The sequence below is a fragment of the Hakea prostrata genome, chromosome 9 (genome assembly GCF_041222555.1).
Source record: "Hakea prostrata isolate BN-2017 chromosome 9, UWA_Hpros_2, whole genome shotgun sequence".
NCBI classification, from domain to species: domain Eukaryota; kingdom Viridiplantae; phylum Streptophyta; class Magnoliopsida; order Proteales; family Proteaceae; genus Hakea; species Hakea prostrata.
This window is the reverse complement of record NC_142608.1, coordinates 25062775-25134863: the sequence shown is the minus strand read 5'-3', so window position 1 is coordinate 25134863 and position 72089 is coordinate 25062775. Positions and strand designations below refer to the sequence as shown.

Below are 72089 nucleotides of genomic sequence, written 5' to 3'. Positions count from 1 at the left end.
TGAGCGAACATCAAATAGAATTCAAACCCCGACCAAGCATCAAAGCTCAATCCCTGGCAGACTTCATTGTTGAAAAACAAGAAACAAGTCACGAGGAGGACGAGCAAGGGGTAGAATCGATCAAAAGATGGACTCTGTTCGTGGACGGATCGAGCAACTCGCAAGGAAGTGGAGCAGGCCTATTAATGAAGAGTCCTAGGGGATTTGAAATAAAAAATGCCCTTCGCTTCAAGTTTAAAGCATCCAACAATGAGGCTGAATATGAAGCCATGTTAGCAGGACTCAGGATGGCCAAAGCTTTAAGCATTCAACATCTAGAAATCAAAAGTGATTCACAGCTGATTGTAAATCAGGTGAAGGGAGTTTATGGAGCCAAAGAAAGAAGGATGGAGAAATACCTGAACCTGGTCAACAATTACAAACAGTACTTTAAAGAGCTAGAAATAACTCAAGTACCAAGGGTTGAAAACGACCAGGCTGATTCATTATCTCGCTTGGCTACGGAAGGAATGGATGTCCAAGCACCAGTGATCTACCTTGAAGAGCTTGATAGCCCTAGCATAAACAAGGTCGACCACATGCAAATTTCAACCGAGCTGGGGTGGATGGAGCCGATCATACATTATCTTGACAACGATCAGCTCCCAGAAGACCAAAAAGTTGCTCTGGCAATAAGACAAAGAGCAGCCAGGTTCACGATCAGGGACGGACTATTATACAAAAGATCCTTCACCCGACCACTTCTAAGATGCTTGGGACCATTAGAAGCTACAAATGTTTTAAGAGAAGTTCACGAAGGAACCTGCGGATCTCACGTAGGATCCCGAACACTCTCTAATACAATTATACGCCAAGGATTCTATTGGCCGACCTTAGAAGAAGAGGCCAAAGACTTCGTTAAGAAGTGTGACAAGTGCCAGGCACACGCAAAGATCTCCCATACCCCCGCAGTTTCTTTAACATCAACTCTATCCCCAATACCTTTTGCAAGGTGGGGAATAGACCTGGTAGGGAAGTTACCTAAAGCATCGGGAGGAAGAGAATACTTGGTAGTGGCAGTAGACTACTTTACAAAGTGGGTAGAAGCTGAACCCCTTGCAACTATCAGTACCGAGCAGATGAAGCGTTTTGTCAAGCATAACATATTGTACAGATATGGAGTTCCAAAAATATTAGTAACCGACCATGGAAAGCAATTCAAGAATGCAGCATTCTCAACATTCTGCAAAGAACAAGGGATCGAGCATAGATTTTCTTCAGTAGCTTATCCCCAAAGTAACGGCCAGGTCGAGGTTACTAATAGAACCATGCTCGACGGGCTCAAGAAGAGGCTCGACCAGCTAAAAGGGAGATGGGTAGATGAACTACCTAGCGTACTGTGGTCGTACCGAACAACTCCAAGGACGACCACAGGAGAATCTCCATTCCGACTAGCATATGGAGCAGAGGCTAGAGTCCCAGTAGAAATCCAAATTGGATCACTTTGAGAAATAGAGTTCGAAGAAGAGGCAAACATCGAAGGAATGCGAACCAATTTGGATCTGATTGACGAAGTAAGGGACAAAGCCCAGTTCCGTCTTGAAGAATATCAAAGAAGAATAGCGACATATTATAATGCCAAGGTTCGAAATGAACAATACTTGCCAAGCGAACTGGTACTTCGCCGAACAGCTGCTTCAGATCCAACCAATCAAGGAAAGTTGTCCCCAAATTGGGAAGGACCATACATAGCATACGACAAGTCGCTCCCGGAGCATATCATTTACAAGATCCGAAAACGAGCGACAGGATCCCTCGATCATGGAATTCAAACAATCTCAGGAAATACTATCAATAAGAATAGTATCTGAGAAAGTCGTAAACACGACAAATTTTGAGCGTTTTATTTCAGTCTTGCTATTTATTTCAGTATGTAGACAACATGGGAGATTCATAATCTCAAGAAGTCAGATCAGTTTTTATATATAAATAAAGACATTCATACAAATTACTACTCAACTTTGACAAGACACTCAAGAAAGACCTAAAATTCCGGGAAAGAAAAAAAGGGAAATCGGGCAAAAAAGACACGGGAAACTCTCAGGCAAAAAAGACCTGAAACTCTCAGACAAGAATATGATACCAATAATCGTACTTGAGAATAACAATAACTCATCATCAGTATCGAGCAAGAAGACTTGTCCAAAATAAAGAGTATCATTACAAAAAATTTTGCTAGCATACGTAAAGTGGTCTACATATCAAAAAACTGACCAAAAGAAAAGGCACTACTCGGTTGCTACAGAAGACGAACACAGCTGATCAACATTCGCATGGTTGGTAGCCACAACTTCTGTGTTGGTTGAGAGACCGGCATCATCTTCCTCCTCAAGGGCCGGTTCCCAATCGGAGTTAAGAAAATCCCGGACATCCACCTTCTTCGGCAAAGAAAAGGCCTTTTTGCCTACCGCCCATGAAGGATGGGGAAGCTTCAACTCATCAAATATTCCAGGATCAACAAACCTGTGCAAAGGCTCAAGGTCGATTTCCGGGAACTTGTCAATTATTTTTGAATAAGCATCCCGCCGATCATACTTGAAACCAGGAGCTGCTACCTTGGCGACAAAGTCCATACATCCTTTTGTACGAACCCACCGACGAATCACATCATGCCTCAACTCTTCGGTAAGGTTCTCGAAGGAAGCAGGACAAGTTTGAGAAATCTGGTTGGTCAGATCTCTTATGTATTGATCTTTTTCCAACTTCTCTTGCTCGAGCTTCGCAAAAGAGACATCTTTAGCCTCCAAGGATTGGTTAAGCTTTACATTCTCGAGCTCAAGGTCGGCTATTCTCTCCTCGGCAGACTTCACCCGAGTATCGAAAACTGCTTTCTCTTCTTTCAAACTTACATTCTCAGCAGCTAGAAGATCGAACCGACCAGTCATATCCTTGATTTTTCCATCAAGATGATGAATGGTTGATTGGTCTCTCCGGGCAGTCTCCAAATTGCCTCCCCAAGCTTGGGTCAAGGCACATACCAATCTGCCAAGAGACAAAAATGATTATAAATCATTAAAGTAAGGAAATATTCGGGAAAGACAATCTGTTAGAGCTTATACCTAGTCATTATATCTTGAGTCCGATCTGGACCAACCGTCCGAAGAAATTGCTGATCGGTAGGCAACAAGGCCCCGGGAAACCATGCTTTGGCAACTTCGGTACCATCCACCTTATTGTTTAACACATAAGAGCTCAGAGGGGGATCAGGAAGCTGAGTGCTCGGTGGTTCTATGGAAGGAGAAGGAGAGGCGTCCACGCCCGAACCAGCAATAAAAGACATTGAAGCCTGTTTCTTGCTCGGCTGTGGGGGGTAAGTCAGACACTCCAACTGACCTCTTCGGAGCAGAAGGGGAAAGTGTCTGTTTCTTTTTATCGGACCGTGCATGATCAGGCTTAATAGGAATTCTGGCCTCCACTTCTTCCATATCTTCCTCAGCTGATCGGGAACAGGCTGCTCGACTAAGCAACACTAAAGCAAAAACGAACATGTTAATCCCGATCAAAAGAAGATGGATAAAAACACATACAAAAGTGTGTAAATACACAAGAACACAAGTAGGACTCACCGGGCAAGAAACCCCAATGTCTTAGCACATTGGGATATTCCGGGCAAAAGCCATGAATAGCAAACATGTTCCTGTCCCGGGATGGAAGCCGAACAATCCTCTCCCTAGCACGCTCCTCGGCTTCGGTTAAAACAGGATAATCATTTGACCCTTCGATTGGTCCCCACCCGAACCAGCCACAAATGAGGATGGAGCTTTCTTCTTGTTAGGCCAAACAAGCTCGTTGGACACATCAGCAGATCTTTTTGGGCCAGATACAACTTGTTTCTTTCTTTCAGAACGGACCCGATCAAACTTGGTAGGGATCCGTGCTTCCGCCTCCTCCATATCTTCATCAGCTGCCCGAGAATAGTTTGCCCTATTAAGCATCACTGGGGAAGACATAAAAAAGTTATTCCCGATCAAAATAAGATAGATATAAATTGAGTATCTACACCAACCAACAAGGGTACATACCAGGAAGGAATCCCCAATGACATAGTACATTGGGGTATTCCGGACAATGGCCATGAACGGCAAACATGTTCTTATCCTCGGTAGGAAGCCGAAGAATCTTCTCCCTGGCACTTTGCTCGTCTCCGAAAAGGGTAGGGATGTCATTGGAACCTGTAGTCGGTCCACGAACCCAGAAAATGGGAAAGGAAGGTTTTGATGGCGGCCGAACAAAAAAGAATTTGGGACGCCAACCTTTCGTGTTGGAAGGCAGAGTCCCCGTCCCAACGAAGTTACCTTCCCAACCACACTGGGAGAAGGTACGCTTGGAAAGGTAAAACCAACCATCCTGCTCCTGCTTCTTCGCCACGAAGAAATGAAGAAATAAAGCTAGGGATGGTCGAACACCTACCTTTTGGCAAAAACCCCAAAAGCAAATAAAATTGCGCCAACTGTTCGGCACAAACATACCCGGACACATTTTAAAATGTACCATTACACCTATAAACAAGGGGTGTACGGGAAGACGTAAACCACTCTTCAAAGAGTCCTCGTAAAGGGCAAACTCGCCCGGGGAAGGAGAGTTGGCACGTTCATCTTTGGTAGGGACACGAATCCTATGATCTGAAGGAATTTCATATTTTACTCGAAGAAACTCTAGTCGCTCTTCTGTCATTTGGGAGGGTATGAAGTCTGGACCAGACGAATAAGGGTCATAATCTATATGGTCGGGAGTCAACTCCTTGATTTGTTCTAACTTATACTCTTCGAGGGTTAGACTGTCTTTCCACCGTTGCTGCTCAGCCTTAAAACGAGTTCGAGCACTTTTACCAACTACAGAAGGACGGGACTCTATTGCCTCTTCACCATCCCGGCTAAGTTTTTCTCGACCAAGAGATTCCTCAGGCACCTCTTTGGACCTATCACCAAGACTATGTTCGAGATCTACCGATTGTTCGGGGATTTCAAAAGAAGAAGGACCCTCATCTAAGTCTCTCCTGTGTATTAAAGTCGCAGAACCCCTCTTCACTATTACCATTACTCTTTAAAATGGGAATATAAAGAAAAAAGGGGAAGAAAAAAGTACACAAAGACAGAAAAACAAAAGGAAATATATAAGCTTTTCTTTTTTGAAGGAATACTGCCATTACAACTACTATCAACAGAAAAGAAAAAAGAAAAAAGAGATGCAGAAGACTTACTCGTTTGAAGCTTTCCTGAAGAAAAGAAGAAGAAACAAAAGTTGTAAACTCTTCCACAGGGGGACAAACAGACTTCGTTTTTTCAAACAATCGCAAGAGGAAGACTTCATTTTTCAAAAAACTTGCAAGAGGTAAAATTTGCAAAAACACAAAGGAAGAAATGAGGAAGGAGACGACGATCACCTTTATATTGGAAAAAGATTCCAATCCAAAGGCCTTATGAATCCCTTAAAAGAACGACGAGGATTAAACCATCCAAATATCCCCATCCAACGAGCGACAAGAGCATCACGTGGACGGTAGGAGATCAACAGTCTCTTCATCATCCTGCGAGCATTTAATACGACGCGACAGCAATGACACGTGTCAAAACACGCACACTTTTTGAAGAACGTGCTTCGGCTTCCGCGCAAAAATGACGGCTACTCATGAGTGGGAAGTTACAGTTTTCGATAAAGAGTATGTTAATCGGTTTGACCATGCATCCTTTAAATTGAAAAAATACTCCCTTGAACCGAGCACAAAGTTCTCGAGCACAAGGGACTGGGGGGCTTATGTTAATGACTAAAATGGTCATTCTATATCTCCCGGTCTGAACCAGCAGTTGCACGATCCGACCAGGTTCGATACTTAGTAGAGTTTGACCAGGCGGTTCATGGTAGGATAGACCAGAGTGATAATCAGCACCCACCTAACAGGATAAGAAACCTCACAAGGGTAGAGTCCTACCAACCAACAACCACAGAGGGGTTCCAGTTAGGTAAAAGAACTCCCCCAAAGAGTTACTCTCCTATGGCAACTCTCATTAGAGTCATATTCCGAATATAACTCTACTAACTTACATTATATAAAGACCTCAGGTTCGTGACAGGGAAGGACGAGCGAGATTCCGTATCAACAATGTTATTGTATATGTGGGAGGTTGGTTCCTCAATACTTGATCTTCCGGGCAATGGATCGCACACTCGGGTATGCCAAGTCGGGTACCGGCTAGGTGGATGTGACAGATATACAAAGAGTAGAACATACCGATGACATGAGAGGAAGATCGCGGGTGCCCCTCCTGAAACAAACTGGGGTGTTTAGAACCTGCAAATCCAACGACACTATACCTAAAAGATGAATGTTACAAGCAACATAAGTTTTCCTTTATATGGACAAAATGTGTAACTAAAAGGAGTGAAGGAAGAATATTGGAACCTGGACTCTTTACTATAAATTTGAAAACCACTTTGCTATAAAGGAGGAGGATGCAGCACATGTGAGATGAGAGGAGGAATGGGTTAAGTTTTTTTTTCGTAAAAAACCGTTTGACAGAGAGTAAATAGAGGATATAATTATCTTGTGTTAGATAATTTAAAGGTTAGATCTCTAGGAGAATAGTTTTAGAAATAAGGGTTAGATTTCTATAATTTTGGAATATTATTTTGCTTTTCAAAAAACAGTTAATAGGCATTCATATTTTTTCCATAGAAAACAGAAATTAGGGGTAGAATAAGGGAATTTGAAGATTTAGTGGGCATTCTTGGTTTCCATAAACAACAATGTGAGTGAGAAAATTCAAGAAAATGAGATAATTCTCTTGTTTTGGCAACAAAAAAAAGACATTAATCTTTGGTAATTAATGTTTTTCATCTTTGCCCTTTGAAAAAATCATAATACTTACTTCTTAATATTAGTAATGTGAGTCTTTTTTTTGCAGAGTAACTGGAGTACTATTTTGTGAGTCCGGATCAGCTCCCCCGACGGTTTCTGACCACACAAAGCAGTGGGGCCCACGGTGAAAAATACTTTTTGGAAAAACACAAAAAAAAAAATTTAAATTTTACCCGTGGGCCCCACGTTTTGTGTGGTCAAGAACACGACGGGGTGAGGATCCAGATTCCTATTTTGTCCAATGAAAGATTTCCCACGAATCCATGATAATTAATGTTTTTCACTTTTTCCTTTCGGGGCAATCATAATACTTACTTTCTAATATTAGTATGATGGATTTTTTAGAAGAAAATTTGGATTATTTTGTTCAATGAAATATTTGCCACGAATCAAAATACGTAATTTTAGATAATAGTATGATATATTTAACAACTAGATCAAAAAATCAAAACAAAATGAAAGAGTTGGTGAGAATTATAGACAAATTTTCAAGAGTACATTATTTAAAAAAATAATAATAATAATTTTGAATGCTAGTAACTTACTAAACTCTCAAACCTGAGAGATTGTATACGTATTTTTTAATAATTGAATTATAAAAAAAAATTATTTAAAAAGGTATAAAATATAACTATATATATATATATATATATATATAAAAGGCTTGAAGGTAATTTGGGTAATTCATAAGAGAAAATTAGTTGGGCAGGAAATAATATCACAAAATTTTGGATTTGATAATTATTTTTTAAAATAGAATCTACTTCAAGTAAACTTTTTAAAAAATTTCTTATTGAGTAAATATTTTTTTAAATCGACTATCTTGAGAAATTTTTCCTTTTTTAATCCATCAAAAAAATAAGGGTAAATTTCACTTACCTCCCCTCTTAGCTGGATAAATAGCACTTACACCCCTTCTTAGTTGAATAATATCACTTACCTCCCCTCTTACCTGGCAAATATATCAAACACCTCCCATCTGTTAACTTTCTCAGTTAAATTTAATTTTTATCGTTAAATATTTTTTTAAAAGTCAAAACTACCCTTGGCTAAAAATATTTTTTATTTTAAACCCTAAATTACCGTAATAGATGGTTAAAATAATTAAAATAAATTACCCTCAATTAAAATAATTGTTGAAAATAAAAATACCATAATTAAAACCCAAATTATCTTTAATTATTAAAAACCCAACATACCATTTTTTTAACAAAAATATTTTTCAAACAATTAAAACAAATGACTAATGAGTTATTTAATCAGTTTAATTTAGTATGTAATGTTCACGTTAATTTTTACCTAGCGGAGAATATTCTTTTTAAAAAATATTTATCAAACAATTAAAAAAACCAAAAATAGTAGGTGTTTAATTTTATCAAAAAAATAGCTTCTTCTTTTTTAATTGCATTTTTAATTTTACTTTATAGTAGTACGTGTTTTTTTAATTGTTTGATAAATTAAAAAAAAATAGGTATGTTGGACTTTTAATAATTAAAGATAATTTGGATTTTAACTATGGTGTTTTGGTTTTTAATAATTATTTTAATTGAGGGTAATTTAGTATTTTAACTATTAAGGTGATTACGGTAATTTAAGGTAAATAAAAAAATATTTTTAGCCAAGGGTAGTTTGGGATTTTAGAAAAATATTTAACGGTAAAAGTTAAATTTAACCAAGAAAATGTTAACAAAGGGGAGGTGTTTGATATATTTGCTAGGTAAGAGGGGAGGTAAGTGATATTATCCAACTAAGAGGGGGTGTAAGTGCTATTTGTCCAGCTAAGAGGAGGTGTAAGTGATATTTACCCAAAAAATAAAAATAAAAATAAAAATAAAAAATGTTTGAAAGATCAAGATGGCGGGTCCACCAAATAATTTATAAAAATGTAGTAAGATAACAAATATGTATAAAATACATAGATCCACCATAGCCTTAACAAATTTTAATTACAAGTCAACTTCTATAATTAATCATATTTTTGCCCTAGGTTTTCTTCTACCTCTCTAAACTGAATGTTCAATCCACTCCTTGGTTGCAGGATGCTTGTCCCTCTACTTCCTTGGCTTTATCGTAGTTGATAAAGTTTGGGTTACCAAAAAAGAAATGAATGTTCAATCCTTTTTCTATAGAGGGGGATGGGATTGTTTGGATCTACTACCCCGAGGGAGGGAGGGAGGCATAGATCAACACCCTACATGGGGTGTGAGGGTCCACCCCTTACATGTAGGACTCATGAAGTCAAAGGTGGAACCCTCATCCTATATGTGGTGGGAATTTTTTCCCTTCCTCTTCTAAGATACGAGTTTGAATCAGCTCCTCGTCCAGGGAGAACAATGTGCTCCCATAACACTTCCAGAGCACACAATAAGGGGTGGGACCCAAATGAAGTCCAGTGGATTTTTACCTTTGATTTTTTTTTTTTTTTCAATATTTACAGGGGGCCTCACCACTATTGTGTGGTGAGGAAGCATCGATGGGGAGGTAATCCAAATTCCTAATATAGCATATCCAAACTCAAGGGATCGATCCAATCCAAGCATGCAATGGGAATTGGGATCATTCCCGATGCTTGGCTGCCATTTTTTTTTTTTTTTGGGGGGGGGGGGAGGGGCTAAAAGCAAATTAAAATAGCCTACCAACGATTAATCCCTACTCTCGTCATCTTAACACTTATGGAAGGTGTGGTGAATCCTCTCTCCTAAAGTTAATAGTTTTATTGCAAATCAAGACAACTTTAATTAAATTTTAGGGATAATTACTATTGCCAAACTTAGTTCTAACAGTGTTAAAGGACCATTAAGGTTGAATGTTTAATATTTATTTTGCCGTTTTATAATTAAGAAGGCAAAAAATAGTATTATCATCATTTAGAAAAAAATTATAAGAAGTAATTTGACACATGTAAATTGTTAACGTCAAATTAGACAATAAATAAATAACAATCTATTGGAAGTAGAAACTTCTAAAAATTGATATTAAAATGGAAAATAAATAACAAAATTAAAAATAATGCCAAAAATTAGAAAATACTATTTTTTTTATTTACCAAATTGAAAAGTACATATATAAATTTGAAAATGAATTTCTTTTTCTTTTCTTTCTATCTTTTAACTAGAAAAAAAGATTGTTTTATTAGGTTTAAGTTTTCCCTAATTATTGAGGATAGTAATGTAATTTAATATAAAGTGTAAATATGTAATATAAAACTATAAGGTTAATTTAAAATTTTTAAATAAATAAAATATGTCATATCATCATTTAACTAACGGAGTTTAACAGTATGGGGCAGTAGTAATTATAGGTAAAGTTGAAGGTTGAATTAGTAATTTCAAAAAGTATAGGGGATAAAGTAGTAATTAAGCTATAGTACAAGGGGGCAATAGTAATAATCCTTAAATTTTAAGGTCACGAGAGGTGTATTTGTAGATGTACATGTTCATGAAGACACTTATGGTTGAGGTGGGAATTGAGATCGATCCCCACACTTGCCTGCCAATGCTTCTTTTTCTTTTTCTTTTTCATTTTTTAGGGGGGGATCAAAAGCAAAAATAGCCTACTAATGGTTAATCCCTACTCTCGTCATCTTAATATTTGTGAATGGTGTGGTGAATCCTCTCTCCTAAATTTAATAGTTTTATTGCAAATCAAGACAACTTTAATTAAATTTTAAGGTTATGAGAGGTGTATTTGTAGAGGTGCATGTTCATGAAGAGGCTTACGGTTGACGGTTTTATTGCATGTAATATCCTTTACATCACTTTTACATACTAGTTAGAAAATGCAAGTGCAAATGCATGTTGTTTATTGTGTTTTTTTTTTTTTTTTTTTTTTGTAGAAAAATATACTTTAATTATGTCTCTTTGCACCTTCTTACTTGTCACTCCTTGGTCACATCAATAAATAAATTGACATGGTATATCATTCTACAAAACATTCCATATTGTAAGAGTGTTATGTAGGCAATGTTGCAATGCATTCCTACTCTAGGGCCTAGAAAATTATTAGAATTTTCTCTATTCAGTGTTTGTATAAATGATCCTTTTGGAAACTTAGATTATCAACTAAACACCTATCCCGTTTTTAAGTAATGCAATAATACAAAATTCCTCAATGAGAAAATGATGACTACAATGAATGATTAAATATACTACTATATGTAAGTTTTGGGTTGACTGGACGTAGTTTATTAACAACTTGTATAGTCTCCATAAAAGAAATTGAACCAATATAATCTGCAAAACCTTTGATTAGAATCAACAGAACAAGAAATGGAAAGAGAGTTGCCCAAAAAAGAAAAATAATAATAATAATAATGCAACATCAATTAAGGTTTCACAAAAAGAAGTTACAAAAAAAGAGTATCATATGATATAGAATTGCAAAGACCTACACCAAAGTCTCTAGAATAATGAATGGAAATCCAAATAAGCCAGATTTAGAAAATTTACACTCCAAAAAATGTTTCACAAATACTTACATTTACATTTATGTTTAAGAACACATAAAATAATAAAAAATCCAATAAAAATAAGACATAAATAGAGTTAGAAAGGCCAGGGAGTGGACAAGCCTGGGCACAATGGATAAGTTGTGCTATTGCAAATTGTTTATTTGGGGGTTTAAGACTTTGAAACAACATCCCTTGTAAATAGGGAATAAGACAATATAATAGAAAATAAGACAATATACCTTTGTCCACCCCTACACCTTGTAGTAATGGGAGCCCCATGCACTTGGTCACCCTTCTAGAGGAGAGCGGACATTTTGGAAAGCTATAATTTAATATATATATATATATATATATATATATATATATATATATATAATATATATATATATATATATCATATATATATATATATATATATATATATATATATATATATATATATATATATCATAAGTATTAGGTTTATGACTATTAATAAAATAGTTAAAATATATTTATAAATATTGTTTTTACTGTAGAATGTATATGAAACATGTTAGGGTAACTGGTGATTCACATCATACCAAAGTGTTAAAAATCATCGTGATGTATAGCATGTGCCTATACTAAGATAGTTGATCATTAATGTACAACAGCTTAGTAGCATTTTAGTAGGTCAAATTGCAAATAAATAATAAAATGATATGAAAAGTATTTTCATGCACAAATTGATTGAACATCCCCCAAGATCCGATAAACATATTGAGATAACTAGAAAGCATAAGAGATGAGCTGCCTCATTTTCACAAAATCACTAACAGGGGTGGACCCAGGATTCAAAAGTGGGGGGGGGGGGGGCGAAGAATAAAAGTTCAGATAACCTTCCCGTTGGGAAGCACTAATGCTTATTTTGTAGGGCCCATTATTGATAATAATTTTTTTTGACAAATATAGATAAATAAATAAAAAAAAAAAAAACCCCTAGAAAGTCATACGCAAACCAAAATTTTCTTTGTTAGTAGATGCAAACCAATGGTAGTTTTACCTTACTATAACAAAAATTGTAGAAGAAATAAAGAAACAAATAGTATAAAATCAAATAAAAAAATATAAAAAATAGAAACGATAAATAAATTGAGAAAGAGAAAGAATACCTAATTGTGGAGAAGATTTTTTTCCAATTTTTCCTTAACCCATACTTATAGAGAAGGAAGAGAATAAATAGAAAGAGAATATGAGAGATGAGAGAATAAATACGGATTGAGGAGTTAATTTTTAATTAGGAATGAAATTTTGAATACCTAATAAGATTTTTTTTCAAAAATTTTCCTTAACCTACGTTTATAAAAAGATAAGAGAATAAATAGGAAGAAAACATGAGAGAGAAGAAAGGGGAGAATAAATAGGGATTGAGGAACTAATTTTTAATTTGAAATGACATTTATATCCATTATATTACCTTTAAAAATGGTTCTCAATATTGGGGGGCAAATAGTGACATTTCACATGTAGAAAGAGAAAAAGCTGAAGAAAAATAAAGGAATTAGCATAAAAACCAGAAAATTAAGGAATTTATAACAAATTTTAAAAAATCCGGGGGGCCATGGCCCCCCGGCCCCAATGCAGGTCCGCCCCTGATCACTAATCAACTACTCTATATTCTCATGCTATCAATTAATAAACTTCATTCCAAATGGATCGTTCATGAAAGGAAAATAATAAACGAAGTAGAAAACATGTGTACCCTATTTTTATTTTTATTTTTGTACTAAGTGGAACAATACGAGGGCCTAAATTCATTTAAATGAAAAAAGTATTATCCTTGCTCAATCAAAGCAACCAATATGCCCAGTAACATGCCTTCTACTTGGCAAACTATGAAAACAATAAAATTAACCTATCAACAAATGAATCTATAAAAATGGATCATTAGCTTTAAGAGCTTCAATTAAATCCCACACAGTTTCAATATATAAGGCTCTTAAGCAAAATTGGTGGAATAAAGTGGTAATTGCCTTTGTGATTAAAGAATTGTAATGAGTTGACTGGATCCACATCATAGCCCAACAGAGAGAAAATACAGCTGATTTGTTATCAACATATCCCAAACTCCCATGGGGAGGTCTTGGGTTCGCACCCATCTGGCGGCACATATATTAGTAATATCCCCCCCCCCATAATATAAACTCGCCAGCTCCAAAACATATCCCTAACAAAAACAACCCAATCTTTATCCATACCAATGACACATTCGTGGAATGGTAGAGATAATAGATTCAGAATTAATTATCCAAGGAATAAGCCGATTACATCAATCATTTAAAAAAACAAAACGATGATGCCCCTCACTTGAGAGCATTGTCAGTGTTAGTTTTGAATCTGCGCACCGAAGATGAGTGAATTAGTTGAAATACCTAATGAACTCCTGTGCTCAATCCGAATATATTTCCCGAAACTAGACTTCTTGATGGACTTGTAGGAGAAAACCCCACTCAGTTTGACCCCATATAGCCCTCCAAATCCTTGTCCGAAGTTGCTGAACTATGTTTGGGAAATCCTGCTTGCGCATTGAAGAAGGTGAGCTTAGCTGGTGAACCTAATGAACTCCCATGCTTGATCCAAAGGTATTTCTGGAAACTAGACTTCTTGATGGACTTCTAGTAGAAAACCTCACTCAATTTGACCCCTTATAAACCTCCGAATCCCTGTTCAAAGTTGCTGAACTATTTCTAGATTTTCTGCTGAAACCTGTAACCTATTTTGGTCGATGCTCTTTGGTCGATGGCATCAACCAAGGACCATCGACCAAAGTTACCCAGATTCGAGAAAAAGATGCTTTTTGGATATTCCTTCCTCTATTTAAGTGAAACCTCAAACCTAGAACCATATTTTACTCATTTCAACACCTGAGAACGTGGGAAAGCTCCTCTTAGGCTCCTCCTTGGCTTGGGTGATGATCTTCTACAAGAATCATTATCTCTCTTCTCCAACTATCGTCTTCTAAGGTATGATTCTCTCTCTTGCTCTCTATCCTACCCACTTCTCTTCTTCTTTTTACTGATGAGACCATGGCCAAGGTGCTGCAACCTTGCAAACACCTTGCCATGAATGCCTCTTCCTATTTATACTTGTTTTTCCTTCATCCTTGCTATGCCTCACTTGCATCTTGATCCTTACATATGCATTACCATGATTCCTTGCTTAGTAACTTGATTTCTTATACTAGACTAAGATGTGGAGTATGATTAATCTAATCTCTGGCTTGCAAATGATTGTAATCATGTTCCTAACCTATTCCCCAACTAATTCTCTAGCTTCCCTTTCAATTACATCAATTTCTCATGAATGCTAGGATTCTTGTCTTGAGAACATAGGACCTCAATTTGGGGGTTTTCAATTTGACCATTGGATCATGTTAATTCTTGCTACATAGTCTCCTGGCTACTGTTCTGGCATTCCCTCCAAGTTTCGGATCGATTCGAACCTTGGAAGACTCATTTTGGACCAAAATCCCCAAAACCCATTATGCAGCCCCGAAGACAATTTTGGTCGATCCTCTTTGGTCGATGCCATCGACCAAGGACCATCGACCAAACTTGCTACTGACAGCAACCTTGCTCCGTTTTGAACCGTTCGACCTCCGATTTTCCTGATTTCTTTTCTAACCTTTCATTTATGTTTGTCTAGGGTCTTATTACCATCTTTGGATCATTCTTTTGAGATTGTTGGATTATCATCATCGCGACTTAAGGTAAGGACGGTTGTTACCATAACTACATAGATTATGTGATTCTTGCTTCTATGTTAAAGACTTAGTAGATTTACCTTCTTTATCGTATTTCCTACAGTATATGACTGTTATAAGTACTTCAAGTATAGTAGTGCCATGTTTACATATTCTTTTGTTATCATGATTATGTATTCTTAATAAATTCATATGTAACTGATCATATTATGGTATGTATCTTTCTATATGATGAAATGTCATTTATGTATGATATGATGGAATAGAGAATGTGATTGAATATGTATGCTTTGGGATTGGGGAATGTCCTATTGACATTTCTGTCCTTGGACATCGGAGGGAATAGTATGGGATGTTCTTCGAAGATGCCCATCGACGCTTTTCCGAATTATTGGATGACATATATAGGACTTGTCTAGATGTATGGCTAGGATGTCCCTATTGTATAAAACTCGAATCAGAATGGCATTGAGACCGAACGACCCGTGGTAGTGTATTGTTTGATGGGCACTCTAGGCCGGTAACCAATCCGTATGGGACATAAAACATGCTACGGATACCCAAAAGGGACCATTTATTGGTAGGGTTGCAAATAGCTAGACTTGGGCTCACGAGCGCTCAAGACCGGTAACCAATCCGTGAGAGGACGTGAGAGTTTCCAGTTTACTATTTGTGGATGACCAATAGGGTTGATGAGTCATTAATCTGGGATTACGCTGACTCTAATGTAAAAGATACCGGAAAGGATCGCCAGGGGCGAGGAATGAACGTATCTGGATCTGACTTGATATGATTGAGTAGATGACTTGCATTGGGCTAGGCTTTACTGTGACATGCGCCAGTACTTATACCAAACGGTGATGTGAGAGAGCAGTGACCGATTCCCCTACCATGGTTTGAGATGACTTTACCCAATTACCATAGCATTCCCAAGATACAGAATGGGTTGAGGGAGAGTGACTGACAACCCAAAGAAGTATGGTGCTATGACTTAAAGCATGTCTACCATAGAGACTAGCATACATAGAGTTAGAATCATAATTGCATCATGTGTTTCATATCATATTACATCATGCTATGTTTTGTATCATGTATCTATGTTATTGTGGAATAACCTGCCTTGCTGAGTTCTTTTGAACTCACTCTTTTTTGCAACATTTTTGTTAGACTCTACTGCAGGTACTACTACTGTTGACTATGTTGTAATTTTAGTAATTTTATTTGAAAATTCAAAATATTTCATTTTAATTAGTTGTCTTTTTCCAATGGACACTTAAGTGGACAATAGGTGTTTTCCTTAGTGGCTAGTTTGGTAGCTAACAAACAAGCCTTAAGGGAAGAGTTGTGTTTCTTGGAGACAACCCTTAGTGGTGTCTTTTACTCTCCTATATAAAGGTGAGAGGGGTTGTTTATTAAGAGGGAGAAATTATGTTTTTTTATAAGTTTTGAAAACTACGTCAACAACGGATTGGTGAATGTAGCTTTTGGATCCCTTAGTTCATCGCAACGGAGTGCATCGTCTGCGATGGAGGGGTTGTTTGATCTTGGGGGTGAAAACGCACTTAGAACCCGTGTGCACTATTCGGGGCGTTTAAATACCTTAAAGAAAGTGCCGGCCACCACCGACACGTCTCAACTCCGCTAACTTTGTTTGTGCATCATTAGATGGATGTATACTACGATGCTTTCAACAAGGAGATCATTCATGTTATTCAAAATAAGATAAGTTTTCCATTCTTATGATTGTATGTCTTCATTTGTCTTATACTATTGCCCATGATATTATATTATGTTTAACAAATTTAAGGTATTTAAACTCGTATAAGAAATGGATGTGTAACTGAACACATATGAAACATGTATGGTTTTCATATCGTTGATTTTGATTACCTTTATTGGCGTGGTCTCTATGGGTTTTTGACGCTTCCAGGAGCGGAGAAAGAAGGACAAAGACTCTGTTGACACTCTAAGCCGATTCAGTGAATCCCTCTCTGCCATTCTTTATTACCTTTTATCTATTTTATATTTCTTCCACTTTGTCATTTCAAAGTTCAGAACTCATTTAGTCTTTTGTTGTGATACAACCATGGGAATGAAAGCCCGATCTATATATTATATCATATTTTAACATAGAGACGATGCACAATGGGTAGATTTATCTACCTTCTTCGTGCTATACGGATGGGTTGTTTTCTATAGAGTTCTGGATTTCTCTTTGCGTGACTTGGACGATGAGATTTTCTTCTGACTTGGTAATGAGTCATCAAGAAAGGCACATCAGGGATTGAGGGTTTTCACTACTTTTCAAAAACCTAGTAATTTAACCATAGCTTGTGATTCCATCTTTTCCGGTTCCCTAAGTCGAATTCTGGTTGGAGGGCAAGGAAATGAAGAGATAAAAATATTATCTAAAGGCACCTTGGGATTGACTAAACCATTACGTTGGTTCTTATCGTATTGATAAAATGGTGCCTTGAATCTATTTATTTAATTAGGTTCATCTAGTGGATAGTTTCTTAGACAGGAGCATCTTATCTGGTTGATCACACTCTCTACTAGAGAATGAAGGTTCAAAGAATTTGGTGGGGCTGCAACTATTCTATTAAAGTATTTCTTCTTCGTGTGTTTTTGTCTTACGCCTCCATTGGTTTTCGAGTTCAGTTCCTACTTCAGAAGTCGTGCTTTTGTAACCATGCTTCCATATAGTTGGAATAGTGTTTTTCATTTTTTGATATGGTATTGCAGGAATGGAAGTAACATTCCTCTGTTCTTTTATGTCCGACCGACAACGACCAATTTGCTGATATATGAGTCGAGAAAGTTGTGCAGAACTAGTCAATATGAGGGTAATGTGTTCCGGTTTCCTGGTGGAGGAACGCAGTTTCCTCAAGGGGTTGATATATTGATCAACGTACTTCTGTGATCCTGATTGAAAATGGTCAGCCCAAACCGGGTCAAATTAATTAATCTACATTATCTTGGCTTTCTTACTGAATTGTAATGAATAGTACACTGTCGTTGTCATATTTGGCAGTGGTTGTTCCTTAGTTCACTCCACCACCGCCTTGGTCCTGGGTGATCTTCTCTTTTTATTTGATGCCTAGGACATTTTCATCATAGGCCTCTATTAAGCTTTGGTGCATAATTCTCCATGACATACTTCTGTTTCAATCTTTTTGGAATACAAGGTATCTGACTTGACTCGCCCTTAACAGAACTTGATGGCTTCGATAAGTTAGTACATGAAAGTTAAAGAATGACAATTTTATGATTAAATTCATGAGGCAAAGGGAAATGACTATTTGACATTGGATGTACCTATGAGGTTTTTGGGTCTAAACTGAATGAAGAAGATGCAACAAAATAGTTTCATCGCCTTCAAGAGCAGTGAATATCAGAGCCACTTTTGTTGGTTCTAGATGTCTTGGATGAATCAGTTATTGAGAAGTTCTCTTTAGAACAAAAGGAGATAAAATGCTGGTTACATCTAGAATAGAATTCAAAACATGTAACAAAAGGATATAAGATGTTGGTTACATCGAGCACCTAATTCAAAAGGTATAATTATATACATCATTGTTCCTTTGTACCTTTTCTGTTGTTTCTAACCTTGTGTCATTCCTTACAATGGATTTTTAGTAAATGAAAAATGGAAAGGGAAGACAGGAGACGGTATACATTCATTGAGCCTGAATTGTGTTGGGGTTGGAACTTGGTAGCAAGTCTGTTGGAGATGGAAGTGAGTTTTAGGACCTTAGAGAGTAGTGATGATGTTGAAGTCTACTTTCTCTCAATGGTTTCTCCATCTTGCTTATTTGATTCTTTTTGCTTTTAATCTGAAAGCTAACAGTAGGATTTGTTTTCCTTGGTATGATTTCCTAATCAATGTACGGTTTAAACTCAGACTAACATGTGGTTGTTGCTGAGTTCAACTGAGTTTACTGTTTAAGATATCTTTCGGTCTTAGACAGACTGGTGTACTTAATGAAACAAATGGGCAGTGCAAAACTGGGAATGCAAGTAAAAGCCTTTGACCTACATGTGGAGATGTTAGGAAATGTTAGGCTGGTAACTTTTCCAAGCAGGTTATTCTGTAAAGGAATTTGTTTTGAAGGTGTGCGCAGTTCTTGTAAGAATCGAATTCTAGAAAGTGACAAGCTTCTCGTGAACATAATTGCAATAGAAGATCAATTGGCATGGTGTTTATTGGATTATGATCAGAGTTCATTTTCTTCTATGCAACTGGCAGCCTCTTGGATTTTGCCCATCCAGGGGTTTTTGCTTGATTGCCTCATCGATTGTGCTAGGCATGGTTACAAGTGGGACTTCATCTATTAAAGGTGTTGAGATGTCTCTATTCCCAAGTTTCTGGTCAAGTTCCCATAACATCTGGGTGATCTTCGGCTTGGATTTTGATATCGATGACTATGGGAATCCTTGAGCAAATGAAGGGTGTAACGGAAATTATTAAAGTCAAAGTTGGCTATGCCTAAGTGGCTGTTAATGACATAGTATGGTTATGTGATCTAATTCAATTAGTATTACTATGTGTGGGTTCATGACCTATGGAGGACACATGGGACATGGCAGTGTACGGCCATTGAATTTTATACATGGTAAACCCAAAATTGTGGGGGTCATGTAAATTTATGTGTGGAGTCTCTTCTCAAGAGACATTTCTAGTAGAATGGCTAGTTTTATTTGAAAATAAAATGGCATATACTTCAGATGCATTTGGCTGCCATCTTGATTTAAAGGTGATATGGAAACTTATGGTGGGGAATGATTTTTAATTAAAATTACAAGTTCCACCAAATATCGCCAGCTAGATTATGCCTCTGTAAGAAGGTTGAAAACTCGAAGAGATAGCATGTACAAACATGTGTTGGTAGATGATTGTTATATACAAGTACCTACATGTGTGGTTTTGTAAATTTGTCGAATCCTAAGCCACAAGGCTAAGGTGACAATGAAAGATACATGAGAGTAACCATTGAAATAAGCATTTACATTAATGGTAAATGACGTGATCAATAGAGAAAGTAAGACATTGAGTCTTAGAAGCATGTATCTATAAATGGAGGGACATTGTATTTTATATATATGTCTAGTGAGGCGGATAAAATAGCGCTATGTGTAGTCAATAAAATAGTTTGACTAAAAGTTGTATAAAGCCTCAAAATCACTAATGTGATGTGTTGGAGGAATGAATCATGAAAGCCTATCCAAGGTCATGTGATGGACACCCAACCTATGTGAAGAGGTTTTAATCCTGAATTAGGTTCAAAGGGTAAACAACGAAGTCACGGGATGACTTGAGGAGTACTACTAAATTCATTCCAATATTATGGTAAAGTAGTACCATCACAAAGAAAGAGGTTGAACAAGATGTTCTTAATTAGCTATAGCCTACGAAATATGGGGGTGTGTTAATTGTGGTGCACACTGGCTAACCTAAGTGGATGTAGGAAATAAGGTCGCTTTTCGATGAGAATTATATAGGCAAATTCTCTAAACATCCATGAGACTGAGATATGGGACATGGCCTATTCTCATTTAGAGGAAAAATGTCCAAAAGAATAAATTTTATGAAAGGGCTTATCACGTAAAGTCGACCGATAGGATATGGCTGATGAGCTTGCCAGCTATGCACTGAGGAAAGGTTCAAGAAGTTTGACTTCACCCATACTCTGTAGCGAGGTTCATTAGACCTAGTGTAGGTTCAAGTCCGAAAGACACCTATAACGATGTGTCCTATTGTGTCTAATATGTTCACCAATTCAAAGTTTTGTTTTCCTGAAATTTTGAATTTTGTGGGGGATTGTTGTAATTTTAGTAATTTTATTTGAAAATTCAAAATATTTCATTTTAATTAGTTGTCTTTTTCCAATGGACACTTAAGTGGACAATAGGTGTTTTCCTTAGTGGCTAGTTTGGTAGCTAACAAACAAGCCTTAAGGGAAGAGTTGTGTTTCTTGGAGACAACCCTTAGTGGTGTCTTTTACTCTCCTATATAAAGGTGAGAGGGGTTGTTTATTAAGAGGGAGAAATTATGTTTTTTTATAAGTTTTGAAAACTACGTCAACAACGGATTGGTGAATGTAGCTTTTGGATCCCTTAGTTCATCGCAACGGAGTGCATCGTCTGCGATGGAGGGGTTGTTTGATCTTGGGGGTGAAAACGCACTTAGAACCTGTGTGCACTATTCGGGGCGTTTAAATACCTTAAAGAAAGTGCCGGCCACCACCGACACGTCTCAACTCCGCTAACTTTGTTTGTGCATCATTAGATGGATGTATACTACGATGCTTTCAACAAGGAGATCATTCATGTTATTCAAAATAAGATAAGTTTTCCATTCTTATGATTGTATGTCTTCATTTGTCTTATACTATTGCCCATGATATTATATTATGTTTAACAGACTATGATAGTTAATACTATGAAGACTAAGTTGATGACTCTTAAACTACTGATTATGGTGACTACATTGGTGAAGGCTAGTAGTCCGTGATTATTACTTATCTGGAGTAGTTCGGCCTTTGCACTTGTGTGCTAGTGTTGGGATATCGTCCCATTTTCTTTTTAACCTTTTTATTTGATTTGTTGAGACCGTAGTTTAGTTCGTTCCCTTGTCATTTTGGGAACCGGTTGTAACCCTTAATTTTAGTCGATCTACCTTCCGCTATTATTATAGGACGGGTTTTCGCCTCCTTTTCACACTTTGACTATTTGTCTTATTTGTATCATTTCCGCACTTTGATATTATTTGTGAAACATTTTGAGATCTTTTTTAGACTTTCATTATTAAATTATTTGAATACAAGGAATTATTCTTGCTTTTGATTATATTATTATGCTAAGTGACTATGATCGTTCCTAAACTTGATCGACGGGACATTAATTCACTCCCCGGGTAATCCAGATAGGGTACCCCCTTGATGGATTTAGGGCGGGATGTGACAGTATTTCTTTATAGACTTTGATGTTTCTATACCAGAGAAGATGTTACTTCTATTATAAATATGTAATGCACTCAATTCAATAAATAGTTTTGATTGATCTCGTTCTAGTTTTATTCTTTGTCTTTAATATATTTTCTTTATTTTATAAAATTAATTAATATTTTTTATTTGTTTCTATTAGAAAAATCATAATAGTTACTAGTATTATGAGAGAAATTGAATTATTTTGTCCAGGCAAACATTTGCCACGGAAGACAAAAAGAATGGTTGGATTTTTACAAGAATAATTTTACAAATAAATGTTTATTATAAAATAAAGAAAATATATCAGAGACCAAGAAGAAAACTAGAATAAGATCAATCAGAAGTGATTCATTCAGTTGAGTGCATTACATATTTATAGTAGAAGGAGCATCTACTTTGATATGGAAATACAATATATGATTCTTGCACACAATAAGATATTCTTGATATGGAAAGATAGATTGCCGCCCAAGATAGAAGGTGTATGGAATGAAAATATTGACTGCCAACATTGTGTGTTGAGATCACTCTAATCTTAAATTAAGATGGGAATGTGAATCACCAAGATTGTATCTTGAGGTGATTGAGATCTTCAATTGGAAGTATTGTCTATTGAGGAGTGATGGATATCCATAATCAATATTATTTATAACAATGTTAGATTTTTAGAATCTTGGAATAGAAGAATTTGTAAATATTTATTATTCTCCTTTATAAAAACTGTTAATTTCTAAAAAAAAAAAAAAAAAAAGAGAGAAAAAGAAAAGGGTTAGCAGATATTCAAGATTTTTTCATAAAAAAGGGAAAAAAGGGGTGAGGGAGAGAATAAATGAATTTGAAAATAATTTTGAAATAAAAAAATTTGTAAAATTTTATTGTTTTCCTTACCAGAAACGGTTAGTAAGTATTCAATATATTTTTTATAATAGAAAGTGGGAATGAGAGAGAGAGAGAGAGAGAATAAAGGAATTTAAAAATAATCTTGAAATAAAAGAATTTGTAAACTTTTATTATTCTCCTTTACAAGAAACGGTTAGTAAACATTCAATGTTTGCTCATAGAAAACGGAAATGGGAAAGAGAATAAAGGAATTTGAAAATTTAGCAGGTTCATGATTTCCATAAATAACGGTATAAGTGAGAGAATCAAGGAAATGAGATAATTCTGTTTGATTGTCTAAAAAAATACTATTTGGTAATTAAATTCACAACTTTACTTGACAAAACAATTAGAAAATATAATTCTCAATACCTTTATAAGAAATCCTTTTGCTTAAAAAAGAAGAAGGAACAATTGTGTCTAATAAAAGATTTGTCATTTTTTAAAATACGTACTTTTAAATAATGTATGATATGATGATATGATGTATGATATGACATGAAATGTCATAGGTGCTATTGGAGGTTGACCCATGGTTGAGGTGTCATTTGATTGATGAAAAATGGAATGTTATGGGTGCCATCGGAGGTTGATGCATTGTTGAGGTGTCATTTGAATGACAAAAAATGGATGTGGATTGGAAATCCTTCACTTCATCGTATGTGCACCCAAGATTCTAAATCTAGCTAACAAATCTAGATTTGCTATCATTTGGGGATTGAAGGTGCACAAGGTTTTTACAAAGGCGCTTTTTATATATAAAGATAGGAATTCCGCCGGTAGGAGTTGAACACATGACCTCTACACTGAGAAGCAGGTTCCTAACCGAGAACTTGAAATTTACTACCTTTAGGAAAGAAAGAGATAGATCTAGAGCATACATAGGGTGTGGACCCCACTTTTAATATGTGAGATGTACGAATTCGAAGCCGGCGCCCTCGCCCCATATATGGTAGAGATTATCCCATTCCTCCCTCAGAGTAGCAGATCCGAACTTTGGGCATTGATCCCAACTACCCATGAGATTGATATGGGTCCGACACTTTAGAGGTGAGACACGAAATTGATCCTCACACTAGTTTAATTTTTGGGTGAAAGCGCACGAACTTGTCTAATTGATCCTTGCACTTGCTACCTTACCTCAAGGCAATGTAGTGAACCCTCTTTTCTCAAATTGTTTAGTTTTATTACAACTCAAGTCAAACTTTAATTAAATTTTAAGCTTAGGGCACAGGAGGTGTATCTGGATAGGAGCCTTATATTTTTTAATTGGTTGGGTGGTTTCATCGGTTGAATATAGAATTATCCATCTACTCGTCATAAATCATTTCAAATCATTACCCCTTATTCTATTCTTTTCTTTATTCTCATAAAAATTAATCTGGACAGTTCATATAAAATTTAAAAGGATTATGCACTGCAGTCTGCAGTTTGAAGTTTCTATAAGCTGGCGCAGATGAACCTGAGATATGTGTACAACTATTTTTAGCATTCGATTGGCACCTTGACCACGTGTCAGCCTCTGAGGTAACCCTTATAGATTCTATTTTATTTTTTTCGTAGAAGCCCTAAGTATGGTCAGCTCCTTATTTTTGTTTAATGAGTAAGGAATCTGTACAAATGACTCCAAATGAAAACCTGGGGGAATATACAATAGGAGAGACGTCAATGTCAAATTTGTCATTAGTTGGTTTTCCCGTCGCTATAGTCTTTCTTTATTGTTTAGGAGTAATAAAGATCTGCCAACAGCTTCAAATGAGTTGTGGCGTCGGTTGAGACTTCAAATCTTTCTATTGATTGATATACATAAACCCAAGAAAAATTATTACGCATTTTTATGATTTTTTTACAATTTCTTTTGTTCTTCTTCTACGACTTTTTAATTAAAGCTTGGAAATGGGCCACTCTAATCCATATCCATCATTTTTGCAGTTTCTCTTCTCTCAAATCTCAAGCTTTTCTTCTTCTTTACTACTACTTCCACTAACTTTCTTCTCCAAAATCAATACTAACCCACCTTCCCAAAACACCTCTCTGATCCTCCTTCAACCATGTGCAGCTTCTTATCTGGTATAGCATCCTTACCCGCTTGTACTTTTTGTTTCTGCTCTTTCTAGTTTTGTCTCTGTGTAGAAACTCTCCGAGGTTCATTTGTTAAGGGGATCTAGGCTCAAGCAGCGGTTAGTTATGTGCGGAGATATATCAGTGATCTATCTTTTCAATTTCACGAATTGGGTATTTCTTAGTTGTAATGGGTTTAGTGTTACCTGAACTTTTTAAGAAATCTTCTCTGGTAATACGCATTTGCGTAGTTTTTTATTGAGCTTTCCTATCTCATCCTGCAGTGCAGGAATTTCAAATTGAATATAGTTTCAGAGAGATGTTGAGCAATTATTCCATGGATTCAGAGTTTTGAGCTATGAACTATGAGATTGAATCGATACTGTTTCTTTTCAAGCTATGGCTGGATGCTGAATCCGAATCATTGTCTGGATTCAGAGTTCTGGGCCTTTTCCTTTTTTTTTTTGCTGAGTTAATTGATCCCAGTTTTTCATCCATTGATAATACTGATCATCCTTAACAACGAATGTGTAGGGTTATTGCCTAGTTTACTCATTGGAATAAGTAATTCTGTTGTTGGACAAAAAATAGAGTAGCTAACATCTGTGGAAACAATCTGGCGAGAAGATCAAAATTTAACATTTACCCTTTCTTTGGTTTCTGTGAGACTGGATTCAGATGCAACTGCATCCTGCAAATATTGGGAAGCAAAGAAATTGAATCCATACTCCATTAAAGTCATCAAATGTTGTAAATATAAAAGCACCATCAGCTTCAGTTAATGTAGTCCTTTGTATTTTCCAGCGGTTTTTTACTCTTAAGCTTTGAAGTTAAGTTGATTAGCTGAAAGATTCTGGTTCTCTCTCATGAAGTTCGTTGCTGTGATGCATGTACATTATAGTCATGTGAATCTGTTTACTATGTCCATCTCAAAACCAACTTAATTGCCAGCCAGACTACTTACTGTTCCTCTGTCCCCTTTCTCTTTGTAGAATACAGTGGAGTTACAATCTGGTCATCCTTGTTGCTAATGGTGCCATATAACACGTTCAAGGATCCATGAATGGTTTATAACCCATTGTTTATCTTGCATTCCTGATGATTTTTTCCCCTTTGTCTTGCATTCCTGATATTTTTTTTTTCCTTCCTTTCTTTCTAAATCTATGAAGTTACTAGGGGGAGCATTTTCTAAGTGCCATGGATAAGCTGCTATTCTCTATCATCCATGCAACTTTAACCTGACCGCTACACTAGTTATGTTGTAGACAGTCTCACTTCCCCGCTGTTGATACAATCTCGTTTCATGCATTACTTGTGAAGCTTTAAGATTTTATTGCCTGCACATGAATTCCAGGGTGTTGCTTTTCTGTTGCACCAACAGAATATTGCCTGTATTTTCTCAGCAATATATTTATTTTAAGAGATAATTTTGTGTTTTATTCTCATCTCAACAACATGAAAAATCATTCACCTATCAATCAATTGAAGTTCACATTTGATATATATGGGTGGGAAAACATCTCGTTCTGCTGTGTTATTGTCTCTCCACTGCACCCTCCCCAATGCTAATGCCGGGGGTGGGGGTCCGAGGTGGGGAGTGAGAGAGAAAGAAAATCAATTTGCTGTTACTCACAGTGCTTGTTGTAGTTTTGTGTTGCAGCCATCAATTTTTGAATTCTATTTTTTCTAAATATTTAATATTTTAATTTCTTTCTCACTGGGACGTTTGATTCTTCTTCAAGAAATTTAATTCCTAATTTCTTTTCTTTCAGGTATTTGTTAGTAGATTACATATAGTCCCAAACATCTTGGTGAATAATGGGTTCTGGAGACTGGTTTAAGACCATAATTAGTGGAAAAAAAGGGAAGGAGGAGAAACCCAAACAACTAAAGGTAGAAATGCTTATTTCATTTTCTTTCTTCGCAGGTTTATGTTCTTTTTTCTTTTTTGTGTTTGTGCATTCGGGGGGCAGGGGTTGGAGGAATGGGGATTGGAAATTTTAATGTGCATTCAACACCCATAATATTTTCACCCCCCCCCCCCGCCAAAAAAAAAAAATAAAAAATTAACCTGCCCTATTTGAGTTTGACAATTAGGAATGTGCATGTTTTCTCATGCCATTCTGTTTCTTGTTGAATCCATCTTATACATAGGTATCTCTGTATTCTCTTTCTTCTTTTTGTTGCATATGTTATTAAGTACCAAAAGTAAATTTAGTCATCTGAAAATTAAGACACCTTATATTACATGAATTGATATATGTCCCTCTTTTAAATCCTATAGGCTTAAATGGGCGTTTCTTATAGATATAACGATATTCTTTATTAAAAGTGGGAGCTGATGTTCATACTTGTTAGATAGATGACTTAGTTTATAGTGGTTGGGCTTGGGCTACTTCAGAAGATCTGGGCTATGCGGTTATTGAAGTATTCCAGTTCTTTTCATAATGAGACAAGCTAAATAGGTATTGTAGAGAGACTTCTATTTATATGAGAAACTCAAGATATTTTGCATCTTTTTGTTCCCTTGTTTCAACTTTTCCCTAAAAGGATGTAGCAATGTGATGTTTTTTAAAATTACTCTGATGAAGCTTATTCTCTTTGGCTGTTTTGATGCGACAATGAATATGAGAAGTGAATAAATTTTATGTTTGTCCATATAACAAAAATCAAAACACCTCCAGTTTCCTGTTTTGGGCGCCGATGAACTGATCTAGGCTGCAGAATTGGTGGACCCCTGACTTTAAGTAGTCATGCCCATCCCTCGCAAAGAAATAAGGAATTGATCAGCAAATATCACTTGTGTAAGAAACTTGTTTGGGGGAAAAGCTGGCATACTATTAGGAAATAGGGAGCATTGGATGTATTCAGAATGTTACTCATGCAAGAGGTGGCTCACCTCTAGAGTGGGGAAAGTTTGGAGTAAGGATGTCTTTTTGTTGTAAAAGACGAATCTGACAGATTATTGTCTTTTTTGATGACAAAAGATTATTGTTTTTTATTATGGCAAAAGGTCCTGCCTAGTTCCCCTCTAATCTCATGTGCTTGAGTTCTTTTGATCGCTTTCTAATATGTGCATGCACTCTGTGGAGATAGGGAACCACACCTAAAAGAAAATCAAATGGATTCAAGTGGGGACGTCGTTCTCATAAAGAATCTTCTAGTAAATTCTCGAATGGCGATGGTGGAGATCCTGCTGTACTTGGTATGCCAGTTGAGGATGTTGCGGCTACACGAATTCAAACTGCGTTTCGGGCATACATGGTAGATATGAACTTAATGCAATGCATTCAGTACTATGATTCTCTTTTGGGTTTCTCTTATACCCCTTTCCTAATGTTCCTGAGATTCTTATTTGCATACTGCATCTCTGTTGGTAGCCTACTTCTAGAAGCTTTTCCATTTAAATATTTGTCAATGAGGGTTTAAAAATTAATTCAAAATAATGAACATGGTTGAGCTTAATTAATTCATGTCAATTAGTTACATCCCAAACAAACGTTTTAAATGGGAAAACAAAGATATATAATTTATATAGTTCCAAGGGTTATACTGAAAATGTTAAAAATGCGATTTGAAATAACTAGGGTAATTGTAAGCTGAGTTCTTTGTTGGGATTCAACTATGTGAAAAACCAAGGGAAAAGTCAATCCTAGTTGGTCTGACTAGAATGTGAGGCTCTGACCTGTTATACATAGAGCAAAAGGTAATTTTATCCCATGTCAAACCATCAAAATGTATTAAAAGACATCAAGAGTTCCTTCTCGGAAGCTTTTTATGTGGTAGTCATATCAAGCCTACTTCTCATGAATTGAACTTGTTTTCAAATACTATGGAAGATTTAAAATGGGCACTGCAAACACAATATGATTTTGTGTATTCCCTTTATGAATGCATGATACCTGGTAAGAAGATTCTACATATACTGCCCCATGTGGCAGGGATGGAGAAATATAAAATTTGTTGGACAGTATGGGGATGATTCTGCTTTCCAGTCAAAAGGATTATACATTTCGAACTAATAGAAAGTCGTGGTCGGAGGAAACAAGACTATTTGTCTGACGACTCTGAACCTGTTTATGCTGTCACAATTGGGAGATCTGTGCAGGTGGGTCTTCTGTCACCCCTGCAGCTCCATGCTCTTTTGTGAACACCAAAGAGCTTATATCACAAGACAAGGATCTTCAAGGCAGATGGTTGCTGGGATTTTCATTAATTCATTTCAGAAACTCAACAGTAGAGGACTTAACATCATACTAATAATAATAATAATTTCTTTTTTTTGGTTGCCAACCCCGGTTCCAAGGCTTTGCCTTGACTAATCCGGTGTTCGACCTGGGTTGCACACCTGGCTGTGGTGGGTGAGTCTCCCAATGGGGATTTTCTACTACCACATTATTTATATATATATATATATAAGCTCACTAAGAATCTCACATCACTTAATTAGTCCTCAATTAGGACCCCCACAACTTCCCACAAATTAGTAAGGTGGCTCTGTTATACTTTGATTTTCCTCTTGATTTTCCTCTTTTAATTAGGACTTGTAGTTGGCTGAATAAAGCCCTATTATTACCGTCACCTGGGAAGAGTAAAGTAGAACTTGAAAAATCAAATATTTGCTTACATTGATGATACTGCTGCTGCTGCTGCCTTCTTCTCTAGTGTGAGATCTCTTTATCTAGTGCTTAAAGTCTAGCATCATTAGCTCCCTAGCGTTTGAAGTCCAAGCCGTTGTTGGCACTGAATCAGTCAACTCCTTGTTGCTGGGAAGCCTGGGAGGTTTGTTTTTGGGATTGTTTAGACCAGTTGACTCTGATGGTGTGAAACCCAGGAGGGTAATCAAAGCATCCTCTTCAACGAGGTTGAAGAACACCATCAAGATTCAAGGTTCACATTCAAGTCTTCATCAGTTTCAACTGTTAACGAGCTGCTGCCCCCCCCCCCCCCCCCCAATTCTGTTCGTAACCTTTTCTGAAACCCATAGCTTCCCCCTTTGTTGTTTTCTTTGTGGAATCCCTAGTTCAATAAAGCCAATCCTCAGCCTAAATTCACCATTATAATCCATCTGAATTCAACCCACAGCCTCCAGATTTCGTCCCCCACATTTGATGCATGTTTCTGCTCAAGTCCATTAGAACCCTAGCACCCACATCTCTAATTTGATTTAAGTTTCAAAAACAAGCTGTTGTTTCAAAAACCTGCAACTACCTTGTAGAGGATCAGAAGCAAGGTATTCTTTTGTGAGGATTTTGCCTAGCCAAATTTAATCATTGAAACATGTTGATATTTTGATCAAAGCTTTCTTGGACCCTATGACAGTCTGGATTCAAATTGGTAGCAGATTTGTTAAAACTAACCTTTTATCCTTCAACCCTATTTCTACTAGGAATCCCCCATGACTCCAATGCAATTAACTCACCTGATTTGGTTATAACCGAGGTGCGGAATTTTTGGGGTTTTGGTCAAATTTCGCCCCCCAATTTTGGGGGGAATCTTAGGTAATTTTGGGTCAAAATTTGGTGTCTAGCCTAAGTTGCTTAACTACTATTATTATGATTGTACATTCCTAACTAGTAGGAGTAGATTAGGAAACATTCAAGAATGCAAGAAATATTCTACATTTCTACCATGATTCTCCATATCACCACCCTCATTACATCTTCAAACCTCATCCTTCCATATCTACCGAGATTCACCAATCACCATCCTCATCACATTATCCTTCCACAATCCTCCAATCACCACCCTCATCGCATAATTACCCTCCCAATTCACCTTTCCTATCTTGTACCATTTTGTAATATTGTGTAAATCATTGTGATTGTACATTCCTAATTAGTAGGAGTAGATTAGGAAACATTCAAGAATGCAAGAAAATAGGAGAGAGAAACTCCGGAAAAGCTTGAATAATTGCGTCAAAATTCATTATAAAGGGCGATATTTCACCGAATTTATGGCAGTAAAATAATAATCGGTGATATATCGCTGATTTCTCGCTGATTTTTCGGCAACATTTTGCAATTCTCATTTCGGTCTCCATTTTGTTTTGCTACCTCTATGAACCGGTGAAATATCGCAATGTTTCGGCAATATTTCGCCGATATTTCTTTCGATGGTTTTAACTTTCAGGCTTTTTGCATATATTCTCATCCTCATTAGCGGGACATATCCCCATCATTAACCCTTACCTAACCCTTGAGTGGATCCCACACCTAACTTGGGCTACTTGAATTTGTTGGTTATTACAAATCCTGTTAATTGACCCCTAGTAGTTCTCTTTTAATCTTAGGGCTACACCAACTTAGGTTTGGTTGGAAGATAACTCCTTCAACACAAATCAGATCTAAATAATCTTGGGTTTGTTCGAAAGTTAATGTTGTTCTCTACCCAAAAAAAGATTCACAATTGAATAAAATCATTAACCTATCAAACTTAGGGAACAAGATCAATTCTCTAATCTAAGAATGGAATAAACCATGTGTGAGATTAGATGTACCATGACGATGACCAATTTTAACTACATTATCAACCAACTATATATTTGATTATCTTTGTAACTTCCAATTGCTTTCTTGTTGAATTCTGTTGTCTTGTAGTTCTATGTGATTTTTCATGAGTTGCAATTGACTGGTATTGATTTTTTTGGCTTGATGGAACTTAGCATTGATTTCTAGAGATTTGATGTGGCTTAATGATGTTAGCCTGAACTAGAAGAGATCAACTAGTGGCCAGTAAACTAGAACCTTGTATGAGCCAGTCAAGTTCGAAAGGTTAGAATAAGGTGTGGGCCCCACTTGAAAGTTATGGGTAGGTCAAAGTTAGGGTTTTTGGGTATGATTATGACCATTAGATAATGGGGACATGCGGATATTTAACAGTTTTGTTGGGTGGATGCCAAGTAATTGAAAAATTATGAAAAATAAAAAGCTAGGATTTTGATGGTGGAATGGGCAGCAGTGTGGATCAACTGTTGCTGGTAATTTGAGAATGCTGCGAATTGGTTACAGAAGGATTCTAATGGTAAAATTGGCTTGTGAAAGTGTTAAGAGTAGGTTTGGGTTTGGAGAAAATGAAAATTGAAAAGGGGGATGCTATGGGATGGGCTATTAGAGAACTAGGAGAGGAACTTGGGGTTGGGCATCAATACTTGGAGGTAGTTAGAAATGCTTAATGATTCAACTAGAGGAACAGTAGGGATTGGTAGATAAGAGATAAGAGATAAGAGAAGAAGAAGAAGAAGAAGAAGAAGAAGAAGAAGAAGAAGAAGAAGAAGAAGAAGAAGGAGAAGAAGAAGAAGAGAAAAGAGATTGAGTGGGAAATCGTGTGATGAACTAAATGTGCTCATACACCTATTTGATTCTTTCAGTATAACATTTTGAGGAGTTATAGAAGACCTCTCCCTAAGGTAGTAAAAGTTAAATGAAAGTAAAACAGAAAAATACAATTTAACATGACATAAGGACATGTGATAGATATACCGCTAATGCATTGTTGGGTTGACCCACCTTAGGTCCAGCCACATGATGAGGAGTCCATTTGGAATGTGAGCCCACTTTCTAGAAAAGTGGTTGTGAAAAAATGTTTCTTTTTGGAAACATGTGAGTGGAAGCTTTTAGAATTCTCTTTCTAGTTTTGAGAGAGCTTTCACTTTATTTTGGAGAGACTTTTGGGAGAAGCCATTAACAAGGGTTTTGAAGCTCTTCTGGAGAAAAAGTGCAGTAAATTTCAGCAAGTACTCTTCACCTCCTTATTGGTAATTTTTAGGCCATTTTTTTGCAATTTTTCACGCTTTTCTTGTTGCCAACGGCTTGGAGGTCAAATCTAAGCTATTGGAAGTTGTATTTGGGAATTCTAGAGGTGAGAAAGAACCATTGTTTTGGTTGTAGAGAGATGTTCTTGCTTATTTTTCCAAGAGCTTGTTCTCTCCTTTGATGATGGTGATATCCTCAAGCTTGGTTGAAAGCTTGGGAAGTTGTGATACTTCATAATCCCATTATTCGCTACAATGGAAGTTTTTTTGTGGTTGGTAGGCCTTGTGGTTTTTCCCTTCACATTGAAGGTTTTCCACATTAAAAATTGCCCAGTGTTCTTGTGGTTGTGCTCTGCTTGCTTTTATTTCTTTGCTTCCATATTGTCATTTCTTGGCAGATTGTCTTTGATTTGCACATAGAGATGGGAACTGTTTACTGTTTAGTTCCCAATACGTGGTATCAAATCATGGGCTGGAGCAACAAGAGAGATCCAAGTGAAAAATGGGGCTAGTTTGTCTCCATTGTAAGAAACCTGGGCACTTGAAGAAAAAGTGCAGGAAGCTCAAACAAAAAGAAGAAAAAGGTGTTGGTGAAAGCATGGTGCAAATTTCGGTCAAAACTTAGGTTTCAACCAGGCAAAAACCGAAATCTCTAGTTGACCGAAATTTAAAATTTTGACCCTAAGTTTCGGGTCTTATATGACTTCCATTTCATATGATTTCTTGCCTCTTACCAATTTAAAGCATAATAAACACAATGAAACTAGTATTTTGCCCCAAAAAAATCATTGGAAAATTATCATTCAAGTATGCTAACAAATGACTGGTTCCGACGAGTACAAACTGTATTGCATACAGACATAGAATCATCAACACACATTAATTGTTTGATAGAGGATTACATATACAACAAGTCTACAAAATACATGACCAACTAGATCAAGTGATTGTGTCTCACATATATTACGTTTAAGCCCATATATCATGTATACATATGTATTTCTTCAAAATACATAATTTAGAAAATAGTTTTTAAAATCAGAAAAAAAAAAAAAATAGTAGCAATAATAAAAAAAAATAAGTTTAACAACAGACAATCATAGATCATAGTCTTAGACTTGACATATATTAATTTCAAAGCAATACAAGATCAATTAAGACAAAAATAAAAAAATGGAAAGTTTGGAACTGTTGGGTATAGTTGTTGTGGCTTAAGAGGTGTTTGAAGGCAAATGAATTGTGGAAATTAGGTGAAAATGGAATAAAAATCGACAAGAACCAAGGGAAAACAGCTTGGAGTGTCGAAACCTGTGAAATTTCGGTCGAAACCTATGACTTTGACAAAATCTTGAAGGTTTCGTTTCGATTTCCAAAATGCAGTGATTTCCAAAATTTATTCTATGGGTCAAAGTAAAGAATAGCAAGAAACCTCTGGAGGATTCAAAGGACTTAAAGGACTTTTCCTCACTTCTTCATTTAGCAAACTGCTTATACTTGGCCCATAGTAACAACTCCATCAAGTCTTTTGAATAAAGAAGATCTTCTGCTAGACCATTATTAATGACACATGGGGGCTATTGATTGGGGAATGGTTGGGCAGGAGTGCAATTCTGATTAAGGGAAGAGGAGAGGAGGTAACAGGGGCTATCAGAGAATTCAATGAAGTGTTTGGCTGTCAGGCTTCTATCGGAGTGGGAGGACTTGCACCCATTGTTGATCTTTCAATTTTCAGCATTATCAATTGGTTTCCAAATTCCAATCAAATCCTAGTTAATTTGATCAATCCTGAAGCTCAGCGACAGCATTTCCATAGCTTGGATATTTGGGTTCCTAACAAGTGGCAATAGAACCTGTTTAATCCTTGGGGTATGGTCAAATCTAGAATGGAGAGTAGAGTGGAAAATTTGGAGAGAATCGAAAAGGGCGTGACTGAACAATTGTCCAATTGGGACTCAAAGATGGATTGCTTGATTCAAAACGTAGGGAAATATGAATAGAGGCTTGAAGCCTTGGGACAAATTCATGGGCGAAATGACGGCATTCATGAGCACGCAATTTTGTGGGAAGGCCTTCTAAACCAAGGAACCCCAGTTGTTGACACCATTTCATGATTGTCCACAGGCATTACAAATCAATGGGGATGGATCTTTGTCTGGAACACTACCAGGTGTTATGCAAATGCAAGGTACTAATGAGACGAATGTGCAACAGGAACAGTTGTATCACCGTCTCGACAGACCAATTTTTTATGGAGATCATCCGGTGGGCTAGGTTGCCAGAACTTAGCGCTACTTCGTGATCAACGCGATCGCAACCTTGGTGTGTTTCGAACGCGCTGCTCTAGGCTGGATGCAATACTGAGAGATGAGGAAATTGCTTGAGACATGGGGACTGTTATAGGGTGAATGACTCAATGTTTTGGCCATGCCCAATTGAAGAGCCCTCAAGAGGAACTTGTTTCTGCAGTTAGGGTTAGTTACAGATTACAGGGAGAAATTTAAGGCTTTAACAGCAGCCATGGGTCAGGTTGACGTAGCATGGTTGAAGGGGGTCTTCCTTGCACGATTATCTGTTGAAATCCAAGCTGAAATTCAGTTATTTACACCCCACAATTTGGACCATATGATGAACTTAGCCCAGTTTATTGAGTCAAAGAACTGGGTTAACCAAATCTTATATCCAACAACCCAAATATTTGGGTAATGGGACTAGCGCAGGAAATAATATACCAGGCCCATGGAACCCACTCATGGCATTGGAACCAGAGCCCACAAGAAACCTTTAATGGCCAATCCTCCGCCATCCCTAACACGATTATCTGTTGAAATCCAAGCTGAAATTCAGTTATTTACACCCCACAATTTGGACCATATGATGAACTTAGCCCAGTTTATTGAGTCAAAGAACTGGGTTAACCAAATCTTGTATCCAACAACCCAAATATTTGGGTAATGGGACTAGCGCAGGAAATAATATACCAGGCCCATGGAACCCACTCATGGCATTGGAACCAGAGCCCACAAGAAACCTTTAATGGCCAATCATCCGCCATCCCTAACCCTTCCTGCAATAATAGAGGCGTGACACCATCCCTTGCAGCCAAGCTTTGCAGCGAATGAGGGACAGCAGTGCTGGAGTTCACCCATTAAGGGCCTAATCTATGCAGAATGGCTAGCTAAACCCATCATGGGCCTTTGCTTTTATTGTGACGAAAAGTACCATCGCAACCACCCAAATATAGGCACAAGCAGTTGCAGGTTGTGCTATTGCAGGAAGACAACCATGAGGAGGACAACAGTGAGAGCCTTGGACCTGATTTACAGGAGGCACTTGGAGGGGACATTTTATTGAACTCTCACACCATTCGGCTGTAGGGATTGGCTCACTTGAAACCTTCAAAATCAGAGGCGAGATGCAAGGTGTCGAAGTCGTGGTTCTCCGTGACAATGGAGCAACGCATAACCTTTTGCTCAGGAGCTAGTTCAGAGGCTGAAGCTCACCATGCAGAAAAAGGGATTTAGGTATTATTTGTGAACGGACAATAGGTGTGGGATGAGGGAGTGTGCCAAGACCATGTTTGAAGCTTTGGAAGGAATCACTGTAGTTGAAGATTTCTTCCCGTTTTGATTAGGTAATGTTGATGTCATCCTGGGTGTGGCGTGGCTCGCTACTGAAAGCTACAGACCATGAGCTTCAACATGCAAGGTGAAACTGTGAAATTAAAAAGGGATCCAATGCTGCTACGACTTGAACCATAGTTAGAGGTGTTCTAAAAGCTATCAAAGCTAGGGGAGATGAGTATTGGTTACAAGCATTAAAAACCAACATGACAAAAGAAACAACAGTGGCAGCAAATCAATTAGAACCACTTTTGGAGGAGTACCAACATGGTTCAAGATCTCTCTCTCTCTCTCAATCTTGGTCGAGATATGGTCTTTTTTGGGGCCAACTTGATGGCCCATCTCGGTGGGTTTTAGGTCCAGGTTGGGCTCAAACTTGGTAATTAGCCTAATTTAGGCCTTTTTAACACATTGATGGCCTTGATTTGTGAGAAAACAACCTTAAGTATGAGTTTTAAGTCTACCCTAAGTGTGAAATCAAAATGTTGTAGAATTGGGAAATGCAAGGTTATACAACATGTAATATAGAATTTTCAAGGCATATAAATGAAAAACAAGTTTATCAAATACATCAAATAACTTGAATGTCGTCAAAATTCCATCCATATGAGTATCACAATCTTGACTCTTGAACATAGAAAAATAAAATTATACAGCCATTAGAAGTTCCATATAAGTCATAACCATGGTGGGAGATCTTGCCACTTAAAAAAACTGAGATCTTAATCGAGATGGCAAGATCTCGGTTGAGAATACAAGTTTTCTAGCATAAATTCGGTGGCCCATCTTGGTGCGTTTTAGGGCCCCGATTGGGTTGAAACTTGGTGTTTAGCCTATTTAAGGCCTTTGAACACACTGGTGGCAAAATAACCCTAATTATGTCTTTCCTATGTGTAAAACCAAAATGCTGTGAAATGCAAGGTTAGACAACATGTAATGTAGAGATATCAAGTAATTCAAGTTATCAACTATCAAGTATCAAATACATTACACATCAAACTATCAAAGAATTTAAATGTCTTCAAAATTTTACAACCATAAGAACTTTTAGACTTTTAGGAAGTCATAAATCATAATCCATTAGTTCACAATCACAAGTGTACAAGAGTAACAAGAGTAACAAGAGTACAAGACTACAAGACAACAAGAGTATCACTTTGCATTCTGCATCAATTGATTCTGAACGGTGGCCACATATGACTCCCAAGTCAACTCATCACTGTAGTATGTCACATATTGGCTTATGTGGAATCGATATGTCTCCATGTTAGATTACTGGAGGAATAGCACTTTGGGGTAACCGTCAATCGTGGGTGGGTGAAAGAGCCATTGCTACTCTTGCTGTTCGTGTTGCTGTTGAATATATGGTAGGGGTTTCTAAACTAGTCAGTCAACAGCTCACCTTCACTCCCATATGTGTACTCTCCGGTGCAGGGGTCTTAAGGAATAGCATGATCTCCATAAGAAGAATACCTAATGTAATCTGTACCTTGATGACTCCAACTGGCCAAACTTTGCTATTGTGAACCACTATGACCATGATCTAGGCTTATGCTTCCCATGTTCAATTAAAGATCCTGCATGCTCACATCATCATTCGTTTGCCCTTGGTTTGATCTGCTCTACCTACTCCTAGTATAAGTTCGGGAGATAGGGGAACTGTGGTTTGCATGTGTTGGATGACTCGGACCTGGTGGAGGTGACTCCCTTTGTTGACCCTTACTTCCACCAACCTAACTGTCTCCATGACTTGATGGCTGACTTGGGCCACTTGGCCCTTCGGTATCATTGGCATCATCTGAACTCCCATTACTAGACATCACCGTAGTTGTTTCAAGTCGACTAGGTGGCTCCACAAATGATACACTTGGTCCTACTGATGCTACTACAACAGCCTGACCCTTAGCAGCAATGGTAGGATCCGGCTGCCCTCTTGGCCCATCTAGCATTGGGCCACCTCGATCCTTAACCACTGATATATAACATCATCTTCCTCATTCTCTGTGGAGGGCTCGTGGAATATATCAGTCAACTCAATCGGTTCCCGATCTTCATCATCTTTATCATCTTGTATGTGCCTTACTCTCAATCTCATGTTGTAATGCACATACACTAAGTCCTCGAGCCTCTTACTCCCCATTTTGTTCCATACCATACTATGGATGAGCGAGAAGGTGCTCCAGTTCCTCTCGCAACCAGAGGATGAGCAAGTCTGTGAGAGTACTTTAATTGCTATGTCCCTGAGATTTGGCGAAGTAGTTCCATATAACACCCACCAGTCAGCTGCATAACCAAATCTAAGAATGCATTAGGCAAGTAAATCGTAATACTTATATAACTTATCAGTTTTCACTTCTAGAGTTATAGACTTATAGTAATGGACTATTTACCAGGATCATTTTTTTGCCTAGTTGCAACCGTAGAAGGCTTTCCAAAACTCCCAAAGGCATCCTTGAACTCCTTGATTTGTACACCAATTGTTCAATTATTATACTTTTATTATTGTATTTGCACTAATGCAAAAAATTGAAGAAACAATTGAATAAGTTCTCACCTCTCCATTAATTGTCCCCTGCATGATGGGATTTGCCACAAGCTTCTCCAGCACGTCTTGCACCGCATTCATCAACCTTACATTAAGCCCCCCCATATCATTCTTGTAATGGTACTTTGAGTTGAGGTAGTAAGCTTGTATTGTGAAAATAAAAAATTTGGTCAGTGATTTGATTGTTTATTTGTTTATAAATTATAAATTATAAGTTATAACTTATAACAAATTAACAATGTAAATTAAAGTATACAACAAAAACTTAAAAGACTTAAAAGTGACTCACCAACCAAGTGCAAAGGATGCATCAAATGCATCTCCCATCTATCATCAATGATCCTCTCGTAGGATTTGAAGGAGCCAAGGGCAGCAGCTCTAACCAACTCTTTCATTTGCTGGAGGGTAGCATATATGTGGGGGCATTGTGGGCTTCTTCTCTGAATCCACCATCCTTAAAACAAACACAATAGGCTCTAAAATGCCCACTGTCCTATTCAGCTGCCTCCAAAAGGAATCATCAACAATGGTTTGTTGGACTACTACTGCATCAGGATGGCTAGATCCATGATAATTAAACAACTCCTCATATGCAAACATGTGCCGTAGACCCACCACTTTCTTTTGGAAGCTTTTTAGAGCTACATAGTTGGTGGCAAATCTAGTCAATCCAGGCCTGACTAGATCACCCTTACAGTTGTTCCTCATCATCTTCAGCACATAACCATGGTTAGAAATAAAATTACTGACCCTTTTAGTCCTGTTAACCACAACACTGATTGACTTTCTCTTCCCCAAGTCTTTTAACATAAGATCAATCGAGTGTGCTGCACATGGTGTCCAAAAGAGGTGAATCTTGCTGCTCTTCTTCTTCATCAACATTTCACTAGTTTTTTTGAAGTTAGCACCATTATCTATGACAATTTGGACAACGTTGCTTGGCCTTACCTCGAAGACCACCTGCCTAAGAAGCTTGTAAAGGTAGTCAGCATCTTTGATTTTATCTGAGGCATCCATTGACTTAAGGAAGGATGTCTTTCCATTACAGCTCAACATGAAATTAATGATGGACTTTCTAATAGGACCAGTCCATCCATCAGCCATCACAATAACACTATGTCTATATGTTGTCCATCTTTCCTTCAATGAACCAATGTATTCCTCCACTGCTTGCTTCACCTTTGGTAAATATTTATTCATTACTTCCCAAGCTGTTGGGCCTGTAACCCCTACACCTGCCCTAGCAACTGCATTGATTATCCCCTGATAGTATGGTGTTTTGGCTACATTGGCTGCCATGTTGTTGTAGAGCATGAATTTGCTGATCGCTAACCTAGCTTCCTCCTCCCTACTGCCTTCTTTACCTCTAGCAAACATATATGGAATGCTTCTTTGATAGGTGTATTGATGCTTGAAAAGGGAGGGGTCTTGGTCAAATGTGTCATCATAATGTGCAATCTTCCTCCTCCTTTCAGTCCTTTCACTTCCATGAAAACTATGTCTTGGTGGCATGGATGCCCCTGACCCCGACCACCTGCTCCTTTTGTTTGTTCATATTGCCTCACATTCCTAAAATGTAAGGATTGTCTGTTAGCTTCCATCGCAGCCTTCATCTGTCTCCACTCGGCTTGTGACTCAATACCCATAACCCCTCCTCTTGTCATCGTTGTCTGATTCCTCATCAACATCAACAAAAGGTTTAGCCAGCACTGTATCCTCAAATTCCCTTTGCTTTTGTGCCATCTCCTGCTTTTTTTTGTCTCCCTTCCTTTAAAGTTGTTGCAATTGCTTTTTGCATTTCATAAGAAACCTTGTGACACTTGGCAACATCTTTGTAGCCACCAACCAAATGTTGCTTTAATCTGGTTGAACCACCAGAATTCAAGGTCTTAAGGCAATACTTGCATCGGGATTTGTTCTTGTCGGCAATCAATGGATCCCCATGTTGCCAAGCAATGTCATGAGTCCCACTGCCAGCGCCGCCACTCCCACTAGTTGCCATATAAGATACAAGTCTACAACACTGAAATACATACATGAATATTCCCAAATAATCATTAGAATAATTTTTAGATAAATAAAAACATGTAAAAACAATTTATAAAACAACAAAACACACACTTTGTTCTAAGATAACATATGTAGCATACTAAAACATACATGTTTGTATTTTTATAACAAACTATAATATGAGCATCATTTAAAAAATAAAAACAGATAATTTTAATAAAGTATTATTTTTTATAATTATTTTATGTAAAAAAAATTTATAAAACAACAAATCACACACTTTGTTCTAAGATAACATATATACAATGCTCTAAATAATATGAACATCATTAAAAAAAAAAAGAAGAAATTTTTTTAATAAAATATTAATTTTTAAAATTTTTTATTTAATTATTTAAATGTAAAAATAAAAAAAAGTACAGCAAGCATAATAATCAAAATATGAATACATGGGGTTGTAGACTTGTAGCCCTTTCAATGTAGTTTAACATAAGTGATAATCACATTCATATCATAAGTATTTTTTTATATTTTTTTAATTTTAAGTTTTTAGATAATATATACGAAAATTCAAAAAATAAATTAATAATAGAAAAATAAATTTGTTTCCATGAAATGTAGATCAAAGCTAGTAGATCAACATATATTTATACTAGACTCAACACACTCATTTTAGATATTCTATTTGAAAAAATTCAAATTTGAAGGAAAATCTTACCTTTGTTAAAGATCTAGTTGAAATAGGCTTGAATGATGATAATCTGATGTTGTAGATGTGTTAAGGATGTTTAGAAGTTTAATCCCCAAAAAAGTCTGGCAACAAATCAAGTTTCCGGCAAGTTTTGAGAGTTGCAGCAAGAGAGAGGCGAGATATGCCTCTCTCGAGCAAGATAGGGGGTGGTTTTAAAACCCCCTAAACCAGTTGGCAAGATCTCCCATCTCGTCTCTCCTCTCGTTTCGCTATCTCTAAATAGCGAGATATCTCATGAGATCTCCCACCATAGTCATAACTCATAAGTTTGTAAGTCAAGTATAGAATGATTGATCTTCCTTTGGTGTTGTAGATGTGCTAAGAGTAGTGCAAGTGAAAATCCAGCTGAAATCCCCAAAAAATTCAACAAAAATTGAGAGTTCCAGCGAGATATGGTGATATTTGGTGAGATGTGGGAATCCGCCCTTGATTTCTCGTCTTGCCTTCTTAAAAAAGTGAGATATCTCGTGAGATCTCATACCATGAGTACCAGTACCTATTTAGAGAACCAATAGGGCTACCTTTGTGGCGGGTTCATGATCATGCCATCCGCCTAATTGCTGGCCGTCAGCCCCCGAGCATATGGCCTTATCACTACCTCTCAAAAAAATGAGGTGGAATGATTGTTAGGGGAGATGACAGCCGCTGGGGTTAGCCGATCAAGTACTAGCCCTTAAGCCCAGTTTGACTCGTGAGGAAGAAAGATGGCAGTTGGCACTTTTTTGTTGATTATAGGGCCCTCAATAGCCTTGCCATCCCTAACAAGTTTCCAATACCCGCCATTGGTGAACACTTGGATGAATTGGGAAAGGCCACGGTGTTCAGCAAGATAGATATGAAATCAGGATATCAAGAAATTAGAGTTGTTGAGGAGGACATTGAAAAGACTGTTTCAAACCCTTAACGGTCAATGCGAATTTCTGGTCATGCCATTTGTCTTTCCAATGCTCCAGCCACTTTTCTTGCTCTGATGAATTAGACAGCAGTTGTGGCTTTATATCTTGGTGTTTTTCAACGATATCTTAGTTTACAACCCAAGTATGTAAGAGCATAAGAAGCATTTGTGCACCATGTTTGAACTCCTCACTTCACATGAGCTGGTGGTCAACAAGAAGTGGTGTTTATTTGGTGTATATTAGCTAGAATACCTTGGCCATATTATTTTGAGAAATGGGATGGCAGCGGACAAGTAGAAAATACAATGCATGCTTGATAGGCTACTATAGAAGGTTTGTAGAAGGATATGGAAAACTGGCAGCACCACTCACGCAATTGCTGAAGGACTCCTTCCGATGGTCTCAGATACTCAAGGAGCCTTTGACGCACTCAAGACCACGATGACCACAACCCCAGTCTTGGTGATGCCTGATTTTACCAGAGAATTCCTGGTGGAGATGAACGTATCTGAAACAGGTTTGGGGGCAGCATTGATGCAAGAGGGACAGCTGATTGCCTATTGGAGCCAAGCACTCTGTGCGAGAGCAAGGTCCAAATCAGTATATGAAACTATGAGAGAGAACTCATGGCCATTATCTTAGCTTTTTGTAAAAATGGCGACATTATTTGATGGGATGGCACTTCAAGGTTCTGACAGACCAAAAAAGCCTAAAATTTCTGTTCGAACAGAAAATCTTGGAAGACCAGCGTAACTCATGGGTTTTGACTTTGAAATTGTCTACAAACTTGGGGAAGAAAACAAAGTGACTGACGCCCTCTCTAAACAAGCGGACAACGAGCTCCACCTATGCCCATTCACCACCGTTTTAGATGTGCTAAGGAAAGAAGATCAATGTAAAACTCCAGAATCATGTGAAGTACAAAAAGATAATTCAAGATATGTTGAAAGGGTCCACAACACACCCACACTTTCAGCTGCAAGAAGGAACCCTTCTCTATAAGGGGCAAATGGTGTTGGCTGAAGATTCCTCCCTCATCTCCACTATCCTCGTAGAATCTCATTCCACACCCTTTGGGGCCCATTCAAGGTTCTCAACGAACCTCTAGACTGATTGCTTTGATACTTAATTTGATTGGAAGGAAGACAGCGGTTCAACACTTTGTGGCAGCTTGTGTTATTTGTCAGCCAATAAGCACCAAACCATATCACCAAGGGGATTATTGGATCCCTTACCCACTCCAGAGCGTATTTGGGAAGACATTAGTATGGACTTAATAGGGGGATTGCCCAAAATGGAGGGACTCGATGTTGGTCATAGTTGACCACTTGACCAAATATGCCCATTTTATGGCCTTAACTCATCCTTACTTGGCCAAAGATGTTGCATTGATCTTCAGCAAAGAGGTGGTGCCATTACATGGCGTACCACAAACTATTGTTTCGAGTAGGGAGCGTGTTTTCCTCAGCCATTTCTGGATAGAATTATTCCACATCCCCAGAATTGAATTGAAGTTCAGCAGTGCTTTCCATCCCCAAACAGATGGCCAAACCGAGGTAGTAAATTGCACTCTTAAAACAAACTTATGCTGCTTCTGCACAGGGAAACCGTAGGACTGGGGCAAGTGACTACCTTGGGCTGAGTATTGGTATAATACCACATACTATGGCACAGCAAAAAATGACACCTTTGAAAGCTATCTATGGGAGGGAAACACCTGTGCTGTAGATGGGAAACTGAAGATCAAAGGTGGATGAGGTCTATGATTATTTACAGCAGTGGATCACGTTGTTGACGAGTTGAAGGCTAACCTACTTAGAGCTTAAGACTGTATGAAGTACTACGCTGATGAACAGCAAAGGAAGGAGCAGTTTGACATTCGAGATCAGGTTTTCTTACACATTCAGTCATACTGGTTCTGAAATCTGGCAAAGTGACCCAATGAAAACTGAGCCCCAAGTTTTGTGGTCCCTATCAAATTGTTGAATGAGTTGGAAAGGTCGCTTACAAGCTGCTGCTGCCGTCTGAATCTAAAGTTCACCCAGTGTTCCATGTTTCCCAACTCAAGAAATTGATTGGTCCTCATACTCTAGTGTAGCCATTACCACCTTGCCTAGTGGGGGATTGGGGGTTACAGCTCTACCCTGAAGTATTGATTGCCACTCGATATTCAGCAACGGGAGATCTTGAAGTCCTCATACAGTGGAGATCTTTACCTTCATTTGAGAATACCCGGGAGAATTTCTTGGAGTTGGAGAAGATATACTCGAAATTTCACCTTGAGGACAAGGTGTGACTCTTGGGGGGAGTATTGATAGACCATTAATAAAATGTACTCACAAAGGGGTAGATGGGCCTTTTGGAGAGTAAGAGTTAGAGTTGAAGACATGTGGGGCCAACTGATTGGCTGAGTAGGGAAACGATTGGGCAGGGGAGTGCATGATGAGGACATCAGCAGACAGTTCTTAGTTTACCAGCGATGCTGGCGTAGAGATCATCCCACGACAACATCTATGTGGATGGATGAAGAGTTCATAGGCTATCGGATTGCTAGGGTCCTATGGTTCGATGAGGAGCACTGCTCATAAGCAGTTTGTCATGTTATTTTCTTTTGTCTTAGTGGGTTGGGTATTAGTTTACCATTGATTTTTTTATTTTTATGTTTGAGTCTTTGTGGGCTGGGCCTAGAGTATATTTTGGCCCAATTTTGAATTAGTTTGGGTTTGGATTATATTTGTTATTTTAGTTGGGGTTATTTTGGGAATTCAGCATGTAGCATTGGGAGGGATTAGTTCCATCATTTAAATCTTGTATGGGAATCGTTTGGCAGCATGAATGAATTAAAACAAAAAAAAAGCTCTCTCTCTCTTTCTCTCTCTCTCTTGGGCAAATCTCCTTGGCGTGAATTCCTCACTCTCTCAGGTAAGTTCTCTTCTCTTCTCCTACTTTCTCTCTTATGTGAATTAGGCTTCTCTCCTTTTCTTTTATTCTCTAGTTGCTGTCTTCTCTCTTTTGTCTTTCTATCGTCTCTTTCTATTCTTCTCTCAGATTTCTTTCTTCTTTCTTTCCTCCTCTTTTCTCTTCTATTCTATCTGTCAGAATTCTTCTTTTATTTGCCGTACTTTTTCTTTCTTTCTTATTTTCTTTTTCTCCTTCTCTATTATCACTTCTTGTACAACAACCTTGTTGTATTTCTCCTTTCTAACCCTACCGTCCATTCTGGTGTTTCATCATTGCCCAAAAATTCTTGCTTTCTATTATTTCCATCCCTTGGTATTTTCTAACCCCTTTTTGCAGCCAGAACTAGTAGGTAGTTTTATTAAGTCTTTCCTTAAATATTTCTTGTTTTATATTTCTTCCTTTTTGCAGTAGTTTCTTTAAAACAAAACTTCCAAGGTTTCCTTTGCATTGTTAATTGCTGATTTCTTTGTTAGAAATCTGATATTGACTAGGACATCTTTAATTTTGTTTTAGTTTCTTAATACTCTTGTATTCAATTTAGTATGGTGTCGATATCCCCCTCCCCTTGTTTCTCTATTGATTCTTGTTTAGTTGTGCTCATTAGTTAGGACTTATTGTGCTTCTTTCTCTGCTTTAACTGTCTTATATGCATGCTTAATCAGAATCTAGGTGCTGCAATTCCTTTTTCTTTTATTACCAGTCAAGAATAGGTGTCTAATTCTAAGAGTCTAGCAGCCCACTTTGTAGGTACCCTAGTTTCTAGGGTTTCCCCTGCATTAGTGCAGTTCTGATTAAGGGAACGGGAGAGAAGGTGAAGGGGGCTATCAGAGAATTCAGTGAAGTTTTTGGTCATCAGGATTCTGTCGGAGTGGGAGGATTTGCACTTGTTAATGTGAGTTCTAGATCTCTTTCAATTTTCAGCATTATCCATTCATTGCCAGTCAAATCGTAGTCGATTTAATCAATCCTAAAGTTCAGCAATAACATTTCCATGGCTTGAATTTCTGGATCCTAATGTCTTCCATCTTGGCTTCCAAATCAGCCATTTGCTTCCATTCAAACTAATCATCCTAGAAGATGTACTTGCATCGACTTTAATCCAACATGAATGCAAACAACCTTAGCTCTTTATCACATGTTGTGAACCAAACACTTCTCGTCTATGTGTGAATCAAAGACAATATTGCCAAGAAATGACAATATGGGAGCAAAGAAACAAAAGCAAGTAAACAAAGCACAACTACAAGAACATTGACAATTTTAACGTGAAAACACTTTGATATGAAGGGAAAAACCACAGGGCCTAGCCTAGCCAAAAACTTCCACTATGATAGATAATGGGATTACAAAGCATCGCAACTTCTCCAGCTTTAAACCAAGTTTGAGGATATCACCAACATCAAGGAAGAGAAGCTTTTGGAGAAATGAACAAAAATATCTTTCTGTAAGCAAAACAACGGTTCTTTCTCACCTCTAAAATTCCCAAATACAACTTCTAATAGATTAGATATAACCTCCAAGATGTTGGCAACATGAAAGCGTGAGAGATTGTGGGGAAAAAAAGAGCCTCAAAATGATTGACAAAGAGGTGAAAAATACTTGCTGAAATTTTCTGCGCTTCTTCTACTCCAAGAGGGCTTCAATACCCTTGTTAATGGTTTCTCCCAAAAATCTATCCCAAAATAAAGTGAGTCTCTCCAAAAAACCATTAACTCTCTCTCCTACAAAGTAGAGAGAGAATTCTATAAGCTTCTACGTACACATTAATTTTCCAAATGAACATTTATTTCACATCCAATTTTCTTGAAAATGGGCTCACCTCCCAAATGGACTCCTCACCTTGTGGTTGGACCCAAGGTGGATCAACCCTACATGCATAACTTCTGACACTCCCCCTTAGGCTTGTGGATGTCATATATTCCCAACTTGCACGGAAGGATATTGAACTTGTCTAGGAGAAGAAGTTTGGTGAAGATACTTGCCACCTACTCACCAGTGACCAACCTTCACAAAGGGTGTACAAATCACAAATGTCACCAAAGTTCAACTTCTCTTTGATAAGTATCAATCCCTAATTCATGCACAAGTCGTCAACCACAAAAGTTCACATACCCCCTTTTGCCATAGACCACCAAAATTCAATCTTTGCATTTGATGTGGCTACCATGGTGCCTCTTGCTGCTCCAAGTAACTAAGTTACCTCCTACAAATGTATATTAACCTAAATGTAAATTTTCTATTATAAACTAAATCAGCACAATCTACTATTAAGCGCACAGATAGTTTACAACCTAAATTAGAGAAGGAAGTAGAAATTAAATGGAAAAGAAAGAGATATCATAGGGGAGAGATAAGAATTGGGAGATAAAATTTGGGGGGGGGGATTAGCTTCCCTTCCACTCAAAAAAGTGATTTTAATTTCTGGCTAACATTCCTTAGAAAAGTTACTTAACCACAATTCAGTATCAATATTAATAATAGTAATAATAACAAAATAATATCTATTAATTCTTAATTACTAAAACTTAAATAATTAACTATTATTCTGCCATGAAATCTACATTTTTGTACTCATAAGTTCTCAGATAGTTTTGTTTAGCAACTACAAATACCTAATGATCTAGTACACAGAATCTAGGTAGGGGTGCAAGTTTGGCATTGATGGCCCTAGGCTGCCTTGGCCCAAATAAGGTTAGGGCACAAAACTCTGGCCTTGATGGTGGGTCAAGGCTGGGTAATGTTATTGGCAGGTCAGGTTTGAGTGTTTTATCTGGCCCAGCCTGGCCTAGACCTGCGTTACCATCCTACAGGATGGTTTTGGTAAATGTAGGGCAACAATGTGGAATTATTGATTGTTTTTTATTGTTCCGTCGTTAGGCGAGGTTTGGGTCAAGGTCAGTGTCAAGATAGGGTATTCAGAGTCAAGGTCAAGGTTTTAAGACGCCCAACCCAACCTGTCCCTGGTGAAGCCTACATCTAGGTGACCGCTCATTAGTGCATGCATAAATGGGTTAATCAGTCCAACTGCATGGTAACATCTGGCTCAATCAAAGAGATGTAGATTGACTTTCTGACCAATCCCTAATATTTCTGTGCATCTATGAGAGAAGTGTCGCAATCTTCAATAAGCTTGTGATTTTGATCAATTTGTGAGTTTGCTGGCTTACAACCCAACCTCCTATTTCTTCCAACAAACCCAACTCAAATTTGCTTTGATAGATGTTGATTCCTTTCTTGATCTTGACGCTTCAATCCCTAGAAATTACGTCCACAGTCCAAGATCTTTAATATCAAATTGGTGGGCCAAGTATGACTTCAGCTTCTTTATCTTTGCTTGTTCATTCCTAGTTAACAGTGTCATGGACATGGTCAATGAGGGATATCATAGTTGCATTACTTCTTCGGAGGAACAAGATCTGAAATTCAGACTGACTTTGCAAGCAACAATTCTTCAGAATAGCTTGTTTGAACCTCTCAAACCAAGCTTTTGGAGACTTTTTCAAACCATGTAAGTCCTTGAGGAAAAAGATCTTCTTGTTTGCTGAGAGGGACTTGAAGACAAGAGGAGGCTGCATGTGTACTTCCTCTTGCTAGATCACCATGGAGGAAAGCATTCTTCACATCCAACTAATATGAGGGCCAGTCCTTGTGACTGTCATTGATAAGAGCACTTCATTAGAATTATGTTTGTTCATGAGTGCAAAAGTCACCTGATTTTCAATGCCATACACTTGTCTATATCCCTTGGCTTCCAATCGAGCCTTTATCTTTCCACAATATCATTTAATTGGTACTAAATTATACAGGTTCACTTGAATCCTCAGAGAGATTCCTGGAAATACAAGTAGAAGAAAGAGCAACAGCAAAATAGCACTATTTGAGACAAACTTGGAAACTGGGTTTTTGCAAGCTTTTTCGTATCAAATTCCAGTGGGAAGATCTAAGTCAAGAAGCAGGAACTCAGGTTGTGATCCAAAGAGGGGCACTTAGCAGATCTTCTTTTCTTCATTCTTCCTCCTATACACAATCTGGCAATCCTCTTCCATTATGAAAGCCACTTAAATTATCAACATATGCCCCTTCTTTATGTTTCCCAAATTAAATTGGAAAGTATGCCAAGGTGGAAGGAAAGGGATGTCAACAGCCTCTTCATGTCCATTATTTTTTCCCTGAAGACGATGCTAAGCAGAGTTAGAAAAGGGGGTAGATTCGAAGAAGATGACATCTTTGAAAAGGAGGCCATACAGGCAAGAGAGAGCTCCTGGGCGATTCTAACAGCCCTTTCACCAGTTCAAACCAACCCCAGATGAGGAAGAATTGGAGCAGTCAAGCCAAGTCATGGAGGAAATGCTGTCTAGGGCAGAAATGATTTGAAACTCTCCTTCGAGCTTCAAAGTTCCTCCAGTGAACTTTGTATGAGAGGCTAAACTTCCATAAATGGTTCCTTGTGAGGAATTTTACATTATACAACTTCTAGTGGAACCCGTTGCCCTTCTAGGGTTCTAGGAGAGGTGGGGAGAGACAGTTGAGGTAAATCGACTCTCAGGCTGCTTGCTCTGATATCCGGTTAGAAAAGGTTAATGATTCAACTAAATGAACAGGATTAGTAGATGAGAAGAAGAAGAAGAAGAAGAAGAAGAAGAAGAAGAAGAAGAGAGGAGAGGATTGAGAGGGGAATTGTGTGATGAGCTAAATTGCTGATACACCTATTTGATTCATTCAGCATAATATTATGAAGAATTATATAAAGACCTCCCTAGGGAGGTAAAGGTAAATTAGAACCATAAAAAAGCTAAATATGACTTATGATAGACATATGAAGATACAGCCAAATACATAACTGCCAATACAGTATAAAGCTAGACAGCAGCAAATTAATGGATTAGATCATTTGCAATCAACTTTGAAACTTTAATAGTAAAGAATATCTTCAACCTAGTTGAAGCGAAGCTTGATTTAGAACCTTCCCAGGCACTTGCCCACTGCAAGGAGTCGGTTGCAAATGAATCCCACCGAAGTCAACACTAAACTGTCTCACAAGGAGGAAGAAGGCCAGAAGCTTGATAAGTTGGGTTTTCATTGCCCCTAGTCGCATTGATTTATTTCATGGGTGTAAGGCCTAAATCCTATTTTGCATGGGCTTTCATTTCCCCTGACAAAGGGTGTTTGCCCATCTCAAACGAAATATATGGTTGATCTTCTAGCTGCGACTGGTATCTTAAGGGCTAAACCTGTTGAGGCTCCTATGGCTCAGAATCACAAACTTGGAGATTGTAGTGATAAGCACCTTCCTAAAAGGCACTAGTATCAGCAGCTAGGGAGCTCATTAAGCCGTGTGTAGAGTAGATATATCTTGTTTGTTTGAGAGAGAAGCAATTTCATGGAATGTCTTAAGTATATTTTGAAATATCTTAAGGCTCACCAGGTAAAGATCTTATTTATCTTCATCATGTCATGTTTGGTTTGTTGGTTAATCTAATGCTCACTGGGATGGGACATGAATGGTGATAGTAGATTAATTACTAGTTATTTTACTTTTGGTGGTGGCAATCTTATACCTGCTCAGTGAGGGGGGGGGGGGGGAGGAGGAAAAGAAAAATGTGGCAAGTCTAGTGCTGATTCTGATTACAGAGCCATGGTGCATACTGCGGCTGAGTTTCCGGCCAAGGTTTCTTCTTCAGGGACTTGGCTGTCAACCACCGATGAACCTATTTAGGATGTTTTGTGCAACCAAGCTGCTATACATATTGCTCAAATCATGTCTTCCATGAAAGGACCAAGCACGTTGAAGTTAATTATGATTTTGTGTTTTCTTTTTTTTTGCCCCAAGTATGATTTTGTTTGTAATGCTGCGATTTGGGGGTTGATCAGTTGGGGGATCTGTTTATGAAAGCTCTGTTTTGTGGTGTATTCACTCAAAGTTGTTCCAAGCTTGAGAGTTAGTATCAGAGATTTTGTATTATTTTCAATGTGGTGATTTTTGTATAGATATTTGTTGTTGAATTAAGTGATTTTCTTATGTAAAACAGTTGGAACTTTATTATGTCACAACTCGCAAGAAGGGAGTGGTCTGGTACAATTGACAGCTTTTTCCTGTTCTTCTCCTTTCTTTTATATTCTTTATCTCCCTCTCCTTCTCTTTGTCTTCCTTTCTTCTCTTCTCCTGGTCAGTGACCGGACTGAGTGTGGAATCTGCTCACAGGGAGGGCCTTTTTTTTCTTCTGAAAAATAAAAGTGCCTTCAGAAAGTACTTATTTTGGAGCATTTATATCCTTGGGTGTTTATCGTCGGCGGCATATCAATCTGTTTAGCTTTCAGCTTTCCAAGTGTACCTCAACTTGTTTAATGAACGGCCTTGTGTGTGTTCATACTTCATAGAGACAAACATTTTAAATTCATTTGTAAATGCTTCCCTTCCCTTAACCTTTTCTGGGTGCTGAAAATTTTCTGCTGAATGTTGTTAGCACCTTGCATCATGTTATTTGAGTAATGGTATCTCATTTGCTACATTTTATATTATTCCTTAGGTAGATTTTTCTTTTGTGAAGTGACTTCATATAGAAATTCTATTTTCTCTATGGTAGGCAAGGAAGACTTTACGTCGTTTGAAAGGAACTGTAAGGTTGCAAGGGTTGACCCAACATTACCCTATAAAGAAACAAGCTTCGACTACTTTGAGCTATCTGCATTCTTGGAATAGGATACAGGCTCAGATTAAAGCTCGTAGAATCTCCATGGTAACTGAAAGCCGAATTAACCAGAAGAAACTAGAAAATCAGTTAAAACTTGAGGCGAAGCTTCATGAGATAGAGGTAATACCAAACTCTTGTGTCTTACACAGCACTTCACATGGTCTAAGTTACCGATATATCTATGCTGACAATCCTGAGCGTGTGGTAATGGAATCTTGTAATTTTTTTGCTAAAGATATCCTGTCAATGCAAGGTGGTAATTTCATGTGTTATTTATGAGTTATTTACATATGCTCCACATTTTTAAGATGGGATAATTATTGTTGCCCCCTTGTACTATAACTTTATTACTAAAAGAACCCTGCTCTTTATGAAATTATTGTTGCCCCCCCCCCTCCGCCACTCAATTCTAACTGTGTTAGGTGACCGTTAAGGTTGAATGTTTAATGTTTATTTTGCCCTTTTATAATTGAGAAGGCCAAAGATAATATTATCTTCATTTAGAAAAAAATCATATGAAATCATTTTACACGTGTATTTTTATCATTTTGGATTCATAAAAAAGAAAGAAAAAAGCACCCTATTGGTAGAAGGAACTTCTTAAATTTGTTAACGTCAAATTAGACAATAAATAAATAACAATCTATTAGAAGTAGAAACTTCTTAAAATTGATAACATTAAACTTGAAAGTAAATAATAAAATTAAACATAACACCAAAATTAGGAATTACTATTTTTTATTTATTACCAAATTGAAAAGTACATATATAAATTTGAAAATGAGTTTCCTTTTCTTTTCTCTCTTTATTTTGACTAGAAAAGAAGATTTTTTAATTAGGTTTACGTTTTCCCTAATTATTGAGGATAGTAATGTAATTTAATATAAAGTGTAAATAAGTAATATAAAACTATAGGGTTAATTTGGGATTTTTAAATAAATAAAATATGCCATGTCATCATTTAACTAACGGAGTTTAACGGTAGAGGAACTATAGTAATTACAGGCAAAATTGAAGGTTGAATTAGTAATTTCAAAAAGTATAGGGGATAAAGTAGTAATTAAGCTATAATACAAGGGGGCAATAATAAGTATCCCTTTTAAGATACATCAGAATTGCGTAATTGAGTTGAGTCTTTTCTTGCATATACTCCACATTTTTAAGATATATCAGAATTGCGTAATTGAGTTGAGTCTTTTCTTACTACTTCCTGTAAGTATATAATTCCTCTGACCTTTGGTACTCTTTCTAACACTAAATACTGATAAGAAAGATAAATATGAACATGTGGACCTACACTGCATAAACAACCACAACAATAAGTCTTGTCCCAACTAAATGGGATCAGCTACCTGCACTGCATCCTATATGATAAATAAGACAACCTACAAACCTTAAAAGTGCTGAATGGACTAGACCAAAATAGGACCTGCCGGAACTGCTGAAATTACTTGTGAAACCAAAGCTATTTCTAAGGTTCTTAGCTCAAAATCAAATTTCCTTCCTCGTGTACTCCTGGTAACTAAAAGCACAAAATGTAAACCACCTACAAGATAAGATTGAACTTTCAGCTGCTAAACTCTTCTGGCTCCGGATGTTTCCCCATATGTTAACTTTTTTTAGCTTTTTTTTTTGTTGGGGGGGGGGTTGGAAGGGGCGTGGGTTCTGGCTTCTGGAGAAATTATTTTTGCTCATGTGCACTTGAAGTTTGTGTTAGTAGCAAACTGGACCACTGCCCAGTGAATATTTTTTCACTGAAGTATCAATTAAATATTGATACATTTTTTTGGGGTTTAAATGTGATCACTGAGGCAAAAGCACTGTACGACTTCACTTTTTACGAGGACTGGAAAAAGATTGTAATAGTGTTAGGATAGAAGATTTCACACCAACGCAGTTATTGACTAAATCTTAAAAGTAGTTCTTTCAAACAAAATCCCAAAAGTTAACCCCCCCCCTTTTCATCCCTTTTTCCCCCAATTCCCCACGAAAGAGAACGATAAGAAAATCCATAGTTTCTTATTTGCAAAAGGTCAGTGTGTCAGGCGTCTTAACTGACAATGTGAGTTGGTAACAGGTGGAGTGGTGTGGTGGCTCCGAAACCATGGAGGAAATTCTTGGTAGGATATACCAAAGAGAAGAAGCTGCAGTCAGGCGTGAGCGGGCCATGGCATATGCTTTTTCTCATCAGGTAATGCCCTTTACATGTGGTAGCTCAGTCATCTCCTGAAATGACAGGCAACTTGTATTGAATTTCACTAAGGGAATCCTATGATTTGCAGTGGAGGGCCAATTCTGGCCAGAACCAGGGGCAGTTTGCTTATGAACTGGGCAAAGCTAACTGGGGTTGGAGCTGGAAGGAGCGCTGGGTTGCAGCTCGCCCATGGGAGAGCAGAGTCTCTATCAGTCCAACCCCAAAGAAGGTCCAAAGTAAAGAGAAAGGCATCAAGGTTGCTAAATTAAGCCTCCCAGCAACAAAAATATCTGAATCAGTAAAACCTTCTGTGCCTAATGGACAGGGAGCCATGAAACCAAGGAGATTGTCTTACCCAAATGCTGAAAAACCTACCAAAGAGAAGGCAAATGCTAAGGCATCAAACTTATCTGGTTCTGAAACTGAAGAAACAAACACCAAGCAAGAACAGACAGTATCTAACTGAAGAACAGAGATGGCAGTAGTAGTGTTTTGGTTCTTTGGTCATATGCTTCTTTTCTAATTGGATGAGTTTTTAAAACCAAAAAAAGGCAATTGTTTCTCATTTATTTATTCTTGTTTGATGTGTAGTTATATGGTTTGCTGTGCAGTGTGCAGAATAAACAAAATTATAAGCCATTTGTGGGGCAAAGCTTGACCATATTGCATTTGTATATAGAAACTGCAGATTATTATTAATGGTTTTGTAATTGGTATTTGTTAAGCTTCTTCTGTTCATGCTATGATACAATGTGAAGATATGGAATAGAAAATAAATTAAATAAGGATTCACATGGGTGATCATGACCATGGGCACAGGATCTAAGAAGCACCAAACACGTGTGCCACTGACAAATGGGACCACAGCCCAGCACAGGTGAGCCCAATAAGACTCTTCAACTAACATCATGGCCCATGCCTGAGAAGCCCAAGTGGGTTTACATTATGTTCCACATGGTAATCTTGTAAAGGTATCATTTTAAACTTTACTGTAATCAATCTCTTTGTACATGGGTTTATTTTCAATTCATTCTTTTGAGAAGAAGCTATAGAAAAATCAAAAGTTAGTGGGTGTTTCTTATGCCTCATGTTCAGAAATACTTTTTCAATTTTAATGTGAAGAGATGGTTTCTGGTGGCATAGCTCACTAGTCATTTAGAGACCAATGGGAATGTTGAAAGGCATCAATATGGATAGGATTCATAATTTCACAGAAGTTGGAATGATAATTTCATGTGCTCGTGTGTTTGTTTGGATTCTTTGTTGCATTTAGTGTATTACTTTTCTATCTTGGCACAAGGTCAAGCAAAGGACCATCATGTTCTCTATGAAATAAAGAAGTTAAAATCGTTGAACCCAATTCAGAATTCATTTTCAATGAGTGGCGTATACTTTACACAATCATTTTTCCCTCTTCCCTCTCTTCAAGTAGTTATCTCGCTGGAAAAAGTAAAGAAGAGAATGAATGGTAAACTTTTAGTACTAAAATTTCTTCCTGGAATTCTCAGTTAAGTTATTATCCAAATTCTTCCAAAAGCTCTCTATTAATGAGTTTCTTTTAAATGTAAATAAATCCCCCCAGGCTCTCGTACTAAATCTTTTTTATATGCTAGTAGAGTTCATTAGATTAAATCACATAAAGGACTTGATAGCGTGAGAAATGGAAAACTGGTGGCCTTTGTATTTAATGGAGTTAGGTAATTATAATTGGTTTGTATTTACATTTACCAAAAATGTTTTGATTCAAGAGACTTTCAATGATCTTTTTGGGAGGAAAGTTTCTTCCTTTTGTCGAACTTCTAATAACGAAAATTGACTCTGTCCAGGAATGTGGCATACATGGGTATTCTTATCAGTCTCTGGTCTCCCTGTATGAAACGATATTTGTGTTCCCTTGTTTTGAAGAGGGTGTTAGATAAATAGCAACTGTTGACATAAGCCGAACTATCAAAATAAAGACTACTCTGAATAATAATAGAGAAAATTTCACATAGCTACAAGGTTTATCCAATTCTAGATCCTTCACCTTCAAGGTTAGAAGATTGTACTTCTTCTACACTCATTCACCATGTGTTAGAAAGGAGGCTCACCTTTTAGTCCTGATAAGGTGAACTAGAGATGGGCCCCCTCAATTCCTAAATAATTGATTGACAAGTGTAAAGGCGACACAATCCTCTATTCTCGTGAATAAGGATCTCAACTCCATTTGTTCCTTTGCGGGAGAATTTAAAGAAAGGAGATGAAAAAAAAGTTTGTAACAAAAAAGGTCTTGTATTCATTTGCTCAACATGGGTATATAAAGTACAATAAAATAAAAGGGAAAAAAAAAAAAAAAAACACAAAAAATTGTGGTGGAATCCAATCCAATTCAAGGGTTTTGGAATCCTAAGCTTGGCAGGGGGACCTCACAATAAAATACACACCAAAGACGGAGTTGCCCAGAGACGAGTATAGCTGTCATGCATCGGACGACCAGTATCAACTCAACACGATGCCCAACACCTATGCTCTCTTGCAAAGCTAGTCTGTTTGGTTACAAGAACATCCCTCTCTGTCTTGCTCTTTGCTGTCAGCACCTTCATTTATTACTTTTTTCCAACTATCCATCCATAGAAGTCAAAACAAACCCTAGTAGATTTCTAAATTAAAGTCAAAATCATCTGAGGCCACAGAGTGGGCATTGCAAAGCTAATTAATGGAGCTCTCACAGCTTCAGGTAGTTCTTCCCATGACATGAAAGAATCTAAAAAGACTTAAAATCTTAACCTGCAACTATTATTTTTCTTCTTCTTCTTCTTCTTTATTGTAAGGATACATGCAGAAGCACATGCACTGGGACGGTTTAGTTCATGATATGAAAGTGTTTTAGATATGGTTTGGTCGGCCATTATCCATTGACATTGGACCTTGTCAACCCACCCAGAAACCTGAGTGATTCCGCAGCTGAGTTCTGACGAATCCTTTTACTCAATTTAAGGTTAAGAGTTGTGGAAATGAAGTCAACTCTTTCGGGACCGCCATGGGAACCATCGTGCTGGGTTATACTTGCTTTGTCAAAAGATGATATCCATGGATTCAGCTCAACATATTCTAGCTTCTTGGATTCACATTGATAATTGCACAAGAGTAACTCCTGATCGAGTCTGCACAGAAAATTAAAGCTGCATGCATTGGGTTTCAATGCATCATCAGTTTACTTCATGGATGTTCTTGTGAGCAACTCAATGATATCGTCTGATCAGTAAACCATCAAGTACTTTTGACCTGTTACACCTGAATCTAAACTCTTCAAGTGAACAGTGGTCAATTCCACAAGCTGGTCCACGTAAGAAGAAGAGTGAGAATGGGCCGGCTCATGGGTTGGTCAGCCACCTCCGAATATCAAGTTAAATTCAAGATTAACATTGCCCTGCTTAGAAAAAAATAGTAAGCAAATACGACCAGAGAGTAAGGAGAGAGTAAATGTGAATTACTAGATATGGTGGTGGATGAGGGATTTATAACTGAACTTGACTCTTCATGCCAGTTGGATGGTCCAACATGGCACGGGTCTCCTCCAAAGTCGACATTTGACCAATAAGGATATGACCGTTCCAACAAGTCTACTCTTGACAGTGGCATTGAAGTGGGGCTGATAAGACAACTCCAGTTTTGCATACCCGACAATTTGGCTAGAACGGCACCCATGACTGATGTGGGTAAAGTAAACGAATCTCCTAGTGGGTATGAAATGTCGAGTCTCAAGACTCATAGAGTTTTCCTAACTTTTTCCACTCATGGGGCAAAGGTTGGAAACCCTTGTCTCGACTATTGCATGACTGCTTCCTTAGATTTGGGGGTTGATCCTCCAGACTTAACGAGGAAGACCAAGGGTAGCTCCTCAGCAATTTCAACTGTTGTGGTCAAGGTTGGGATCTCGATGTCACATCCCGCAAGATCCACCCAGCCGGTACCCTATCTGGAATACCCGGAGGAGTGATCCACGGTCCTGATGATCAAGTTTAGGAACAATCATATCCACTTAGCACAATAATATAATCAAAAGCAAGAACAAATTTTTGTATTCAAGTAATTTAATAATAAAGTCAAGAAAGGATCTCAGAAGGATCACAAAAGAACATCAGAGTGCGGAAAAAGATACAAATAAAATAAATAGTCAAAATGCGAAATGAGGCGGGAACCCACTCTACAACAACTTTGGAAGGTAGATCGAATAAAAGTAAAGGTTACAACCGGTTCCCAAATGAAAGGGGAACAAACTAAAGTACGGTCTCAACGAATCAAATAAAAGGTCAAAAAGAGAATGGGATGATATCCCATCACTGACACACAAGTGCAAAAACCGAAGTACTCCTGATAAGTATCAATCTCGTACTGATAGTCTTCACCGACATAGCCACCATAATCGGTACTGCAAGGGTCATCAACCTAGTCTTCATAATATTGACCATCATAGTCAACAGTAGTAGTACCTACAAGCAAGTCTAACAAAAGATGTTGTATAAAGGAGTGAGTTCAAAAGAACTCAGTAAGGCAAGTTATTCCATAATAACATAAATACATGATACAAAACATAGCATGATGCAAGATGATATGAAACAGACAATGCATGTATGAATCTAACTCTATATATGCTAGTCTCTATGGTAGACATGCTTTAAGTCATAGCACCAAACTTTCTTGGGTAAGTCCGGTCACTCGGCTCCGATAGGTAATGGCTCCTGCATCCCTCGGGACAATTCATAGCTGGGATTTTAAGTCACTGCTCTCTCACATCACCATTTGGTATAAGTATTGGCGCATGTCATGGTAAAGCCTAGCCCAATGCAAGTCATCTACTCAGTCGTATCAAGTCAGATCCAGATACTTCCCCTATGGCTACAACCAACTCGTTCCAGTATCCTTCACACTAGAGTCAGCGTATCCTATGGCTACAACCAACTCGGACTACAGACTCATCAACCCTATTGGTCATCCACAAATAATAGACGGGAAGCTCTCATGTCTTCTCACAGATCATTTCACCAGTCTTGAGCGCCCACGAGCCCAAGTCTAGCTATTTGCAACCCTACCAATAAATGGCCTCTCACGAGTATCCGCAATGTGATCTATGTCCTCTCACGGATGTGACTCACCCGATCTTGAGCGCCCATAAATCCACATTACTACCACGGGTCGTTCGGTATCAATACCCTTCCGATTCGGGTCTGATACAACAAGGACATCCTAGCCAACACCACTAGACAAGTCCTATGTATGACATCCAATAATCCGGGAAAACGTCAATGGGCACCATCGAAAACATCCCATACTATTCCCTTTGATGTCCAAGGACAAAAATGTCAATAGGACATTCCCAATCCCAAATCATACCTATTCAATCACATTCTCAATTCCATCATATCATACATAAATGACATTTCATCATATAGAAAGATACATACCATGACATGATCAATCGCATATGTAAATAACAAAATGAATATTCATGATCATAAGATAATGTATAAACATGGCACTACTGTACTTGAAGTACTTACAATAGTCATATAGTGTAAGAAATATGATAAAGAAGGTGAATTTACTAAGTTTCCAACATCGAAGTAAGATTCACATATTTTATTTAATTATGGTAACAACCGTCCTTACCTTAACTTGAGTCGAAGATGGTCCGGATATCAAGGAGAATGGTCCCAAGGTTAGCACTTAAACTGTGGAAACCCAACCCTAACCTTGACCCGAAACCCTGTTGTTTGTAGGTCCGATGACCCGGAGTAAAGGAAGAAGTCAACTGTGGGCTATCTCAGTGGAAGATATGAAGTTTGACCTTGAACCCATGGATGTTGATGTTGGTGTTCCAATTATGGAAACTTGCTTAGAACTAAAAAGGAAATTGCACCTGATTGAAGATGAGATTAGTTGAAAGACTTGGAGTATTATTTGACTTGGTTCGAAGGCATTTCTACACCCTAGGTAAGTCATTTGAGGTGTGTGTTGAAGCTCTCTAGGTTTGGTGTTCATTTGATCCTCCAAATCCCAACTTTGGCCTTGCTGTCATGCTTGGTCGATTGGAATCGACCCAATCGACCAACCAATCGACCAATGAGATCTGTTTTGACTGTATAGGTCTTGGTTGCTCTATTTAAGTGCATGCTTGAGGTTATTTCGTCTCCTCTGCCTCCTAAGCCTCTAGAACAAGTCAGAGCTCCATCCCAATCAATTTCTTTGCACCCTAGGTTGGATTCTTGCAAGAACTCTTACATTTCTCTTTTTCTTGCATCAAAAGGTATGTCTACACTCTCTTCTTCTTCGCCATCTCTGTTTTTTCTTTTCCTTTCGGACTGAGACAGTAGAGTAGATGTTGCATCCTCTGTTGCAAACATCACTCCACTCATCTCTCATGGTTTCCTAAGGATTGATGGCTAATATAATGATCTTATTCCCCCCTCCCTCCATAAGACCCTCTTTCTCTTTCCCCCCTCGAGAAAGAGAAAGAAGAGATGATCATTGCAAGCTTTTGAAGGAACCATGATCTTCTCTTTGATCTTCTTCTTTGATTCATCTTCTGATTCGATTTCTTATATTCTTAGATCTGTTTTCTTGATTAGATTAGTAATCTATCAATCTCTGGTTTTCCCTTCATGATCATACCATGTTTTCTTCAAAAACCATGACTGTTACTTTTATGGTAAGTTTTGTTTCTTTATTTGTACCTTTAGGTTTTGATCAATGATAGTGTTAGACTTGTTCTTTAGTACTAGTACACTATCATTGTAATTCCCTTTTTGTATGGTGGTGTTTCAGATCGCAAAATTCTATTTTCGAATTAGAAACCTCTTTTTTTTGTCTGTTACTGACTCAGTTGGTCGACTGATTGGTCGACTAGGTCAGTAGACCAATCAATTGACCAATGAAGACAGTAGCTCTTCAGGTATGTATACTTGTTTAGGATCTTCTTGCCAAGTTTAGAAAGATTCTCTTTGATTCTTGGGATTCTCTTCAAAGTTATATAAGGTTTGGATGGTTACTTCTATAATTACATAGATTGTATAATCTTAGTTTCTATATTAGAATCATTCAGATTTGTTACCATAAATAGATTATTTTATGGATACACTACTGATGCACTTACTTCAATTACAGTAGCATTACTTCCTTGCATTCCTTAGTTTATGAATGTCTTTTATTGTCAATTATGTATGAGATGGATCATGTTATTGTATACTTTCTATATGAGGAATTACTAGAATTGTGTATGATATGATTGACTGGTGATTGTGACTGATTAGGTATGGTTCGGGATGGAGAGGTGTCCTTTTGACACTTCTGTCCTTGGACATCAACAGAAATATTATGGGATGTTTCTGAGGGTGCCCATTGACACCTTCCTAAATTGTTGGTTGTCATACCTAGGGCTGTCTAGCAGTGTTTGGCTAGGATGTCCCTGTTGTATCAGACCCTAATCAGAAGGGTATTGAGACCGAACAACCCGTGGTAGTAATGGGGATTTGTGGGCGCTCAAGACCGGTAACCAATCCGTGAGAGGACATGAATCACATTCCGGTTACCCTTTTGGGGCCATTTATTGGTAGGGTTGCAAATGACTAGACTTGGGATCACGGGCGCTCAAGACCGGTAACCAACCCGTGAGAGGACGTGAGAGCTTCCCGTTTACCATTTGTGGATGACCAATAGGGTTGATGAGTCCGTAGTCTGGGACTATGAGGACTCTAGTGTGAAGGATATCGGAAAGGATCCCGAGAGGGGAGGAATGGACGTATCTGGATCTGACTTGATATAACTAAGTAGAAGATTTGCATTTGGCTACGCTTAACATTGACATACGCCAGTACTTAGACCAATGGTGATGTGAGAGAGCGGTGACCTATACCCCCAGCCATGGATTGTCCCGAGGGATGGAGGACCCACTACGAACCGGCGTTGTGAGATGAGACCTTCCTAAAGAAGTATGGTGCTATGACTTAAAGCATGTTTGCCAATAGAGATCAGCATCCTTAGAGTTAGATTCATGCTTACATTGTTTGTCTCATATATTGCATTATGCTTTGCTTTATAATCCTGCCATTATGTTATTGTGGATTTAACCTACCTTACTGGGTTTCTTTCGAAACTCACTCCTTTTGTACCATATCTTTTGTTAGACTTCTCTATAGGTTCGGAATACTATGACGGTACGTACGAGGAAGCGCAGGGTGAAGAGGCATATTCCCTGCAAGGTGATAGCTGTTATGACGATTATTGTGAAGATCCCTCAGGTGATCATGCTTCGTACTATGATTAGTCCATTTGTGGAGTGGAAGTGTCCTTGCCTTATCTCAGAAGTCTACACTTACAAAGACGTTCTTTACAAAGTTAAAAACAATTTAGTTACTTCTGTTACTTCTTTTTGGGATTAGTTGTAATCTCTTTTCTTTCCCTTTGAGCTACTTTTCCGCTGTTTTGGTAGAGTGAGTTTCCGCCTCACTTTACTCCTTGACATTATCTATTATCTTTTCGCACTCTAATGTTACATGATCTTTTCCTTCCTTATTTGGATCTCTCATTTATATTGGCACATTGATTATTTATGTTCATGATTATGTTATTGCTTATGTGAGAGGATGATTTCCTCGATACTTGTTCCTTGGGACTGTGTATCACACACCCGGGTATGCCAGTTAGGGTACCGGCTGGGGGGATGTGACATAAACCCTAGACAATCATATGTGCAAAATCAGAAGAAGAATCAAGCAAATCGGAGGTCAAACGGATCAAAATGGCCGAATACACAAAGCTTTATTTAGCTAGTTGACTACTTGGTTGATTGACTCAGTCGACCAGGTGAACAGTAACGGGGTAGATTTTGGATTTTTGATCCGAAACCTAGCTTCCAAGACTCGGATCACTCCGAAATTTGGAGGGAATGTTAGGAACAGTAAATGAAGACTATTTAGCAAAGATTTAACATCAATCAATGGTCAAATTAAGAATCCCCAATTTGAAACCCTAACTTCTAACTTGCAAAAATCATGCTCTTCAATGAAATCAATTGCAAATGCAAAGGAAAGTTGGGAATTCAATCAATGGGATAATGAGCAATAGATCAGAGATGATTGCTAACATATAATCAGACCTATTTGCTAAAGAAAATCAGAAGGGGAAGGAACTCATGTTGTCATGAAAGAAAATCATAAGAAAGACAAGGTTAAGAATTAATATGAGATGCATAGGATTAATGGAATGAAAGGGGGTTTATTCTAAATCAAAGAGATTGTAGAAGAGGTGGTTGCAAGGTTGCAGCACCTACCTCATAACCTCAGTAGCAAGAACAAGATCAGAAAAGAGTGAATTAGAGAGAGAGCAGCATATTTCTTACCTTGAAGATGGAATTAGAGAAGAGGATTTAAGAACCTTGTAGGAGTTCTTCACCAAGGCCAAGGAGAGACCTAAGAGGAGTCTTCCCACGTTCTTAGAAAGTCCTAGCAATAGAATAAGGTTTAAGCCACGAAGTTCCCTTATGTAGAACCCAAAATGACCAAAAAATCCAAAATTCTCGGGCTTAAAATGCTGTTGGCAGACTGCTTGGTTGACTAGCTCAGTCCACCAGCCAGTCGACCAAGCAAGAGCAGCAACTTAAATCAGGGAAATGAATGGCCAGATCAACTCAAATTAACTTGGGCTTTCTCCTACAACTCAATCAACTAGTCTATGTCAGAGAATTACCTTCGAATCAAGTCCGGGAGTGCATTAGGTCCATCAACTAATCTCCCCTTCTTCAAGGTGCAGTTTCTTATCAAACACTGACAATGGATCCAAGTATGGACGGGTCAAACACCATGTCTTCTACAGAGAGGGCCCACAGAGACCTCTTCCTTCACTTTGGGACATTGGATCTACCCTAAGGGAAAGGTCTGACATGACTTCCTAAGACTTTCAAAGATAGCAACACTGTTAACAAAATCCAACTTCAAGTTCAAACATTAAACAAACCTTTCTTCACCCAAAATAGATAGGGTGTCTTGGCTAGGTTTGGGCTGGATTTCACATTCTCCCCCCCTTAAAATAATTTCGTCCTCGAAATTGGGAGAGTACTTGGCTTCCAAAAAGATGGAAATACATCGCTTTTATCTTGATTTTCTTCTCCCAAAATCTATGGAAAACAAATAACAATAAGTCTTTTGTAAGAAAACAAAGGAGTAAATCTAACATGCTTTGAAATTAGAAACAATTAGAAGGGTTAACAAATCATGAAGATCACACTTGATTTTCTTTCAAAATCATTATGTGGAGAAATCACAAGGTTATAGATGTGTGGAGATCCACTCTAGAATAGCAGGGATAGAAGGATCAGTCATAAGATCACCCTCCTATCAAAGGAAAAAGAAGGCACTAGAAGAAATAGAAGAGAGAATAGGTTAGCTTCGGGGTAAACTTCTGCCATACGAAACTACGCAATTCATACGGTAGAGAATAAATCAACCAATGCATATGGTATGTACGCATTTGGCATAGGAGCAAGGTTAGGATTAGGTGGGATTTCACATTCTCCCCCCCCCCCCTTAAAAATAATTTCGTCCTCGAAATTGAAAGCATACTTGGGCTTCCAAAAAGATGAGGGACATTTCTTCAGGGGTGTGATTCTTCCACCTAACCTTTTCCAAGGGGACGGAAGGTACAACGAAAAACAGACCTAATAGGTATAGAATACTGGACTCTTGGCTGACTTCTTAAACAGTTGAGAGGAACTCAAAATAGTAAGCAGATGCTAAGAATACAAGAGATACACATGTGACCAATCAAATGAAGATGGGAACAAGGGCTATGAATAACGAATCGAAAGAAAAGTTTTCTAGGCTTCTAAAAAGGTACTAGGGTTTCAAAGGTCTTCCACAAAACATCACACTTCCAACATGTCAACCACACTTAAATCCACTGTACAGGTCATTAAAATTCAAACAATGCAACAAAATTTTCCAAAACTGCCAAAACAACAAAATCTTCCCTACTTGAAAAACAGCCTTAAAGGGACCACTTTCTCTATTTCAATCCCACCTCAAACACTTCCAACTTCGGGTTTGGCTCAGGGAAAAAGGTTCTCTAGGGTTCCTAAGGTTCCAAGACTCTCAAGAGGCTTCAACAACTTCACACAAACTATTTAGATCAACAACACAACGGCCTCATCAATCTCCATTTCTTTTAGACCCTATGTGCTCATTTCTTTTAGTTCTTCAATGCACATCGTCAAGTCGAGCTTTGAATACCTTGTTGAGGCCAATCGTGCTTGGGTGTCAACTACTTCATTCTCCTTCCTCAGGATTTGGACCATGTTGAGTCGGTCAGATCACACTCTATCTTGGTTTACTTTGGCATGATATTGTGCCATCCTTTCTTCCACGCATCTTGTGTCCAGAGGACCTGGTTTACCACCATTTGTGAGTTGATGCACATTTCGAGTTCGTGTGCACTCACACCAATTTCACCAGCCTCAGCGCTATGGTTTACCACCATCTGTGAGTCGATGCACATTTCGAGTTCTTGCGCACTCACACCAACTTCACCAACCTCAGCTCTACGAGTGGCACTTCATACTCCGTTTCATTGTTGGACGTCTCAAACTCCAACATTAATGCATACTGGATCTCAAAGCCTGTTGAGATTTGTAACATGACTCTTGTTATACTTGCTATTGTGTTATTGGCTCCATTCACATACAGGATCCGTGCTTTTCTTTCTTAGTTCTCGACCTTTGGGCCCAGAGACGGTGGGGAGTTAAACTTACTACAAAATACGCCAAGGCTCAACCTTTAGTTGTTGTTCGAGGCTTGACTTTGACGTGGTGTTCACTAAGTTCAACTGTCCACGTGACCATTCTCCCAACGAAATTGGTATGATGAAGGATCTTCTTAGGGGGGGAAGTTGGTGAGGACTATCACCTGATGGGACTAGAAGTATGGTCAAAGCTTCCTAGCAACCACTATCAATCACAAAGTTTGCTTCTCCACCTTAGGTTATCTAGTCTTGGCATCTAATAGTACATGGTGTGCAGTGCTAAACCCCCCCCTCCTTGGCCTATATTGCACTAACTACAACTACCGATGTTGTAGGATACAAAAACCTCGTGCCTAGGGATAGTCTCACTAGCAGAGGTGGAGATCCTAGCCTTTGCTTCAAATCTTCAAATGCTTCCTTGCATTCCTTGGTCCACACCACTCCTTTTGTCATCACCAGGTTCTTCAAGGCCTTAAAAAAGGGTAAAAACATCTATCTCCAGACTTGGTGAGGAACCAATTTACGTTGCCACCCGACTAGTAAGGCCTAGTACATCTTTGACTGTCTTAGGAAGTTGCATCTCAATCAATGCCTTGGTCTTCTTTGGATTTGCATTTGTCTCATTGTTAGGACACCATGAATCCTAAGAACTTCCCTGAGGAAGCCTCAAAATTGCACTTCTCTAGATTTAACCTCATTTGATAGGTTCAAAGAATGTCAAAGGCTTCAGGAAGGTCAGTTATATTGTCTCCTTGTGCTGCACTCTTCACCAACATGTCGTGTAAAACCCAGCCCTAACCTTGACCCGGAAACCTTGTTATTTGTAGGTCCAGTGACCCGAAGTAAAGTAAGAAGTCAGCTTTGGGCCATCCTAGTGGAGGACTTGGTGTCTGGCTTTGAATCCATGAGAGTTGATGATGAAGTTCTATTTATGGAAACTGAATCTTGATGAAGATCGGATTAGTTGATGGACTTGGAGTGCTCTCTATCTTGGTTTGAAGGCATTTCTACCTATTAAGTAAGTCACTTGATATGTGTGCAAAACCCCTTTAGGATTGGATTTGATCTGGGCCTTCAATTCCCTGTTTTGGAATTGCTGTCTGCATTGGTCGATCGATTGGTCGATTGGACCCGATCGACCAATGGGTGCTGTCTTTGGCAATTAGGTCTTGCTTGCTCTATTTAAGTCCAATCTCGAGTCTACTTCGTATTTGCTGCCTCCAAACTCTTTGGAACGAACCAAAGACCTTTGCAAGTCATCTCCCTTGCATCCTTGGTGATTTTCTTGACGGATCTTCGTCAAAACTCTTCCTTTTGCATCAAAGGTATGTCTACACTCTCTTCTTCTCCTCCATCTCTGTTTTTCTTTCCTTTTTGAGTTGAGACAGTAGAGGAGATGCTGCATTCTCTGTTGCAAACATCTCTGGACTTGTCTCTCATTATCATCCTAAGGATTAATGGCTAAAACAATGATCTTAACCATGATCATTGCAAGCTTTTGAAGGAATCATGATCAAATCATGATCTAGTCTTTGTTTAACTTCTGATTTGAATTCTGATCTCCTAGGATCTTCTATATTGATCATGTTAGTAGTCAATTGCTGTGTTTTCTTTTCATGATCCATGATCTATCAATCTCTAGTTGTTTCTCTTCTACCATACGATGTTTTCTTCATGAATCATGATAGTTACATATATGGTAGGTTTTGTTTCCTTATTTAGATTTATGCTTTTAAGCCTATTTCCTTGAAGATCTAAGTATGCTTTTCATGATACCTTTACCTGAAGCAATGATCCATTCTCCTATTGTTCTTGTCTTTGATTTCTATCTTGAATTCTTCAAGATCCATGGTTGATCTAATTATGGTAACTTTTTGTTTCCTAATTTGGATCTTGATGGCTTGATTCGATTAGTGTTTTGAGGTCCCCTATATGTTAGGATATTACTGATGTAGTTTACCCCTTGATTAGTACCCTTTTGAACCACCAAATTCGGATTTTATATCTTAAAACTCTGTTTTTTTTAGGCTACTGTCTGCATTGGTCGACTGATTGGTCGACTGGACCAGTCGACCAATCCACTCGACCAATGAGTATAGCAACTCTAGAATTGGTCTGTGTTGGATGTTTTGGTATCTTTTCTGTTAGGGATCTTTCCTAATATGTTGTATACACTTGTTTAGGACCTTCTTCTCAAGTTTGCCAAGATCTTACTTGATTTCTTAGGATTCCTTTGCGAGTTATAAAAGGTAAGGATGGTTATTTCCTTAATTACATAGATAGCATGAATCTAGTTTCTATATTTGAATATCATTGAGTTGTTTCCTTAATCAGATTCTTACAATGATATACTACTGTTGCAAAACCTCGATTACAGTAGCATTACTTGTTTATGATAAATTGATTCATGTATGATTTACTTACCAATTATATACAAGTTGATTGTAATTATTGATTTCTCTCCATATATGAAGTTACCATATATGTGATGATAAGAATTGATGCATGTGTATGCTTAAGTATGGTTTGGAAAGGAGAGGTGTCCTTTTGACACTTCTGTCCTTGGACTACTACGGGAATATTATGGGATGTTTTCGGAGATGCCCTCTGGACACCTTCCTAAACTGTTGGATGACATATCTAGGACTGTCTAGTAGTGTTTGGCTAGGATGTCCCGTTATGTTAGACCCTAATCGGAGGGGTATTGAGACCGAACGACCCGTGGTAGCAATGGGGATTCATGGGCGCTCAAGACCGGTAACCAATCCGTGAGAGGACAGGAATCACATTGTGGGGGCCATTTATTGGTAGGGTTGCATATGGTTAGACTTGGGCTCACGGGCGCTCAAGACCGGTAACCAACCCGTGAGAGGACGTGAGAGCTTCCCGTTTACCATATGTGGATGATCAATACGGTTGATGAGTCCGTAGTCAGGGACTATGAGGACTCTAGTGTGAAGGATACCGGAAAGGATCGTCAGGGACGAGGAATGGACGTATCTGGATCTGACTTGATGTAACTAAGTAGAAGACTTGCATTTGGCTTGGCTTTACCCTGACATGCGCCGGTACTTAGACCAATGGTGATGTGAGAGAGTGGTGACCTATACCCCCAGCCATGGAATGTCCCGAGGGATGCCGGATCCATTACCAACTGATAATGAGTGATTGAGACCTTCCTAAAGAAGTACGGTGCTATGACTTAAAGCATGTCTGCCAATAGAGACCTGCATATATAGAGTTAGATTCATTCATTCATTCATTGCTTGTCTCATACCATATTGCATTTATGTTTGTTCTGAAATCCTGCCATTTATGTTATTATGGATTTAATCGCCTTACCGAGTTTCTTTGAAACTCATTCCTTTATTGTACAATGTTTGTTAGACTATTCTCACAGTGTCATTGAATATTATGACGGCCCCTATGAAGAAGCGCAAGGAGAAGAGGCATATCTCCAGGAAGGTGATTGCGGTTACAACAATTACACTGAAGATCCCGCGAGTGGTTATGCTCTGTACGATGCTTAGTCCGACCATTGAGTGGAAGCGCCCTTGTGCTGTTTATGAGATTTATACTTATAGGGATGTTGTCTATAAAGTGGAGAACAATTTAGTTACCCATTGTACTTGCTACTGGGATTAGATTTTGTCTTGCTTATTCTCTTTTAGAACTACTTTTCCGCTGGTTGTAGAGTGGGATTTTGCCCCACTTTACTTATCTGTTTTAGACACTCTGATTATATCTAGTACTCTGATTTATATATGATTCATTCTTTCCTTATTTGAATCTATGGTTTATCTTCCGCACTTTTATTATTATTGTTCATGATTATGTTATTGTTTATGTGGGAGGTTGATTACTCGATACCTGATCTTCGGGCTATGGATCACACTCTCGGGTATGCCAGATAGGGTACTGGCTGGGAGGATGTGACATGTCGTCCACATAAAACTCCCATGTTCCCCCCAATTTGTCTGCAGAAAATTTTATTCACTGTTCTCTAGTACGTGGCCTCGGTATTCTTAAGCCCAAGTTGCATGATTTTATAGTAATAGGTTTCCCCATTCATTATAAACACCGTGTCTCTTTCATCCTTAGAATTCATCAGAATTTGGCTATAGCCTGAGTACGCATCCATAAACTTAGAACTTCATTCCTGTCGTTGCATCTATCAGCAAGTCAATTCTCGGCAAAGGATGGCAACCTATGGGGCAAGCATTATTCAAATCTATGTAGTTTGTACATATGCGCCAGCTGCCATTGACTTTCTTCACCATGACAACATTGGTGAGACACGTAGGGCACTCAATTGGCTTAATGAACCCTAACTTTTTTCTTACTTCTGCAACCTCAACCCTTATTGCCTCATGCTTCTTGGTCGAGAAGTTTCTTCTCCTTTGATGAACTGGGTGGCCTCTGGTCAGATCCACAGATTGTGCTCTGCCACCCAATGACCGATACCTGGCATATTTTCCATTGACCACGCATAAGACAACTAGATTATCTTTAGGAATTCTGTCAGCCTTTCTTAGAATCTCTCTGTCTACTCTGACCTGATCATTGTTCCTTGAGCTAGATCCTCAGCCTAAGTCGCACACTGAATTTGGTTTTTATTTTAGTCATTGAGGACCTATATTGTCATTGTGACACCTCTAACAAGCCCTCTTGGTTGCTGCATCATGAAATTTTTGTAGCACTATCTAGAGGATATCTTGTGAAATCCCCCATAATCCTAAACCGTAAACACTTATTGTAGGTCCGAGAACCCATAATACAAGCATGAAACAATTGTGGATATCCAGGTAGAGACCATTGTTTTGGAGTTTGAACCAATGGAAGTGGATGGGTGATAATGTTGAGTTGGGAGTTCTGTCAAAGTTTGGATGGAGATATAATTTGGACATTGATGGATTTGGTAGATGCATCAAGTGTTCCTTGATGAGACGTGTGGAAGGTCCTGAAGATCATGTAAGACCCTTCTTGAGTGTGGAATAGGAGCTAGGGTAGAGCCAAGGGTTGTTAGAGCCACAAATCTGTTTTTGGAACTAAGTTCCAAAGGTGGGTCGATTGGCCTGGTCACCCTAGGTGACCCACCTGGTTCGGGGAGAAAAGGGCAAAATTGGAAATTTGGTTTTTTGAGGTCTTATTTAATGTGTTTTCATTCTAAAGCATGTAATGATGATCCATAGTCATCAGAGGACGTCAATACATGTTAGAGAGTGCTTCGCGAAGGTGAAGGATAGTGTGGAGATCTTCCGAAAGGCTTTCTATGCGTCGATTGACTTTTTCTAAGGGTAGTACTAATCTCCGTTCATTCAAATTGTTTTCCGCAATTGTTTTCTCTACTGCTAGACCTTGTAGAAGGCTTCTAAATATTGTCATAGCCTAGTTCTTCTATTCTCTTTACCCTAGAGTGAATCCCCATTCACTCTGGTTCATCCGTGTTCTTTCGGAATGGTTTTGGAAAAGACCTAACTTTTGATTTGCTAGGTTTTAGATTCTTTTTGCATTGTTAAATGCCTGTTAATGATAGATCATGTTCTTGTATAATTTCATAATTTCTTATATACTTTAGAAGTAGCTTAGAACTCAATCTGGAAGCCAGTTGTTGATCTGAGTGAATTCTGTCCGAACTTGAACATAGGTTGATTGGCCTGATCGCCCCAGGCAACCCACCTAGGCAACCATCCCAAGCAACCCATACCCCCTAGTTGATTGCCCTAGTCTCCCTAGGAAACCCACTTGATCAACCAACCCTTGCAATTTTGGGTTTTAATTCTCTTTTTGACATAGGACTCTAGGGTTGTTTCTAACCTTGAACCAGATTGTAATTAAGATTTATTGGGAAGCGTGAACATACCATTGGAGTTGTAAATCATTTGCAAGGTGATGACGTT

The 72089-nt window shown here is 38.1% G+C and overlaps 1 protein-coding gene across 3 annotated transcripts; it reads left to right on the top strand.

The window, feature by feature from the left end:
- The first annotated feature begins 24712 nt into the window (after positions 1-24712).
- On the top strand, positions 24713-55126 carry IQD9 (IQ-domain 9). Of its 3 annotated transcripts, none has more exons than XM_089168956.1 (6): positions 24713-25007; positions 26771-26891; positions 28095-28262; positions 52119-52346; positions 54304-54417; positions 54509-55126. In XM_089168956.1, the coding sequence occupies exons 2-6, from the start codon at positions 26817-26819 to the stop codon at positions 54884-54886; spliced, it is 963 nt and encodes a 320-aa protein (XP_089025082.1). In that variant the 5' UTR covers positions 24713-25007; positions 26771-26816; the 3' UTR covers positions 54887-55126. The 3 variants fall into 3 exon arrangements, with proteins under 3 accessions (XP_089025082.1, XP_089025084.1, XP_089025083.1); XM_089168958.1 differs by lacking the exon at positions 24713-25007 and adding an exon at positions 25037-25117; XM_089168957.1 differs by lacking the exon at positions 24713-25007 and adding an exon at positions 25131-26064.
- The last annotated feature ends 16963 nt before the right edge of the window (positions 55127-72089 follow it).

What these genes read in the sequence shown, in the direction of transcription:
- IQD9 (XM_089168956.1), top strand. Translation starts at nt 26,817, where the DNA reads ATGGGTTCTGGAGACTGGTTTAAGACCATAATTAGTGGAAAAAAAGGG. An exon ending in AGAAACCCAAACAACTAAAG is followed by an intron (nt 26,892 to 28,094) that starts GTAGAAATGCTT and finishes CTGTGGAGATAG; the next exon opens with GGAACCACACCTAAAAGAAA. An exon ending in CATATGCTTTTTCTCATCAG is followed by an intron (nt 54,418 to 54,508) that starts GTAATGCCCTTT and finishes TATGATTTGCAG; the next exon opens with TGGAGGGCCAATTCTGGCCA.